The sequence below is a fragment of the Blennius ocellaris genome (genome assembly GCF_963422515.1).
Source record: "Blennius ocellaris genome assembly, chromosome: 19".
NCBI classification, from domain to species: domain Eukaryota; kingdom Metazoa; phylum Chordata; class Actinopteri; order Blenniiformes; family Blenniidae; genus Blennius; species Blennius ocellaris.
The window spans coordinates 20,384,445-20,454,676 of NC_137668.1; the positions used below are offsets into that span (position 1 = coordinate 20,384,445).

General features: G+C 41.9%; 5 protein-coding genes across 7 annotated transcripts in view; 3 read left to right on the forward strand and 2 right to left on the reverse strand.

Annotated features, from left to right (window-relative positions):
• Positions 1-14,997: 14,997 nt before the first annotated feature.
• On the forward strand, positions 14,998-34,194 carry LOC308143902 (uncharacterized protein; the record flags this gene model as incomplete). Its single annotated transcript, XM_080514844.1, has 33 exons — positions 14,998-15,162; positions 15,613-15,667; positions 16,502-16,649; positions 18,314-18,480; positions 18,601-19,124; positions 19,231-19,281; positions 19,364-19,450; positions 19,533-19,597; positions 19,748-19,870; positions 20,599-20,740; positions 21,068-21,227; positions 21,453-21,550; positions 21,638-21,721; positions 21,810-21,928; positions 22,287-22,439; positions 23,326-23,476; positions 24,359-24,365; positions 26,790-26,949; positions 28,042-28,190; positions 28,296-28,595; positions 28,672-28,880; positions 28,949-28,999; positions 30,264-30,350; positions 30,456-30,520; positions 30,634-30,756; positions 31,243-31,384; positions 31,460-31,619; positions 32,274-32,371; positions 32,631-32,714; positions 33,186-33,304; positions 33,401-33,553; positions 33,964-34,096; positions 34,189-34,194. The coding sequence occupies 33 exons, from the start codon at positions 14,998-15,000 to the stop codon at positions 34,192-34,194; spliced, it is 4,338 nt and encodes a 1,445-aa protein (XP_080370970.1).
• Positions 34,195-35,130: 936 nt separating this feature from the next.
• Positions 35,131-51,474, reverse strand: nsmaf (neutral sphingomyelinase (N-SMase) activation associated factor). 2 transcript variants are annotated; one of them, XM_080514669.1, is made up of 31 exons: positions 51,359-51,474; positions 49,472-49,549; positions 49,139-49,217; positions 48,293-48,354; positions 47,578-47,614; positions 47,433-47,483; positions 46,969-47,040; positions 46,806-46,853; positions 46,665-46,717; positions 46,461-46,590; positions 46,310-46,381; positions 46,116-46,224; positions 44,921-45,097; positions 44,733-44,812; positions 44,215-44,305; positions 43,899-43,962; positions 43,170-43,221; positions 42,879-42,999; positions 42,128-42,259; positions 42,007-42,049; positions 41,758-41,924; positions 41,080-41,191; positions 39,996-40,054; positions 39,279-39,346; positions 39,132-39,199; positions 38,921-39,044; positions 38,752-38,835; positions 37,294-37,444; positions 36,447-36,549; positions 36,217-36,326; positions 35,131-36,094 (listed from the first exon to the last, which is right to left on the reverse strand). In XM_080514669.1, the coding sequence occupies exons 1-31, from the start codon at positions 51,394-51,396 to the stop codon at positions 36,006-36,008; spliced, it is 2,724 nt and encodes a 907-aa protein (XP_080370795.1). In that variant the 5' UTR covers positions 51,397-51,474; the 3' UTR covers positions 35,131-36,005. The 2 variants fall into 2 exon arrangements, with proteins under 2 accessions (XP_080370795.1, XP_080370794.1); XM_080514668.1 differs by having other exon boundaries at positions 42,007-42,259.
• A 970-nt stretch (positions 51,475-52,444) lies between these two features.
• Positions 52,445-56,719, forward strand: tmem241 (transmembrane protein 241). The gene is made up of 14 exons (XM_080514646.1): positions 52,445-52,651; positions 53,642-53,688; positions 53,803-53,880; positions 53,952-54,033; positions 54,110-54,187; positions 54,268-54,293; positions 54,376-54,476; positions 55,195-55,240; positions 55,335-55,370; positions 55,456-55,490; positions 55,574-55,643; positions 56,262-56,355; positions 56,432-56,496; positions 56,572-56,719. Exons 1-14 carry the CDS (start codon positions 52,580-52,582, stop codon positions 56,633-56,635), a joined length of 894 nt encoding a protein of 297 aa, XP_080370772.1. The 5' UTR covers positions 52,445-52,579; the 3' UTR covers positions 56,636-56,719.
• A 6,249-nt stretch (positions 56,720-62,968) lies between these two features.
• On the reverse strand, positions 62,969-68,023 carry fam168b (family with sequence similarity 168 member B). Of its 2 annotated transcripts, none has more exons than XM_080514921.1 (7): positions 67,915-68,023; positions 65,983-66,074; positions 65,812-65,898; positions 65,510-65,652; positions 64,762-64,960; positions 64,557-64,681; positions 62,969-64,482 (listed from the first exon to the last, which is right to left on the reverse strand). In XM_080514921.1, the coding sequence occupies exons 2-6, from the start codon at positions 66,050-66,052 to the stop codon at positions 64,569-64,571; spliced, it is 612 nt and encodes a 203-aa protein (XP_080371047.1). In that variant the 5' UTR covers positions 66,053-66,074; positions 67,915-68,023; the 3' UTR covers positions 62,969-64,482; positions 64,557-64,568. The 2 variants fall into 2 exon arrangements, with proteins under 2 accessions (XP_080371047.1, XP_080371046.1); XM_080514920.1 differs by having other exon boundaries at positions 64,762-64,996.
• A 1,728-nt stretch (positions 68,024-69,751) lies between these two features.
• The window catches only part of fbxo45 (F-box protein 45), a 2,929-nt gene continuing 2,448 nt past the window's right edge, over positions 69,752-70,232 (forward strand). The window contains exon 1 of the mRNA XM_080515097.1: positions 69,752-70,089. Within this exon, the coding sequence (XP_080371223.1) occupies positions 69,763-70,089 (327 nt within the window). The 5' untranslated portion in view covers positions 69,752-69,762. The remainder of the gene's footprint in view (positions 70,090-70,232) is intronic.

Below are 70,232 nucleotides of genomic sequence, written 5' to 3' on the forward strand. Positions count from 1 at the left end.
CGAGGAGGCAGGAGTTCATGGACTCGTAATGAGTGACGCAGCCAAATCCATTGGCCTTTTACTCGGTCCTGAAATGACTGCACATGCTGGGTGAGCGAGATCCATCGCGCTGCTTCTTGCCTGGCGGTGAGCTGTATAGGATTTCCATGCACCTGACGAGCCTTGAAAGACATTCTACCTCGAGTGACCCACAGGGTCGACGCTGCAAGGAAAAGTCATTTAGTCCTCCTCTTCTTCTTCCTCCTCCAGAACCAGATGAGTTGGGAACTTCCCCCTCTTCTTCCATCAGCAGCTCCTGTCTCTCTTCTCTTTCAAGTGTTGAAGTTTCTCCAATGACATATAAACGTCCCACTTCGTTCCCCTTAATGCACAGTGGCAGGCAGTAAAATTAGAGGGGGGGGCATAAAATGAAGTCCAGAGGATGAGCGTGGTGGAGTGGGAAGAAGCCTGGAAGGATATTGTATTCTAATAGAGGGGGTTTTTTTGGTTGTTTTTTTTTTTTTTTTTTTTATCACTGGCCGGGTCTTGGTGTTACACAGCGGCTTCCAAGCACCTGTCTCTTATTGGAAAATGACACTCTGCTTCCCAGTGTTGTGCACTTTATCATTGCCATGGCAGGGAAAGTGCTGGCAGACATATTTACGGCTATCTGCACCATCTCCCGGGCACCTACACACTTCCTCTTCCACGCGTATATAGCGCTGCATTAAAGCCATTTACCCACTGCACATAAGCCTCGCAAAAGGCGGCCATGGATTTGACTCCCATACAGTGTGCAAATATATAATCAGCTTAACAGTGTTTTGATGTATGTTGCATTATGAACACATGCCGACTGCCTGCTTTGATTCATGTCGCACGCGCCGCTCTTTCACACCAACGTGGCTGAGCTTAAATCGCTTAAATCACTCGCTCATGAGGGAAACCGTCGGGTCCCCACCTGGCCTCAATTCTCCGGATGTCGCCTGTAAAGTCTCCCAGCAACCGAGCCAAAGCTAGGAATTTGATACTGCTCCTGCTCAAGAAAATCATGGCGAGAGAAACTCACCCATGACACACATTTTGTCACACAGGAAAGATTTCAGAGGGAGAAAGCCGGGGCACACAGATCAGTTTCAAACATGTCCGACGGCCTGAAGGTATCAGCCCTGAGCCCCTCGTGGGCTCGACCGCTCTCACAAGGTGAAAAGGTAAAAGTCTGAGTGCAATGTGACTGCAAGGGTGTAAACAGTGATATGGTCGCACTTTGTGGCACATCAATTTAAATTCAGTACAACCACATGGATCCATCTTCTTTACGACCGTTATCTAGGGTCACAGGGGTCACCCCAAGTACTTTGTTCAACTAAGTGATAGTAGAAGTGAGAAAGTACAGGTTCTGAACTCTACTGAGGTACAAACGTGAAAGTGAATATTCAAACACAATATTTGCGAACAAATAACAGGTATTCACAGCAGCTTCAGTTAATGACTAAATACTGTCCTCGTTAATGACTGTTAACAGGCTCTGCTCAATGTAAAACATACAACTTTCTTATGACTTTATAGTATTTATAGAACTTGATCGTCATCCTATATTTGTGAACATTTGTATGTTCATTATGCTCAAATCATACCCTCTGCTGCTTTGATTATGTTTACCTTAGTGTTAATTTGTGCCTTTAAATATAGCAAGGACAAAACTGTAATTCACAGTTTTGCTAAACTTGTGCAAAACATCTAATATGGAAACGTGAAAAATGACATTTTACAGGTGATACGTTGATGCATTTACTCTTTGTGACTCTGCTCTGTGTTGTTAGATGTCATACATAGGGATGTTATCTATCGAAACTGACACAAGTATCAAATCATTTTTATTGAAATGATAAGAAAATAGATGTGTTACTTCTGTTTCTATAGCGATTTCTGCTGCCGAAGTAACAAAATGCCATGAACGGTGGTGCCACCTACTGCATGGGAAGGTTTGCACTTCATGTTTTATGTATAGGTATCCTCATTTCTCAACAGTTTGACCAAAACCTACAGGGCACTTCACATGATCTGAGGAGGGAGCAGACCTCTGAACCTGACGCTACTACGGCGTAGCCGCCAGGTTACACCGGCTCAATCAGTGAGTTCAGCTTTTAAAGCCAGAGTCACTGAGCCTGGTGCCTCGGGACTTGCTGCATATTGATCACGGCCTCTCGTACAGTCGACAAACACAGACACAAAGCCAGGGCCCGGCCGGCTATCACATTACCATATCCACTCTAACATGATGGTGGCCATTGATTGCACTCATCCCTATGGCTGCTAATAAATACCTTGTTGCTACGGCTGCTGTAGTTTTCCCCGAGCTTCCATCTATTCAATATGGATCCCCCGTGCTGCGTAAATTCCCCATTTGCTCTAAGTAGGACCACCTGCCATTACCTTCTAATAAAGATTAAATATATAATATATAAAGATTCAAGATCTTGGATAATGGTGTCGAGGCCAATAAAGGCGTAATGATAATAGATGACTTTAAGAGGAGCTGAGCTATCAGCTCAGGCAGGGAGAAAATAAGGAAATGAATAGTGCGTGCGTGTGTGTGTAAAGTATTTGCCGTGTACAACACAGAGATAGCAGGCTGTCTGGCAAGCTTCCATTTCTTTAATTATTTTTCCTTTCTATCCCACTGACAGGTTCTCACTCATTCAGAACGCGGTGACAGTTTGTGAGTGACATTTATCGAGCCGCTCACTTCTCAGTCCTCTATGTTGGCCTCTTTTACAGCTTCTCTGTAGGAGGCAAAACCTTTTGCCCTCAAGGGGTTTCCTAAACTAGTGTGTAAAATATGAATTAGATGTGTTGTCATATGCATTTATCCCCTCAGATCAGAATTAAGGCCTCTTTAGTATAGAAAAACCAAAACACAATTGTAAAAAAAAGTCTTACTGGACAAATAATTACATACAAAGTATGAAATAATATATTTACTAAAAAAAATTTAATTGTAATGCCGAGCTCATAAAATGTACCCAAAACAGCACAGTCACAACAAAAAATTTCAATAGTGTTGAGGTGGAAAAGTATCACAGACTCTATCTGCGTCAACAGAAAATATAAAAGGACAGATTATCAAACTGACTCTAAATAAACGCCGATGTCCATTGGGTTTTTAACAAATCGATCGCCAGGTATCGAGGGGTTTCTGACCAAGGACAGAGTACAATTGACAAAATAATCTTCTCCTATAACCTGAGAAACCTGAGAAAACAGGGAAGGGAAACAGTGATTTCTTTCATCATGAACCCACTGTCCCAACGTGAGGGTGGGGGGGGGGGGGGGGGGGGGGGGGTGCTAAGCTAGAGGGAAGTGAGGATGATTCACAAAGAAACATAAATAGACAGAATCAGGAAGAAAAACTGTGTGAAAGTGCAGACAAAGCAGATGGAGTCTCGTCTTCCTTCAGAAAACAAGCATCGAGTTCCGCTCGTTATCGAGGGCCGTTGTCCCTCTGGCGTTTACCCATGAGCGCCGTGGTTTGGACAACCGTCCCATCCTGTTCCAGGAGAGACGCAACGTCCGATGCGGTCGAGGTGGAGGGGCAGGTGCTGCGTCCTCCGTAGCGGTAAAACAGCCAGGAGGGACAATGGAGGCAATTCCTGTCTGGCACGCAGTCAGGCTCTCACGGGAACAGGAAAATGTGTGCGTGTGTGTGTACACTTGCTTGAAAGTGAAAATCTGGCTGGGCAGCATGCATAGCGGGGAGGAAAAGAAAAAAACCTGCAAAGCACTTGAATGTGACATAAGGTCAGCACTATATATGCACACTCAGGCACACATACAGACCATAAATGCCTTTCTGTGGGTCTGTTAGAAAAGTCAAGTGATCCTTTTGAGTTACATTATCCTCTAAACTCTGCCTCTGACTTGAAGGAAATGGAGTTAGAGGAATTTCCCCGGACTATGAAATCAGAAAAACCTCAGATGCTGTGAGTCTTAAAGGCTTTCCAGATTCAGGAACAACGTGGGGTCATGCCAGGTGAAGATATGTTGGACAGAGGGAGAAGTAATAAATCATGCTTTTATGATGGCTTATTTTATTTTTTTAATAATGGGGTGGGGGGGTAATATAATTGAAGTGGTATGTTACAGGAGCCCTCCCCTGCTTTTATTTAATAGATAATAATATATACAAGCTGCCCTCAAACATTCCAATGCAGGTGAGTTGAATTGGAGGCTCTCGGAATTTTTCACACTCATCGAGTTTGCCGATTAAAATAAAATACGGGTGCAATTGTTCTGTGAGAGTGGCCCATTTCTGGAACACTGTGAAACTAACAAAGCAGAGTGAGAATGGGATGAAAAGAGGCTTTTGGTCCACTTCCCACTAAATTGTGGTGCAGTTCGATTAAAGTTTTATGGGTATGTGAATGCAGTATGAACCAAAGAGCTCTAAACCGAACAAACACGAGACGTGACTGGAGTCAGAAGCACCATATTTTTGAAAGTAGATCCTCTGTACTGGTGCTAGCTGACGGATTACCATAATTCAGTGGATTACATATAGTCCCTCACACAACATTATGGAGGCTATGTTAAAGAAAATATTCACAGCTCTATAAATAACCCAACAACTGTTCTTAAAGTTGATGTATAGGATTTGTGTTTGATGATAACCAGATTGTAGTTGCGATCACACAATTTGTGTAATTGTGTAATTATCACTATATAGAAAAATGTGTGCGCATGGGGAGCAAAGCCAGGCTAGTGGTCCGATTCTAAAGATGAATGATTGTAGTTTAAAAAAGATTTTGCGGACGTCAGAATGCAGCTACAAATGAGGAAACTATACAAAAAATAGGCCAGCATGAGTTTTGCCTCCTCTCATAAAAATGTCATTGCAGATTACAATGTAATGATATGTGCCTTTCCTCCCAGTCATTCAGAAATGTGCTTCTTATGGAAATGTGGGAGGAAACATCCAATGGTATAAACATGAAACTCCAAGGTGTCCCTCTGTACACTGTGAAAAACCTGAACTCTGGAGATAATACTCTCCAGTTCCCCCAAAGGCAAATATTATATACTGTGAGTCATTGCAGTCCTGCAGGTGCACTCTGCACTTTGGGCCACGCCAGAGGCTTTGTTTTAGCGCTGCTGCCATTATTTGTTTGTACTGGAAAGGAAGAATTTAAAATGATCCTCTGGGGTGCTGTGGGCTAAGAGGGAGCTAAAGTGGAGACGCAGGGAGGAGGAGGAGGAGGAGGAGGAGGAGGAGGAGTACAGTAGTCTGGTTGAAAGTCAAACTCCTTTGTGTCGGCTGTTAGAGGAAGAGGAGGAGGAGGAAGAGGAGGCTTTGGTGACACTTGGTAGCCTCAGTTGACTTACTGTATCGCAAAAGATTACTTTGTGTAGCTTGTGTTCCCTGGTAGTGGGTGAACAATCCAACATTTCACAATGACAAGAAAACCCAATATTGAAGAATTTATTTATCTATATTTTTTTAACAATATTGGCCAGTTATCCTTGTGTTACCTTTTCTGACACTTCCTGCGTTAAACCCTAAAACTCAGTATGATCCCCCCCCTCCTCCACGGTCCATATTCCTACTGAATACCTTCCTTCTCTGGAGCTTTCTGTCCCCCTTGAGTTCACCTGAGGACACCTCTGTTACCGTTTGACAGGTGTACCGCCTCCACCTGCCACTGTCCCCAGAGCACGCTGGCAGCTTGATCCCCCCGAGCCACACTGCTCACAGTCATCAGCTGTGGCTCGCTTGGTCGAGCGAATCATTTTTCAGTCCCAAGGTTGGCGGTCCGATCTTTTATTTCACCTTTTTTCCATGTGTCAAGGTGTCCTTGGGCAAGACACTGGACTTAATGGGATCTGAGCACCTGTGACGGCAGCTATCATCAATAATGTGTGAATGTGGGAGTGTATACATGAGGTCTATTTGCCACTGGTATGCCAGCATAGTACCACATTTATATTGAATGGTGTATTTGTTGAGGGCCGCAGAAAACCCATTCAATGCAGCCAAGGAGAGGCCATGTTCTTCCCTATTAACCTTTTGAGAGGGAATTGTGATAAAAAGGAATTAGTTTAAGATAAATCTTTTTTTTTTGAGGGGGGGGGTTCCATTTCAAAATTATTTTATTTTAAGTGGAATAGAGCTAAAATATAATCCTAAAATAACCTTTGGTTTGAAACTGTAGCTGTAAAGGCTGGGCGATTAGGGATCAGGATCAGTCGTGAAACTGCATGAAAGCCATTTTTTGTTTTTATTTTCTTGTCAGAATGAGGAATTTGGTAGGAAGATTGTCAGTGACGCTGCAAATTTTACTTTCGGATGCAAGCAGACCATAGCAGCAGCGACAAGCACATTATATATCAAGATTTACCAGTTATTTTTAAATTAGCTTGACTTGGCCTCAATTCCCCACACGTTGAAACTCTCCGATCCATTAGAGTGTTAAGTTTGGAGGCTACATTGCAACACAGACTTGTTTTAATTACAAAGTGAACTTTGTTCATAAATGTACTGAACCATTTCATCATATGGAGATGGCATTACAACACACGTGATAAATTCATTGGTGTTTTCTGCTTTACACTTCCCAGCAAGCATGGCTCTATCTCAGTGAGCATTAGCTGAAATCCAGTTTTTCGTCGTCGCTTTGACTCGTGATTCGGATAACAAATAGTCATTTGAACTGTTTGCGTTTGTCCCTCTGCATTTCGTGTGCGGTTGGTTTTGTGTGACGCACTGGAGTCTCGCAGGAAGAGGCATGTTTACATTTCTTGCTGCTTTTGGAAACAGGACTGAAGCTGGTTACCATGAGATTATACTCAATAAACAATACACAACATAATCACCCACCTACAGGAACAAAGACTATATTTACAAAACTTCCGAAGGAGACGCCGATGACATTGCTCGACTGAAGTAATCTCTGAAATGAGCTTGAAGGAAAATAATACGAATAGAAAAGGGATGCTTGTATTTAATCCGTTGCTACGAGTTTAGCGTTCAGATGTAATTGTTATTGGCCTTTTTTAAACATATAAAACATAGTATGTAGTGGCTTACACCATCGTCTCACACCCAGATTATCCCTGGTTCAATTCTGAGTTCTTGGGCCTTTCAGAAGGGAGTTTGCATGTTCAACAAGCGAGCAACCAGGCATCTTTAATCACACATCCCAACACGTACACTCCACTTAATGTATTGTTTTCATGTGAATAGTTTCAGAATAAAGCTTCGCCCTGACCCCCTAGCTTTTTCCAAGCCCACATTTGTCTTTATAACTATCTTTTCTGTAAATACCACAGTAGAACTGCAGAATTTTCTGAATCGTGTGCACAGCCCTCCTAATGTGCTCTGTTCAAAGCCCTTTATCATTGTAAAAACACCAATTGAAAGCACAAAGAAAATACTTCAGCTGAGGTCAACTTCCCTTTGTTATCCTTACACGGCTCCTTTTTGTCGAGATGATCAAACATGATTTCAGCAATATTGCATTAGCACGCGTTGCCTTATTTCACATCACCCAGGCCTCAGTAAAGGACCGTCCTGTATCCTTCACAAATGAAATGCTCACACACAGATTGCAGTTGGCATCCGAAGCCAAGATGGGAAGATAAGTGTGTAAAACAGCTCTTATCCAGAGGAAGTGGAGCTCCGCAGGGAGGCTGCCGGGGGCCAGAATGCAGAGAGGAGGAAAAGGGAAGGATATTATCAGCATCTCCATCTGCACAGGGTGGCACAAGGCAAGATGGGAGACACACCTTTTCATTAACCTTCACCTTCCTCCCCTTGTTCTCGCGTGTGCCTACGTGTGCCTGTGTTCACGTGGCACATGAAAGGTGGGAAGAGCAAGCTGTGGAAAGTTCCAGGGTGACACGGGCGGAAATCAAATGTCGAATTGTTCATCAAAGAGAAGCTAAAGGGTTTGTTTTTTTTCCATGCGCTCAGTGCGAATTCAGTGGTTTCCGATATGTACAGTCGGACTGATAAGAGATCATTAAAATATGTCGCATTGCAGAGTTTAAAGCCACCTCACCAGCAAACCAGACAAAACCTGGCAAACAATTGTGGTAGGCATTCTACATTTCTTGTGGTATTTAGCTATTATTACACATGTTTTCCATTTGAGTTGGGGCTTTTTTTAAAAGCCCTTTTTGGCCCAGAGTTAAAAGTCCTTTTGAAAACGACTTTGTGTGCATAAATATAATGAAAACAAGCTCAAATGTATATTTAGGTTTAATGTTATCAAAGGTTCGTGGAGTCACTATAGAAGGCCTACAGGTTGCAGACCCCTGTAATAAATTATTGAGGTAAGTTTTATCCTTTCTGAGGAACTCCATGTGATCTTTAGGCTATTAGAGTATTTTACTTTAAAAGTGGAAGACATGGAAAGAGCCAACACACTTTCAACTGATAAACTTATTACACTTATAGTTCTGAATAACATTCTAATAAAAAAAACTATAATAGCTTTGTCTATTTCCTTTCTTGTGAGTTATTTTGAATATTTACAGAAAAAGATACTTATTACACTCTAAATGATGTAATATGAGGTGCATTAATGTTCTGATTTTACCCATTCAAAGTGTTGTACTTGCCTGGTTATTCATACAGTGACCTTTGAATGCCTGTGTATATGGGCTGCGACTACTTCTTGGCAAACGGGGGCCCTGTGACTTCCTGCAGCCTCTGCAGGTGTCCTGGCAAACACTGCTGCATCCAAGAAATAGTTTCCACATGTAACACCCATAAAACTCTGCTCGGTTATAGCTCTTGGCAAGGAACTCAAACTATTCCTTTAATGCCACCAAACGTCTACAGATCTTTCGGTGTAGCCATCTTTCAGGGTATACATTTCATTCATTTATTCTATTCAGCGAAACTCGGTTTAGTGGTGCAGGCCTGAGGCTCTTCCACTCTTCTAATGTTTATATTCTCTGCTCCCCCCCCCCCCCCCCCCCCCCCCCCCCTACCTCGACATCCTGTGGGTGTTCGCTGCTGTAACTTTCCATCAGGCATCCATAAAGTTTAATTTCATCCTATCTGCCTCTGTCAGTGTAACTAATTCAAGACGTGTTGACCCGCGGAGCAATATTTTTCAGAAACGGTTGACCTTTGTCTGCCTCCGAGAGCTGTGATGTGGAGACCTGTAGCTTAACGCCGACTGACAGCCCCGCGGTGTAAGATTTGATTGGTGCCAAAGGGTGTGCCGGGATGCCGACATGAAGAACGTAAAAAAAAAAAAAACGGGGAGGAAAAAAAAAAAGAAATTGGGCTGTTAACATTCATGAGAAATGATGACGGTGTCAAAGGGAGAGCATCCACTTGTCATTTCTCAGACTGCACTGATCTATTGGACTGGCCGTCTCTCTTCAGCTCATCTCTCTTTTGCTCACTGGCTCATTCTGCACGTTCCGTCTTCCATTCATGCATTTGTCATCTTTCCTGTTCTACTTCTTTCCCCTCATCCTTCTTTCCTTCCCTTCAGTCTCCCTTCCATGTCTCATTTTCCATCATTTCTTCCTTCACTCCTCATTTCATGGTTTGTTTTTCCTGTATTTCCTTCATCGCTCCCATCTGTGACCATCCCCCTGCTGATCCACATGTTCTTTTGTTTCTCCTCTTGTTCATCTTTCCTTAATTTCCCCCTGTCATCTTTCCATCATTCCATTATTTCCCACCCTCTCACCTTCCTTCCTTTCCTCTTTTTTTCTTTCAATCTTCTCCTTTTGTTTCCTCTCCTCACTCAGATCTCTCCCTCTTTCCAAGCCTCCTCTATTCCTTGGCTCCTTCTTTACCAATTTTTGCAGTTTGTTGGCTTTTTCCAGCACCACCATCCGTCATATCATCCAGACGCATAAAAACACCTTCACCGGTCTGGACGCACAAACATCTCTGCTGACTCTGACAAGAGGAGGCTGTGCCGTGGCACCATGCAGACGTTTGCCGTCACGAGGCGGCGACTAAAATGTCATGCGTTAGCATACCCTTGCTTCTCAGCCACCTGTCCGCGAGCGGCTGGCTCCATCCTTCCCCAATCCCGAGTGCCATTGTCACAACAGTGGGGGGGGGACATGTGACTGTAAGCTTTAATGGGCAGTCTAAATCACAGGCCTGTCACTTTGTCCCTTCATTCAGATTAATGTGCACGCCAGGCGACCAGGCATTAAGCCCCGCGGGCCCCCTCAATGACACACCTCGGTGCTCCGATCGAGACTCGCCACCGTGCACCTGCTGCACAGAAACACACTCCGGTAGCGAGGCTCGTCATCGTCACCGAGAGACACATGCAGTCAAAATACAAATGTGCACTCTCGCTGCAGGAGAAGCCAATAAAATGTGTCTCCAACTGGAGTTTTTACCTCGTTTCACCATCCTCTGGCCTTCGGCTGGCCACGGAAACACACACCTAAGACATCTCAAGACAGATTTGAGTCATTTTTATGCAGTTGTGAAGCTAATTTTGGATGTAAGATGGAATGAAAAAAGGCCACATGGTGGTTTTAAAGGTCAGCCTTTTGTTGAGCAGGCTGCTTGTCATGGCTCCTGTGTGGATGTGGGTTTTCTGCAGGTACTCTAAATGTGACTCTAAAATTACCATTTGTGACAGAGGGTCTGTCTACCTGTGTTATCAGCTGGGTTACCTCCGAGATTGAGTAATTGCCAGAAAAGCAAAAAAATCTAATCAGAAAAAAAAAAAAAAGGAATAGATACATGTAGTCATACAGCTTAGGTGCCTAACACTAAGGTAAGATAAGATAAGATAAGATAAGATAAGATAAGATAAGCCTTATGAGACAGTACAAATACAACTCAAAGAGTATAATTATATTAAAAACAAAACGTATTCTTTCTAAAGAATAAGTTTGAGCCTGGAATAGGCCTCAGATACAACTATTGATTGTGAGCACTGGGACAAATGAGTTGCTCTCTCTAATTTCTTGGGACGAAAGATGAAGTGGCAGCAGATGTTGTTGCCTTTAAAATGTTCATAAGTCACGCCCGTGTCCCCAACTCTTTGTTTCTCAGAGCTCGGGTCTAATTCTCAACAGCAGCTGGCTAATTCCAGTGAAAATTGTTTCATCATCTGTTGGGGGAGAGAAGAAGCGAGGAGATCTGAAAGGAGGCTCTGCCCTCATTTGGCTGCAGACAGAAATGCAGCACACGGTAGAGAGATCTTACACACACTCAGTCCTTTTTATCTTTTCAGATATTCCCTTTGAAGGCAACATTTTGAGTTATTCCCTTGCTCTGCTAAACACTGGCATCGAATGTATTGACATTTTTTTGCCACCACACTGTGAGATTCCAATATCTGACTCTGTTACAGTATGAAAAGATCTTGTGCCATTTTGGATTAAAGATTATTTATTTGAGAATGTAAACTCTTCTTCACGAACAAAATCCACAGTGAAGAAAATATACTAAAAATATCAAGAAATACTAGAACACTTAGCAACAACTCACCATAACTGTTGTTGCTAAGCACCCCCCCCCCCCCCCCCCCCCCCGCCCCCCCAACAGGGAATTGGAGGATTATTAGCTTGATCCTGATAAACCTGCTTCTGGGTTTAAGGTATAATACTTGCCCAACAAAGGTAAATATGATGAACTTCAATCTCAGCTGTGCCCTGATTTCTTGTACTCCAGCACCCAGTACTGAGAAAGTCACTATTAAAGGATTAGCTGAAGATTTATATGTGGAGCTTTTGTCCTTCCTTGGTATAAATATCAAGTTGAAAATATTAACATATCACACAAAAATGATTTAAAGGAGGGGATATGCCTGCTGGTGATCTCATGGATCAGTTGTGTTCACTACAATTAATGTCATAATAAACTTTAAATGGATTACCGTTGGAGGTAACCAGGATCTTCCTCACAAAGGAAAATTGAAAGTTTGTATTTTAGTAAATGACATTTTTCATGGGGGAAGTTCAGCTCAAAGCTCCGACTTATCAAGATTTATCGAGGCATAGCTTAGAGTAACAGTTGAACTTCCACTGTGTTTTGGAAAATCAACGAACAATTTGAGGGGAATCACTATTTTAATCATGCCCTTGAACCAGTAAGAGACCATGTTTGGGATGATATCACCTCCTCCAATAGAGACAGTGCCATATATGATCAGGAACTCGACATCTGCTCTGCACATTTCGGTTTGACGAGTGGCTGATCGAGTTCATTTGCAGTGCAAGGGCTCAGAGAAATGGGACTATTTCCAGAACTATGGTCTTTTCTGCATTACATTTGCATCCTATAGAAACGTCGTCTTTCGCGAAACACAACAGGACGTGGAAAAAGATCACACTTAGTTATTACGGTAACCCAATAAAGACGCTGTTACAAGAAGCATTTTAGCATCTTTCATCTTGCAGTTTTGGGTTTCCCGGCACCAAACCATTCAGAGTACAATGCTACAAACTGGTTTGTGCACATTGTGAGGAGACCAAGTATTGACCCGGCATTTAACTTGAATGCTAATGCTGCAGTGTGTCTGCACAATAACTCAAAATTCTCTACGCAAGCCAAACATCGATTATTTCAGGCAACAGCAATCTCAAACAAACAAACAAAAAAAATCTTCAACCACCTTTTATTGTGAAGTTTGTCCATTTTCTTTCCACCCGACTATGAAGTTTATGTCGATTCAATAGCTCCACATAAATGAATATTTCCGGCACATTACTTTTTCTTCAGCTCTCCTTCAAATGCTCTATTTTTTGCAAGTTCATTGTTTGTCTGTATGCAGCCCCTTACGTTATAGCTGAACATTGCTTGATTTTTATAGCGCCGTTAAAAGCTGTAATCATTAAGACATTTGTCACAATGATTACTCTATGAATTGGCCTCCCTCGGTTAGGCATTCTTGTAATTTCCGGACCTCCAGTTCAGACAGGCTCTGTATTACGCCAATTAGAGCGGTGAGTCATATCTCGGACCATCTCTCAACTCAGCCTCCTCGACTTCTGGTACACCGTCGAGGTCCAAACAACAAGCAAGTGCAGTCAAAATCATTCAGTTTTTTCAATTTTTGGGGGGGGGTGTTTTGTGTGTTTCTGGAAAAACTACTTCATCACAAACTACGTACTAATTTTGCTTATTTTCAAAACGATGACAGGACAATTACAGAAACACAGACTGAGACGCTGCCCACACAGGAACCCAGCAACACAGACAGACAAACAAGAAGAAGCACAATTCAACCACTATATATAGGCCATATATACGCTGCTGTCAATAGGTGCAGGCAATCACACAATCAGGCGCAGGTGAAACGCATCAGGGCAGAGAGCAGCAATCAGACAGGAGGAGGGGAAGTCAAAGAGCCTGAAACAAGAGACAGAGTTAGAATTTCTGCCACAAGAATCTATAGGACAATAAGGCAATAAAAGGCAATAAAATCCACAAGTGTCATTGTGTGTATGTCAATAAAATGGAGAATAGTTTTGCATTTGATTTTTTTTTTTTTTTTTTTTTTTTGGGGGGGGGGGGTGGTTTAAATATCATGCATATCCAGGTACAGTTCATCTTGGGAGTTGTAATTTTTATTTTCTCACTTTTACCAGCAGATTGTACCAAATGCTGTGTGATTAATTAGTTAATGTTCTGATGATGCCAGTGGTGAGCTATCGTGACTTATACAGTATGTACCCTCTATTTGGTTTAGAAAACTGCTGTTACTCTTCATTTTGAGACTTACTCTTGTTAAAATGAGTTGAAGTATCTGTTATGAGGTTGCAGTGTGAAGATTTGGCTTAAAAGATTCGATAATAAATCAATAAAATCCGCATATTAGGCGTGAACATATCTCCTTTGTGAACTGTCCGTAGCTGATTGGATAAGCCGTATGCTCAGGTTGGCCCGAGTGGTGGTGCTTAAGCGAGGATACACATAGTGACATGACGTCTCTCGCTGCAACCCGGGGCAGCGGAAAGTTGGACATGCATTGAAAAACACACTGGCACTCGTCTGTTTCCTCTTTTCCTCTGTTCTTCCCCAGACAAGTCAATGGTCCTTCACAATACTTGGAGATACATTACACGGACCCCCACAGCTGAGTCAAGCTCCATCAAGCACTCCGTCTCATTTTGCTGCTTGTTCCCGGCCATGAGAAGAGGAGTGGAACAGCAAAATAAGGGCTGAGTGATTTTATTCCAGGCGAACACATGAATGTCTCCGTGAGATAGCGGCTGTTTAAAAACTGGAACGTATAAAGATAATGAATATGAGTAAGAACGATGACGAGAAGTCGCCGCTCTTACAGGCAAGGCCGATTTTTATGAATACTGCAATATTGCTTTTTTTTTAAAAAGAGTCCCGATGTGTACAAATATATAAGTAAACAAACAATGTGGGATTGCCAGTGATGCGAGAAGTAATGGCAGAACGTACGCTTTGGGTAGACTGTTTCATTTCTTTCTACTAGACCATACAGGCATGTATATATATATATATATATATATATATATATATATATATATATATATATATATCACAGTGACGTTTGAGGGAATAGATTGTGAGAGTGAGAGGTGACTATAGATGAAGTACTGTTTTAGCTACAAACAGAGAACATGAGAAAAGTATGCAATGTTCTTTCAAATGTACTTTTCAGTGTAGTTTCAAAACAATGTGTTCCCCTAAATAATATAACGGTCACAACTGTGTTGCGTTGCATCTTCTCACACACAGAAAGAAAATCCCGTGTGTGTGAGAGGAACACGTGTGCCGTGTCAAGGCAGCCCAGCCTGCTTTAGTCGTCACCTGTAAGCCTCTTGAGCTCTTATATGAGATGGTGATGGGCTTATAATGTCACAGGAGATGGTGGGGGCTCTTCTCCCAGCAAGAGCATTAGTGCTGCTAAATGCAGTAATACCTGCAGGTCCAACTTGGGTATGCGGACGTTCCTACTTTGAAGCCTTGTTTTGTGGGGGATTTTTTGGTATTAGGTTGACTCTCAAACAATATAGTGAATGCACTTTTAGATTGTAGATATGTTTGGAAGGTTTAAGGCCCTCCTGAGCGGCCCACAGGTGCCAGCTACAGATCCTGCTCCTGCTCCAGCTCCTGCTCCTGCTCCTGCTCCTGCTCCTGCTCCTGCTTCTGCTCCTGCTCCTGCTCCTGCTCCTGCTCCTGCTCCTGCTCCTGCTCCTGCAAAGGTAAGAGTCTTTTCATTTGTATGTTTGATGGCAGTATGCACCGCAGCAGCCAGGACTGAAAAAAAATCAAATAGTGCACATGCAGCTTTTTATATACAGCAGACTAGTTACGTTTATTCCTCCTACGATCACAGCAGAGGCTTCTCATATCTTCCTCCATACATTCAGCCACTCAATACTCAGTGCCAGAGAAGAATCAAATGAAATAGTTTCATTACACAGACCTCATTGAAGTTGCTCATTACCCAACGTGCACTTTTTAAATCCATTTCATCTCAAGCACAGCTTGTTTTTAAAAGTGTCCATCAGATGAGGGAGCAATTTGTCAAATGCTAAATTCACTATTCTTTGAAAAGCGCTCTGGAAATTAAAATGTCTCTCTAATGGCCGCGGTTTGACTAATGGATCCAAGCGTCTGACTTTGTGGGAAAATGTTGATTTGTTGTGCAGGAGGAGAAGCCGGCTGATAATGAGAATGAAGCCAAGAAAGTGGACAAGCCACAGGGTAAGTCATTTGATACGCTGGAAGACAAGTTTTCTCTTGGAGCTAAATCTCTGCATGTACTTTTACATTTTCTTATTCCATAATTCCATGTTTGTATATCAATATAGACAAAGGACTTTTTTTTATGTAAGTCTAACAGCCATTTATGAAACTTGATCAAACCTTGTCCATTTTTTCCGCTTCTTCGACATCAACTTTGAGGAAAACATGTTACTTTACTGTCACATATATTCCAGTAAAGGTTATTATTCCCCCATACCAGTTATAATGCAATGGCTGACTGCAATGAATAGTTCAATGCTTCAAAACTCTCAGGTGTCTGCAGCTGCTTTTTTTTTACTGTGGGTACCAGGACAGAAGCTGAACAGTATTGGGATGCTTCAAATAACTGTAATTAGTCTTTCTCTGCACCTGTAAGGGAAGAAAAAAAGGGGAATTGATCAGGAGCAGTATTCACACCGGTATTGGCAGATGTTCAAAATGAGAAGTTTAACTTCAGAGAGACTTCCTCAGCCCTGCTGTGTCTGCACATTTCAACAAACTTTACTTGGAGAGACTTGAAAGTGGTCGACTTTTACGGTGTCACTTCGAGTTTCCTCATTTGTCTGATTGTGATGTAAAGATCAACGTATCAATAACTTCGCATGAATTCCTGTTTTAGTTCAATGTGAGGCCGATGTGATCAGTGCAAGGCCAATGGCAGCTTTTTTTTTTTTAATTAGGAATTAAGCATGAAGGAAGTTTCACTTGTTGGATTAAAATGTGAGAAATTTTAATTCCTGAATGTGTACAAATTATTGGACATCCATTTATTTGTGATCATTATTTACTTAGAACCGCAGGCCCCTGCACCGGCCTCTGCCCCGGCCCCTGCACCGGCCCCTGCACCGGCCCCTGCATCGGCCCCTGCACCAGCCCCTGCACCGGGCCCTGCATCGGCCCCTGCACCCCCATCTAACCCAGATCAGCCTGCACCTGAAGGGTAAGACAAAGCTCCTGGGGGGGGGGGGTTGCCTCTCCAGCTTCCATCTGTTGCACACACTCTCATAAGCAAACCATCATTTTCACCAACTGTGTTCTCTACTTGATTTCCTCTGCTGCGTTTAATCACGGTGAAGATGGCCCGAACGTAATGAGCAATTAAATAGAGCACCTACAGTGTATCCATCCTCCATAGTCTGAAATGTGCTTTAGCTTACCAAAACAAGTGTCTGCCAAGACACTGACTCCGCAATCCAGTGTCAAATTAATCACCCTGCGGATACTAATTAATCAGATTCACTGGCAGACGTGGCAGGAGGAGAAAACCCTCAGAGATGAGCGCAGCGTTTGAGATGAGCGCAGCGCGCAACATGCATATTAACAGAGGGATGACCACAAAGTGGATTAAAGGCTTTTCAGCTTTATAGATTTAAGGGGCTCTCCCCAGGTTTGCTCATGGCATGGAAATAAAAGCCACAAAGGCGACAGGTAGATTGTTACAGCTGATCAACAGTGTCATAAACCCAGGCACATTTCATCAGTGGTGGTAGAAGCTGGGGGCAATGGGCCGCTCGCTTGATGTGACCGATGTGAGTGTCAAAAAGCCTAAACATCCCAAGGTCAAGTTTAAACTCTACTGTAAATGTCTTTATAGCGTGTCTTTCTTTTCTTTTTTTTTCTTCGTTTTTTTTAACCAGTTTATATATTCTTCTCTCTTTCTTAGGAAAACTCGTGTTCGGAAACACCGTGTGAGCTTGTTCTCTGTTGCCAGATATTTGATGAGGCACATCAGCAAAATGAAAAACTATCCATCAGGGTACTTTAAGTCAGTGCAGTTTCTCAATCTGCCACCAGAGGGAAGCCTGCAGCTGCAGCTTTGACTGAAAGAGAAGTCCCATTCTTTTAATTTAGATACACAGGAGAGAAGATAGATCACTTGGATATTGTAAACCTGCACAGTATGACTGCAGTGTGAATTAGTGATTGAATAAGCTCTGGTGAAACAGTTACTGTACATTTACAACCCATCCTGCAGCCCCCATTGCCAACAACTCACCTACTAGACAGATTTTACACACATATGCACACACACACAGTGCACTATGGCATGCATACATGTACAAACACGCAACTTAAAAAGTAAAACAATCAAGTAATGCAAAACTTCAATGGCACCATTGATGTTGTTGTAATTGCCTGTTTTTTTTCGTTATGTAATAGGTTTTTCTAGTTAAATGGGTTATTAATTATGGAGCAGAAGCTTAAAAAAAAGAGGAATATTACAAGAAAACATTTTTTTATTCATCTGCAAAGCCCTTGATAATCCTTTCTTAAATGCCCACTGCAAGGAAAGATAACTACTTTAATATATTACATTTTAATGACAATGACAGTGCTTACTTTTGACTTTAAAGATAAGTTAAAGATACTTATTTAAAGTATTGTTGTGTGGTTACTTCTGGGGGAACCATTAGTAATTACAGGTTGCATAGTCATTTTCTGCAGTCTGTAAAATCTAATTATTCTGTAAAATACATTATACAGTAGGAGCAAAACTATTGCTATGCTAAAAATGCAAAAGTGGGTTTTTTTGTTTGTTTTTTTAAAAGGGAAATCTCTGCACACGAGTGTCGATTTAACTAACTGTGTTGATGACATTTTCAGACAGGAAGCGGCCCCTCCTCCTCCTCCTCCTCCACCCATAGTCATCAACCGGTACTCCGATGACCAGCTCAGAGCCATCGCCAAACTGATGAGAGACCGACAGCAAATCTACCGGGAAAAGGTTTCCGATCCACATGCATCATCGCCTGAAATAACCCCTCCTGTCAGTGAGTAGCAACCTGTAATCGTTCGTCTGTGCGAACACACTTTGAAGCATAATTTGACCTTTTGACCCCCGAGGTCTGAATTAAAGATGTACGAGGAGTTGCCTGGTTTATCCTTTTCAGCTCCACTGTTACGCAAAGATGACTACGCCAGACTCATCGAGGAGAGGAAGAGGAAAGCAGAGGAGGACCGGGTAAAGAAGGAGGAGGAGGCTAAGAAGAAGAAGGAGGAACAGGAGAAGAAGAAGAAGGAGGCCGAGGAGAAGAAGAAGCTGGAGGAGGAAGCGAGGAAGGTAGCAGAAGCCCTCGAGGAGAAAAAGAAGGTGCCACTGAAGACGAGGCTAAAAGAGACCACCTGGATGTTGGTGGACGCCATGCTGAAGCCGCTGGAGGACAGTTTGGACAGAGTACTGGGGAAGACCATCGACCCCTTCACAGACCGCCGCTACATCGCGTGGCTGAGCGTGGTGACCCTGGCCTTCAACTACAACTTGTGGTTCACGACGGCCCGGCTGTCGTTCCCGTACCACAGCGAGGGCGCCATCCCTTACTGGGTCGCCGCAGACACACTGGCTGACCTCGTCTACCTCTCTGACTCCATCTTCTTCCAGCCCCGCAAGCAATTCGTCAAAGGCGGAGACATCATCGTGAGTGTGAAATAATCCTAACATACACATATCAAGGCCAATCAAGATATTGTAAAAAGAAAAATCATGTGGGGTTTTTTTTTGGTTTTTTTGCTTTCCTCTCCAGCAAGACAGAATACTTACGAAAAGTCACTACAGAGAAACTGAGCGATTCCTGGTATTGTATCATAATTCTCCGTACTTTTGGACTTTGGAATAAATGAAGTGAACAACCTAACGTCACCATCCTTCCTCAACAGTTTGACATCGTTTCTCTCCTACCGCTTGACTTGTGCTACTTCCTGTTTGGATTTAAATCTGTTTTCAGAGCCAATCGGATACTGAAAGTAAGTTTCCCCACAGTGTGAACTCCTGGTTAAGGTTGTTTAGCTTCTGATTTAATTTCTTTTCTTTTTATTTGTTTCCAAGGTGGATACCTTTTTTGAGTTCAGTGATCGCCTTGAAAGCATTATGGCCAAAGCTTACATCTGGAGGTAAGTCATGATTTTCACCACAGACTCTTTATCACTTGAGTATAGTATTACTTGGGCATTTCCTACACCCTACCCTACAGTAGGAGCCGGTTCTAACTGTCCTAACTGACCAACAAAGAGTGAAATTGGAGTGTTTAACGCTTCTTTCAGAGTGATTCGCACCATCGGTTATCTCCTCTTCATGCTCCACATCAACGCCTGTTTCTACTATGTGGCTTCGGACTATCAGGGCATCGGCCAGACTAAATGGGTCTACTCTGGCAATGGCAGCGCGTGAGTTCCATACATGTACATCCATCCTCTCTCATTGAATCTGTGGCTAATTAATGATATTTTAAAAAATTAATTAATTAATCAATGCATTCACAAACAATCCCACAGCAGGTTCTTTTTTTTTTTTTGCACAACAACAGGGACTATTGAAAGTTATTTGTTTGATGCACTCTAATAAAGCTCCAAGTTTCTTTTTAAAGTGCCAAAATTTGACAAATTCAAATTGAAAATTAAAAAAAAAAATAGACTTTACATTGTATTTTCTATCTTTGCTGCTGCTGCTGCTGCTGCAGTTACCTCAGCTGCTTCTTCTATGCGGAGAAATCCCTGCTGATGATCGCCGAGTTGCCTGTTCCAGACTCCATGTTTGGACAGATCTTTCAGATGGTGAACTACCTTTTTGGGGCATTCTTTATGTCCGTCATTCTCAGCCAGGTAGTTCCTTTCTTACTTGAGCTTTGTGATCATTTGCCATCTATTTATTTCTTTTAACTTCGATTTTGTTTTCGTCTTTTTGTCTTGAGCGGCAAAAAAATCACAAGAAAAACATGTTTTAAAAAACCATTTAACCTCAAGGGAACCAAAAGGAATATTTCACGAGTCCGAATTTAATGAAGATTTTTTTTGTTTTTGAAGCCAGACACTCAAAAACAAAGAAAATCCTACGCTGCCCATAAATAGAGAGTAAAATTGTTTGACCCGCCCCCTCCTCCCCACCCTCTTCACAGGTACCTGCGTTCTTACTACTTCGCCGTTCGCAGTCTGATCAACATCGGGGGTCTTAACGAACCCCACACCGTCTTTGAGATTACCTTTCAGATGACTAACTTTTTCATGGGCGTCTTTGTGTTCTCCAGTTTAATTGGACAGGTAACTGACTCGTTGAGTCCGTAGCGTGAGTCCAGCGCCTAGCATCCTCAGTCCATCGAGAAAAATCCCACCGAATTAACGTTTGTGAAGTAGATTCATCGTCAGTATTGTTTTTCATCTGTCTCGGTAATGGAGATGAATCATGAGCAACAATACAGACATGAAATAGTCTATAAACCACACTAATGCCCAACTATCTTTGTCTGTATTTGATTTCCTGTGGTGTGTTTATTGTCAAAACGCTTGTTAAGAATGTATAGTTGTACATTATACAAGCCGACTTGGGCGAGACTCAACGTATTTAATAAATCTTGTCTTTCATCTCAGATGAGGGACGTCATTGGTGCCGCTACGGCAGGACAGACATATTTCCGTTCTTCAATGGACGGCACTGTGGCCTACATGGTGACCAACCGTATCCCAGGCATGGTGCAGAACAGAATCCGTACTTGGTACACCTACACCTGGGACGCTCAGGGCATGTTAGGTCTGTATCAGGAAGTGTCTTGCAGGCCACTATTAACAGGAATGTTACCCCCAGTTCAACCTCGGGAGGCTGCACTGCAGTTAAAGCAGTTTGATCCATAATCGTTGTGTAGAAAATGAAAATATTTCATACCTGCTCTGAGAAATTCAACCATCATAGCAGCATAATTCTATGTGCGGCCTGTGCTTCTCAAAAGACGCTAGTGATCGATCTTCTCATTTCTAGATGAGTCCGAGCTTTTGGATAAGATGCCTCTGGTGATGAGAACTGCTATTGCTGTGGACATCAACTTGGCAACCTTCCAGAAAATCGATCTGTTCAAGGTGCAAGAACAGCCGGTGCCCAACACCACTCAGCCGTACAAAGATCCCAGAGATCAGTCTCAGAAATGTTGCTGAATGTCTCCACAGGGTTGCGACCAGCAGATGTTGGTGGATATGTTACTGCGACTTCAGTCCATCATCTATCTCCCCGGTGACTTTGTTGTGAAAAAGGTGAGTCGATGTATGAATATTGTACAATTCGAAAAAAAAACACATTTCTTTTCAAATGTCAATATTATTGTTTTTCACATTTCCGCAGGGCGACATCGGTAAAGAGATGTACATCATCAAAAGTGGCGCCGTGCAGGTGGTGGGAGGACCCGACAACAGCATCGTGTTTGTGACGCTGAAGGCTGGCTGCGTGTTCGGAGAGATCAGGTAATACACACAAACACACACATGTTTACTTCCGTCCTGGAGCGTTCATTCAGAAAGATGAGAATTTGTACATTTTTAAGTTTATGTGTTTGTAAATGAGGCCAATCAATGTGACACATAATTATTCTAATTGCTTCATAAATAATATATAATTGTTGGTTGAAATCTGCTCACTAAACATTTGATGATCGTACATCAAAGATTTTAAATATTCTTTAAGTAATTGTTGCTATCGATCACCCTATATAATGTATATTGATGCTTGTCCATTTTGTAGTAAAACTTGAATTTACACCGATTTCTAAACTTTGTGACCTCAATCAACAAAACCACTATTTGACACTTCCTGTCATCGAAGTCTCTTGCAGTCTTCGAAAGACGGCGGCAACAGGCGGACGGCCAACGTCAAAGCCTTCGGTTTCGCCAACCTCTTTGTGCTGGAGAAGAAGGATCTGTTCGACATCCTGATCCACTACCCTGAGTCTCAAAAAGTGCTAGCCAGGAAGGGCAAGTGAGTTTCTGATGGGAGGCGACGCTGCCGCCGGTCACTGTAGGAGGACAGTTTCATCGACTTGTTTACAGCCTGTCAACATGCAGCACATCTGGCAGATGGAAATATGTTACTGTCTTCCTTTCATGAAGAAAATCTCAGGGGGGTTTTTTAGGGGGGGTTTTTTGTCTGTATGTATGCGTTTTGCCAACTTTTCTCTAAATACTATCCACCCGAATCCATTACATTTTGAGAGTGATTGGTTCAAAGGTGAACGTCCAAGTCACGGAAACGCGGTCAGTTTTAATTCAATTGATGTCAAACCAGATGTCAAAATGTTCCATTTTCAATTTTCTATCCTGATCACGTCATGGCGAAAAATACCCCCCTGATCTTTGACCACCACTCCCCAACCGCTAACCAGGGTAATGACGTCACTACACCACGTGGCATTTCCGAGGATAGGGAATTGAAGATATCAATCTGATTCAAACTGACTGTGTTTTTGAACTTTCTGTGACCTAGAGTTTGACCTTTGACCCCAATCACTGGCAAAATGTAATGGAACCATCCCTGGATAGGGACAAATTATCCCTGAACATTTCATGCAATTCTGGAGAATGGTTTTTGAGAAGAATGTGTAAAATATGTACAGTACATACTAAATATAACTAAATACACAATGACAAAAACATAGACTTTGCCCCAACCTTTGTTGGCAGAGTTATAACGGGACAAGAAAACACATTTTTACATTTTAGAAATGCTGCTTCAATCATGTATGAACTGACTATTTATTGACAAAATGTTGCTCCGATGCAAACATTCTCACAGAAACAGAGAATCCAAAAGACTGCAACTTTAGAGCATCTCTGCTGTGTTCCTCATGAAATGTCTTTGTGTGCAGGAAACTGATGAAGGCCAAGGGTCCGGCTGCAGCTAAAGCCCAAGAGGACAAGAAGAAAGGACTGGCGCTGTTCGGACCCAAACCGCCCACACCCAAGCTGCTGCGAGCCATGGGAGGAAATTTGAACAAAGGCTTTATGGAAAGAATGAAGGTGACTACATTTAGATAATCTCTCCCAGAGAAAAACTGCAGGATCGCTGTGGTACTGACTGTTTTCCATTCTGCATCCACAGGCTTCAGCTGGTGTCAAATGAAGACAATATTGAGCTTTATTTTTTTTTAAACTACCAAAAAAAACTCCTTTTTGGGAGGGAAATGTATATTCAGCCTTCTATAGCTCGTATTTACCGAGGGCAGCTTCTGTAATGCTGAGATTATTGTTTGAACTGAGATGGACTGATTAACTTGTCTGATTTGATTTCCTGAGTACTTTACTGAAAGAAGACTGGGCACTGAGACACACGTGATCAAATAGAAATGAGTTGAATCAAACGTGTCTGCTCGTCCCTGTGTCACACCCGTATTAACTCATCGATGTCCAAACAAGTTGTGATGGCAATATTAGAACCGTGACACTGTCAGTGACTTTTAACTGCTGCTTTACATGTTGTTTCAGTTTTCACATATTCGCCCTGGCGCAGGTGTCTGCAACCTTTTCACCTTTTACTTCCTCAGGAGTCTCGATTAAAAAAAAAAAAAAAAAAAGCTATATGGCTAAAACCACTTGAAACAGCTAAAAATGTAACATACCATTCTGACTTTTTGTTATGAAACTAAACAATTAGATTAAGATGCAGTCCGATGTTGAATGTTTCTGCAGCTCCGTACAGATTTATTTGGTGGAAAGTTGCAGGAATGGCTCTTCCGGTGATAAAAGGTTTCAGACACCAGAAGTGGTAGATATGACCAACTACTGAAATGTGGCAGCAACGTTTTTAATTGCAGTTAATGTGTGTTTGAATAAATACAACCTGATTGAATTGCATTCGCTGATGTGTTAGTTTGTGTTGACACAGCCTGGGTTCCTGCGCAGGTCGTCGGTAATCCGGTTAGCTTGGCGGGGACGTGTGGAAGTCTGATTAACTAAGTGGTCACTCTTCTCTTGTGAGGCCTGAAATAACCTCAGTCACGTCGAACTTTCACCTCGGATACATTCATACAGCTGTGAGTCAGCCCCAAGGTGTTTCAAATTGTAACTCATACTCATCATTGCTCTCAGTAGTTTAAACTTAAGCTCAAGATATCAGCAAGGAATTTATCTTCTATATTAATTATCATTTCATGATGATAATGGAAGGTGGTTGAGGTGTTCAGTCGCCGCATTTTGGCTGAAAATAGCACCGCAGGCATTAACTCAGCAGCGGCCACGATTGTTGATCTGTTTGTTGACTACGGGAAGATAGAGGGAGTGTCTTCAGGGAATTAATTGCCCCAATCTGTTGCGCGGATGCGAGGCAAGGAGTTCAAGGCTCTCAGGGTTGCTTCTTCGAAAGGACTGGAGCAGACGGGCGGGGCCGCTCGCAGAGCCTCGCCATGTTCAGTACGTTGAAAAGATGGATGGGGGCTCCTGAGCCTCCCGCGGCCCAGAATGCTGCTTCACCCTCGGCCTCAGCTCCACCACCGAAGGTAAGAACTGATGATAGTACATGACATGTTTTGGACGTCAGTTTACTCCCAGTCAGTGCGTCTGACAGATGCATTCAAACTAAATTCTGACAGCATGGTTGACTATATATAAACATTGTATACATAACAGTTCTTGGGCGGATCTCCACAGAGAATTTTCCGTCAATTCAGGTCATTTTGAAACAATAAATTGTGAATCCTTTTGTGATTTTGGCCATTTGAAGTGTTTGAAATGTCCTATATAATTGTGTTTATTTCTACTGTCGTTAAGATTTCAGAAAACTTAAATAGTGATCAAAGACATTGAGTTGGAATTCTTAATTTCAGTCTTGTCTCATCTTTCTATACATTATCTGGATCCAACCGGGAGGTACAGCTGCTCCTTCAAGAGTTTAAAAAAAGATCCAGAAAGGATTGATTGTATTGTCATTTGGGCCGTCGGCCAGTTAAAACACTTCAAGGTGAGGGTTTCCCTTGCATGCTGCTGGTTGTGTATTTATAGGAGGAGAAGCCACCTGAGAAGAAAGATGAAAAAGCAGAGCAGCCAAAGAAAGAGGAAGAAAATAAAGAAGTGAAGAAGGAAGAGGAGCCCAAGAAAGAAGAGACAAAAACAGAACCAGGTTATTGTGTTTCCTTCCTCGTATACACGTCACTGCATGCATCTATATCGTGTTGTTTCCTGCCTTTGTGTTCTTCGCTTTTGTTTTGAGCCAACATAGCAGACAGCAGATTATTCACGGCTCCATCTGTGCTGATTTTCTCTCCCGTACAAAGACAAAGAGAAGGACGTTCGCAGGCAGAAGGCAGTGGACAGTAAACTGGGATAAAACACAGACAGTGAGCGCAGTCCAGTGAAGGTCTGAGGTGTAGTTATTCTGAGACTTCCTGTGTGAGAGCGAGATGAAGGCGCGGAATACCCATAATCCATTGTAAACCAAAGTTTTCAACATGATTCAACAAAGTTGTGCAAACACCAAGTTCTTTGACCCAACTTCAGTCTCAAGGATCTTTAAAATTAACTTGATATGGCAATAATTGAAACAAAGCATCGCACTGACCAAAAACACAGATATTTCCAAAATGATCCCTCATAAAGTCCCTAAATTTGATAAAGTTCTCATTGCATTGCATGCCGTCGTTCACCACACTCCTGTATATAATGTATTATTTTGTAACGGAAAAAAAAAAAGTACATAAATATGACTCATTGAAAGCATCTATTGGGAAAATTGGAATTCTTTCATGTATACAATGCTTTGCTCAAACATTCAATCCAAAAACACATAGGGAATACATGCAAGCACAATGAGAGCGGACTCGCTTGCTAAAAAGCCTCAGAAGAACAATCAAGGTCATGAATAGCAATAATAATCTCCTGCCTTCTGATATTGATGGTTTGCAGATGATCTGGTTCTACTGAACTTTTATAGTTGCAACAGATGCTCTCAGTATGGCAGAGATCATGACATCAAATATTAGGCTAAGAAAAGCCATATAATGGTAGTTAGAAGCACTGGGGACAGGAAATCAAGTTTTCTGACTTTTTATTTGTCTTATAGTCCTCTTACGGTCTGTGAGGAAATTAAATACTGAGGTCCTGTCATATCTGATGATTGGGTTGATGACAAAAATGTCTATTGGCAGCGTTGTGGAATATATTCCCATTCAACATAATGATTAGTGATTAGGAAGTATTCTATGCGCTCGGATTCGGTCAAAAACAATCCCAACATTTTAAGACAAGATTTTGTTTGCAGATCCTGCAGCTCCTGCTCCTGCAGCTCCTGCTGCTCCTGCTGCTGCTCCTGCTACTGCTGCTACTGCTGCTGCTACTGCAGCACCTGCTACTGCAGCTCCTGCAGCACCTGCTACTGCAGCTCCTGCAGCTCCTGCAGCTCCTGCTGCTCCTGCTGCTACTGCAGCTCCTGCTGCTCCTGCTGCTCCTGCTGCTGCTACTGCAGCTCCTGCTCCTCCCGACAATCCAGAGGGGGCTGAAGGGTAAGAATGGACCATGCACTGATAGTAAACGTCCAAGTCACTGAGAAAGTTTCAATACTCTCCAGCTACTTGCAAGTGTGCAAGCCAATGTAATTTATGACTAAATATGTCAGTGTGCTTTCAGCACTTTCAAGTCATTTTTTATTGGATTAATTGTCCAGAGTCACATTGTTCCAGCTGTGTTGGGTGTCACTGCTTCCTGTTCTGTGGGTCGGATAGCAGATGAATGCATGGATTTAGTGTAGGATGATTGAGAATGAAATCAAATCTGACAGAACCTTTTTTTGTCACAGAAAAATAGACTGAAAACCAGAATCCTCATAGAAAACAAACACATACACAGGAAGAACATGACATCTCCACATGTTTGCATGCAGTGCACTGCCCTTCCCATTTATCCTGACCGGTAAATATAAAACAAATATTATTTTGCATGTCATCTCTCAAAGATAAAGACATATTTAAAAATACCTCTTGAGTGTGTGAAAAGGTTGGAAAAAATATTTGTGAACTTGAACTCCAGAGCAGTGTGAAGCACATCAAGTCCCAAGCAGTGGTTTGTTAGCAGCTATATAAACATAACACATGCTTGTTGCTGTACTACATCAGCACATCTGAACACATTAGCTTCAACGCACGATTTGCCTGGCATGTCCCTCCTTTCTCCACCGCCAAACCTTTCACCTGTCCTCACAGTGAGACGAGGCTTCTGGCCAGCCAGCATGTTTGCTGCGGCAGCGGAGAAGCCACGGCCACAGCATGTGACTCCCAAAGCAGCAAAGGAGATTATGAGATTAGTGGTATTTGTGACTGAGAATGATCAAGGATAGCCTTCACATGGAGCTGGTTTCCAAGAATGTAATGTGTTATCATGGATGGATGGAAAGCTGCAAAATTTCATGCTTGCACATCACGCTGATGGTGGGGTTTTCTTTGGGCAGGGTGAAACCCTTTGAAATGTTCTGATCCTGCTCTTGAGACCAAGTAAAAAGGAAACAATACCTCCGTTTATCAAAACAACTATATGACATCAATGCAATCTTTTAGCGGTGCTCATTTTATCAATGTTTTAACTTTTGTTCCTGTTTTCAGTGAAGAAGTCCCTCCACCTGTGGTTTATAGCCGCTTCACAGACGACACCTTGAGATGGGTCATCAAAAGGTTAAGGGAGAAGCAGCAGATGCTCAAAGAGAAGGTCGGTGACCCCTACGCCACATCTCCAGAAATCACTCCGCCTGTCAGTAAGTGCCCAACATAAACAAAAAAAACCCCAAAAACTACAGATAAGTGACATCACAGCTGTGTGACAGTTCTTCTCAACCTCTTGTCTGGTTTCGTCCGACCAGCGCCCATTTACAAGAAGGACGACTACATCAGACTGAAAGAGGAGGAGCGGGTAGCCAAGGAAGAAGCGGAGAAAAAAAAGGCAGAGGAAGCAGCAAAGAAGGCGGAGGAGAAGAAGAAAAAAGATGAAGAGAAACGACTGGAGGCCGAGAAAAAGGCGGAGGAGGAGAGGCTGGCAGAGGAGGCCAGAAAGAAAGCAAAGATCCTCCCAGAACTCAACTGCTTCTGTTTTGACGTCCTCTTCCGACCGCTGGAAGAGAAGATAGACGCCATCTTGGGAACCTCCCTCGACCCTTTCACAGGCAGGCGGAATCAATGCTCTACGTTTCCTTATCTTGTCATTCAACTCCTCTAAATCCTGTCTCCCTCTCACTTCAGATCGCCGCTACATTGCCTGGCTGAGCGTCGTCGCCGTAGCCTTCAACTACAACCTCTGGTTTGCCACCGCCCGACTGGCTTTCCCTTTCCATAACGCCACCTTCAACCCGTACTGGGTGTTCTTTGACGTCCTCAACGACATTGTCAACATTATTGACATCGTGATATGGCAGCCCCGACTTCAGTTTGTCAAAGCCGGAGACGTTATCGTAAGTCACGTAAAGTTGTGAAAACACCTAAATCCAACCCTGTAAACTGAGATATTTGTTTCTTGCAGAAAGATAAAGCGTTGTTGAAGACGCATTACCGAAAATCGACGAGATTTAAGGTGAGCCACCAGTAGCACCCACAACTTTGCCTCTAATGACCCGACATGTCTGATCCTGCAGGGCTATTCTCAATCCTTTAACCTGTGAAAAATTTTATTTTTCCAATCTGAGAGCAGACAAGGGCCCTTGTACCCTCATAAGCCCTCCCTGGTCTTAAATCATTACTTTGGCACATTTAAGAAGAACAAGATCCATGTCCATAGCAAGAACGTGGATCTGGAAAGAAAGTTTGGCAACAGTTTTCAGAGTAACAACAAAATGGAACTTCAAAATGGCAAAAAGTGCAAATATAATCTGTCAAGGATTGCTGATTGGAGAAGGAATCATTCGGCCAGAAGCTGCAGTTTAAGTTACAGGAGTTTTCTTAACTAGAAGCATTGGGTGAATTGTTGGGGGGGGGGGGCTGTGTTTGCCGTCCAGACAAAAACCCAAACACAGAGAAAAGCCCAGGGCTTAACATAAAAATGGAACATTGAAAATCACAGCAACAGAACCACAATGAACCGGCAAATGAGACACGCACAAGAAACAGCCAGTAAATCCTGCAGCCGCCAGGTGAAGACAATCTCACAATCAGGCACAGGTGAAGCACATCAGGGCCGGGAGCTGCGATCAGACACGAGGAGGGGAAGTCAAGGAGCCTGAAATGAGACAGAGCTAGAATTCTGTGGTGTACGTCTTTGAAAACAAATGTTTGGGAGGCAGATGTCTTAGACGGCATTGAACGTTGCATTCAGTTAAAAAACAAAAAAAAGTTCCCCACACTTGTCCCGCATTGTGGATGAAGTGTTTTTGCATTTGTGACATTTTCCTTTCTGTTGTGGTTGAATAACTGAATGGACAGAATTCAGCTATAGACGTTTGCATAACATGTTGTTGTCACCTGCAAAAAAAACAAACTGTCATGATATCATAAAAAACACATTGCATTTTCATTGTAAAATTCAAATAAAGTGCAACTGCCAATGATTAAAGTGAAAGTGTTATTTTTAATCTGAAGACCTGAAGAGCTGTGTTTATTTAATCATGTGACTCAGTCTCCATTACATGTAAGTTACATTCACTTGTAAAAATGTCAAAATAAAATAAAAAGCTGTTTATTATCTTGATTTCTATTTAGGGAGAAGCAGAAAATCAGACAGGAAGTAAGATCAAGCCTAAACAGTATTCCATGTTTTGAAGATAAGTGAATAAACTAATGAAGGGAGATGAACTTATTTGTTTGGTCTTGAAATGACGATCCATTTCCATGTGTCTGTTCAGTATGACATCTTCAGCATCATCCCCTTCGATCTTCTCTGCCTGAAGTTTGAATTCTCGTCTATTTATCGACTGAACCGCTGCATCAGGGTAACATTAGTTTTCCTCTCTCAAGTTTTTTGTTGTTTTTTGTTAAGACGAGGAACTTCATTTTACAGCATTTTCCTGATCCAAATACTTTCTTGTGTGTTTCAGATCGAGTCCTTCTTTGAGTTCAGCGATCGACTGGAGAGCATCATGGCCAAAGCTTATATCTGGAGGTAAACATTCAAACGGAGTCAAACCTTTTGAGTTATTTTTCTTCCTTCCCCTTTAAGCAGACACAACCTTCCCCCCCATCTCCGTTGACTTTGCTCTTATCTGTCTCCTGCAGAGTAGCACGCACCACCGGCTACCTGCTCTTCATGCTGCACCTCAACGCCTGCGCCTACTACGTCGCCTCGCTGTCCCAAGGCCTCGCGTCGACGACATGGGTGTACAGCGGGAATGGAACAGCGTGCGTTTTGCTTTGTTTTTTATTGAGGCTCTCATACTGCAGACGGGATTTTCTGTGTGTTTCATACTATTTTCTGGTTTAAAACGGATTTTCAGATTTATCATTTATCATTCCCACTAAAGTTCAATTCACCATTTAATTTGTCTTGATTTCACATAGAACATAATTTATTTTTTTTTATATCTAGATATAGTTTTTATTATGACTCCTTTTCAAATTATATTGAAAGTGGAAAGTGTTTAAATCTACAAAGAAAAAGAACTGAAATTTCAACTCAGTGTCATTTTTAAAGGGTCTGCATTGTGCTACGTACTGTAAAAAGTCTAAGTTGCAAGCCTCTTTAATTTTTGTTGCAATTAAAATTGCAAGAAGTCACTCAAACGTTGTATTTAAGCGGCAACACAAAATTTGTACATTTTTCTTGACGTTTTAAAAAGTTCCTTTCGGTCCGTAATGACCTGTATTTAAATTGTTCTTCCTCCTCAGGTACCTGCGTTGTTACTACTATGCGGTGCGCAGTCTGATCAACATCGGGGGTCTCCCAGAACCAATCACCACCTTCGAGATCACCTTCCAGATGCTCAACTTCTTCATTGGCGTCTTCGTATTCTCCAGTTTGATTGGACAGGTACGACGACGACGTCCGGCGTTCTCCAGCGTCTTGAATGTCGATACGTTCTCACATCCTCTCACGTTCCCTCAGATGAGGGACGTGATCGGAGCAGCCACGGCGGGTCAGACGTATTACCGGGCGTCGATGGACGGCTGCGTCGAGTACATGAACAAATGCACGATCCCCAAGCTGGTCCAGAACCGAGTGCGGACCTGGTACAACTACACCTGGGACTCTCAGGGCATGTTGGGTAAGAACCGTAAACCACTCTCCAAATCAGTTATTTCAGATGTGTCTCAAATTGCCATATTTTATGACTATATTGTATTTTTTGTATCCTCTCTGAAATAAAATCCACAATAGAATGGTTTCCAAAACCAAATCTGTACTCTAAAATAAACCGCCCAGTTCTTTAAAAACTAAAATCATACATCTTTTGAAAACAGTGACATGAAAACAATGTTACTTTTGAACTTGTGAAGTTAATCATCCTGTGTGCCTGTCTCTTTAAGAGGCAAGGCGCAAAGATCACTATCCTGGGCGCCAAGTTGTTTTTTTTCTCCCGCCGATTTTCGCCGCCAAACCAAATACGCATAAAAGCACATCAAGACATGTGGAAAATGTGGGAATAGTGTTGTCATAACAATTCGGCAAACCGTTTCTGCAAAAAAAAAAAAAAATGCCAGTCAAAGCGGATGGGATTTTGGTGAAGATGAGTCCATGTAAATACAAAACACATGAAAAATGCAGAAAATTGGTGAATAATTTGCTTTGACGTTTGTTCATGATTCGAGAAACCATTTCCGTAAAAAACTGCAAAAAATTAACAAATCATTTCTATTCAACTTGCTTCAGTTACTGTGGAGTTGCTGAAAGTTCAACCTGAACCTTGTGCCCCCTGCAGACGAGTCTGAGCTTCTGGATAAAATGCCTCTGGTGATGAGAACCGCCATCGCCGTCGACGTCAACCTGGCAACCTTCCAGAAGATCGCACTGTTTCAGGTAGAATTTAAAAACTCAAATATTTCCCAACCTGTACATGACGTTACAAATGCAGTTGAACAGTTTTTGGATGACAGTTATAATACATCCTGCCAGGATAAGAATCTGACGGTTACAGAGAGACAGTGGAATGCAAACATATAGATGTTTTGGGGGGTTTTTTTTCGTTCAAAAATATTTGAATAACTCAGGTCTGTTTATTGTAAATGAAGAAAACAGCTGGAGAAGATAAGTGTCCACACTTCCTGCTCTCTCTCAGGGCTGCGACCAGCAGATGTTGGTGGACATGTTACTGAGGCTCAAGTCAATCGTCTACCTACCTGGAGACTTCGTCGTGAAGAAGGTGTGTGTGTGTGTGTGTGTGTGTGTGCGTGTGTGTGTGACCTTCATGAAGGTCGTACAGTAAGCAAATGAAAAGCAAATGTCAGTTTAATCTCATGAACTAATTAAAACCATAATGAGCTGGTTTTAAAAAAAAAAATTAATCTGAGGAAAACTGCAAAACATAAATATCACACACTTAAGTTTTAGTTTTCTGATTTCCTCTGCAATTACAGATGTAAATACTAAAATATACCTCCTTTTTACATCATATTTTTAAGCAACTGTGACAGACTGGCGACCTGTCCAGGGTGAATCCTGCATTATGAGTCCAGGTCTTTGTGCAGATTGGAGATGAATAAAACACGTCTTTCCTCTCACGATGCATTCTTATCACTTGGCACTAAATCAAAAAGGTTAATATTTTTGTATATTCAAAAGGCTACAAGCCCACCGCTTACGGCCACTTTGAAACGGAGTTGCTCCTCCGCAGGGCGACATCGGCAAAGAGATGTACGTGATAAAAAGCGGAGCGGTGCAGGTGGTGGGAGGACCCGACAACAGCATCGTGTTCGTGACGCTGAAGGCTGGCTGCGTGTTCGGAGAGATCAGGTCAGTGTGCAGCTTTGGGAAAGCGGCGGGTCGCTCTGACCACCGGGCCCGTCGAGTGGCTGTAGGCCCACGCTGCTCCTCCTCCTCTCCCGCCAGTTTACTCCAGTCGGCTAAAGACGGAGGGAACCGGCGGACGGCCAACGTCCGAGCTCACGGCTTCGCCAACCTCTTCGTCCTGGAGAAGAAGGACCTGTTCGACATCCTCGTCCACTACCCGGAGTCGGAGAAAGTCCTGGCCAGGAAAGGCCGGTGAGACGCCTTTTCATAGGACGCTTTTTAGACGGGGCGTCGCGAGAGTCTACAAAAATACAATTGAGTCTTTCGCTTCAGTTTAAAGCTTTCTCAGACAGTTCATAGCAAAGGTAAATAAAATGACGCTTTCCAATACCACTGATATATTTTTAAACCACACTGGGAATTTTAACCATCTTCATAAACTCTTTTTTTTTTCCTTTAAAAATTTTCCCAGGTAAGCTGTGAATGATTCTCGCCGCTTCCATTTAAATATATCTACATTTTATTCGAGCAGATCACGTTTAGAGGTTTAATGGGCTGATTTATTTTCTGCCTAGATCACAACAAAATGTTGGTTTTAAATAGATTATATTTGGTTCAGTGTGTTCTGCAATAAAATCAATGGTGTGCATGTGTGTGTGTAGGAAACTGGTCAAATCCAAAGCTCCAATCCCAAAAACCACCGAGGAAAAGCCGAAAGGTCTGAATGCGTTTGGACCGAAACCACCGACGCCCAAGCTGATGAAACTCTTTGGAAAAATGCGCAAAGAACAGAAGGTGACAGTCACACTCTTTGAATTGTGTTCAGTGTTCTCATCGTGTTACAATCATCATCAGCGTCATCATCTATTTTTCTCTTCTGCCCACAGAAATAAAAATAAAATTGAGAGCAGGACGTGTGGTCGTTTCCGGAGCCAGCTCATTCCGTACGTTTTTACTCGTAAAGAGTCGTTTAGTGTGACTTTTTGTTCAGCAATCATCATAAACCAGCAGGTTCCCTCACATTAAATCATTGTAGATACAAATCTGATCAGTCAGCAGCTGAAGGGTAACATTATGATTGGACACTGTAGAATATGGGATTTTTTTCTTCCAAATGAAACAAGGTTATGTTTACTACAAAATGTGTTGTCGGTTTTATTTTCATCACTGGGCCTAATGCGTATTCATTATTCATGTGAAAGCAAATGAATACACTGGTACTTTCTGCCTTTATTTGTCGAGTTTGTATACAAGGAGGACTTTAAAGATACAGTATGTGAGATTTATTAAATACCACCTTTGAGCAGTGGGTGGCAGCAGTGAGCCACTTGCTATTAACAGAACTTCAACTCGGCATCATTTTAACATCTGTCGCTTTCTGAGGAAACAGCGATCGAGTGACACCTTGTGGTACGAAGCAGTATTACAAGATGGTGGGACACACCGGGCTCAAGTCTGAAACTTTCATCGAGACATTTTTCTTCCAAAACCACCAAACAAAATGTATATGGAGCTGCATTACACTTTTATAATTGTACATTAATGCCAACAAAACTGAACTTTATGTGGAGAGTATGAACCAAAATGTATATAATGTGTAATGAGGAAATAAAGTTAATTCAACTCGTTTTCCTGTGGCTATTTTCTCCTCATTTAATTTATTCGTGGTTAGCCTGAGGTCGGAACCTCCAGGAAAATAAACCAAATGCAATGGATATTTTATTAAAGCACGCCAAGTTTAAAAGTTTGATTACAGGACCGAGGCGTGTAAAAAGAAGATGATATCTCCAGTCCAGAGTCCCTGAAACGTCGACCAGGAGCCCGAGGGTTTTAAACTTATCAGACCGAGATCCTGAGTTAAAACCACTAGAATAGAAATAAAAAAATTAAAAAAAACTTTCTGCCCAATGATCCATTCATTCATAACGCTGATCTATTGGGAGTCAACCTGCTTCAGATCAGTGATCAGTTATAGCACATTAAATCCACACAGTGAATTTGTAAGAAGATGCACTTCAAACCATTTTAGGTTTTGTAAAAAGAAATTTAATGAAAGCTTTGCATTTGAAGTTGTTTGCATTTCTAGGTTTTACATGCCACCATTCGATCCAGATTGCAGGTCCTTCACCTGGTTAATACGGTTTCTGGTTTAAAGGTTGCACATGAGTTTCTGTTGATGGGAACAAACTTGAGCTTTTCCAATGCTCGCGCTGGAGAGCGTGTGATGAAATTGATAAGGACAGGAAAAACCTGGGTGGGACATGTTTGCGAGGTAAAGACACAGCTGTAACAACACCTGAGCAGCATGAAGCTTCGATAGACAGCGCAAGGCCACTTCAAACAATAAAAAGCACATATAGCTTGAAAAACCTGAATGCTAGTTTAAAAAAAAAAGAAAGAAAAGAAAAAAGCTGCGCCCGCTTTATCCTGCAGAGATACCCGATACATAAAGTGCAAGAAGATCAACAGGCTAAAAACAGATGAGAAAATAAGGCGAATTCACCGTTTTATAGCCTCAACATGACGGCAAACGTTCAGCTTGAGGGGCCGGACGTTTAGAGAAGATCAACTTTGTTGCTCGGTCGTTCAGTTTCTCGGTCTGTGTGGTGCAGTTTGTCACACTGAAAGTCTTTTCATTTACCACACGGCAGGTTGGACCCCGGGGGGTGGGGGTGGGGGGGGGGTGTCTTTTACTTCTTTAACTCTACAGCTTCCAGAAGATGATCTGTCGGTCCTCGCCGCCGGTGATCACCGTGGTGCACAGGTCGTTCATCCACATGGTCGTGACGAGGCCTGCGTGAAGACGAGACCGTTTACAGACACGACTTTGACAACAGCTTTCAACTTACAGCTTTCGGTCGGTGTCTCTTTTAAGATTCCTCGCGGTTGAGGCGACGCCGGAGTCCGAGCCGCACCCGAGTGAGCGGAGATCCTCTTGGTCACCGTGTTGCTGAGCAGGTCCCACAGCAGGAGGTCTCCAGACTGGCCCCCGCACAGCACAGAGTTCCCGTCCCAGCAGAAACACCTGCAAGCACACAATTCAGGTCACTTTTACGGAGCAAATTCCCAACAAATCAGCAAGCAGGGGAGAGGAAAATCCCCCTTTTTTAAACAGGCAGGCGTGCAGTAATCAGAGTACTCTCACCTCTGCTCCTCCTCGGCTCTCACCGAGGAGGTGACCATTCCCGTCTGGACGTCAGTGACCTTCATGCAACAGTCTGCTCCCACACTGAGGATGTGTCGGCTATCTGGGGACAGAAACATTCCCGTCGTTAGTTTCTAGGCTCGAAGCTCACGGATCCCGCAGTCCTGCTGACGCACTTTAATGTTTCTGTGGAGAATAATCGTGTACGGATGAGGTGTGATGTGCTGCTGCACTGAGCCGGGCTTTGGCCACAAGGACATTTCTCCTCATGTGGAAAGTAATGAAGCCGCTTCCAGCCACTTCAGAGCAGCATGGTAAACGGATTCAAGCACTCTTGGTTAAAAACACAAAGGTAAAATGGTAAAAACTGGCAAAAGGTAAAACATGATGCTCAATTATATTTAATTTAAGTTTTTGCACAGGCACAAATCCAGCACTAACATCCAAGAGCAGGTCAAGACGTTTCTAAATTACAGGAGTTAATGAGAAGCACTTCTATTCTCTATTTTTTTTATATTGACACTTTACACACAGTTATGCATTTTAGGTACATGCTTAGATATTATGGGGTTTTTTTTGTTGCTCAATGTGTCTTTTATTTAACAAAGTTAATGAAACTGCCTGTATATCTACTTTTTGCAATAATTGAAAGTTCAATTTAATTCATCTATCTTGCTTCTTTTCTACATACATACATGTATATCTTGTGTGCTTACATTTTCAGAATTATAAATTTCTGTGCTAGAAAAGTTTTCACTTTTATATATATAAAAAACAAATGTTGGAATGACAACAAATCTAAAAGCAGACATATGTGACGTTGGACGTTTCGACTTCTCACACCCACCGGGACTGAAAGCCGTGCGGTGGATGTTCCCGGCGTGGCAGTGGACCTGCTGCAGGGTCGTGTAGCTGCTGGTGTCCCAGATGGCGACGGTGCCGTCCTTACAGCCCGACACCAGCAGGGTCCCCGCTGGATTCAGAGCCACCGTGTTCACCTGTGACGTGAGCGTGAGGGAGGGAATCACAAGATAAGTGTTTTTAGGCTTATAACTTATATAGAGGCTTCTTGAGCTTCTCTGTGGATCTGTGACCTAAACTGCAAACCTTTAATAACTCTGGTCTTTTATACTGGTTTTTTTAATTAACCTATATAGATATCCCAGGTGATAATGTGTAGAGGCAGTGAACCATCACAGGTTGAGACAAACTATCATTTGCCTCACATCATGTTTTTCTGGAGCGTTGGAGAAAACCAAGCCACAACTTCTGCACAGACTCGAATGCAGGACTTTCCTTATCGCTTCGCTATAAAAAAACCCAAACCGCATTTATGAAATCAAGGAACTATAAAAGGAAATCATTGGCATTTTATTATTGTTTTTAGCCACATATAAGCCACACCGACCAATTTTAGAAAGAAAAAAAAGAAAGGTTGGAGTTACGTGATGCACCTGAACGCATCACCCATGTATTGGCGGCGTGAAAGCTCATGAACCTGTAAAAATCCATAAATTAGCCGCGTCACGGTTTAAGCCGCAGGGTTCGGAGCGTGCGGCTTATCGTCTGGGAATTACGGTAAATTGTGCGACTGTGTGTTTTTCTCTGTATTTGCCCTGTGGTGAACTCGTGACTCATTCACTCACATCCAGCTGGGATCGGCCCCCCCACACTTGTTGAATAACGATCTCATCTAAAACTTTAACTTAACCGTCATATAGATAGATAGATAGATAATTACTTTATTCATCCCCGAAGGGAAATTGTTTTGTTGCAGCAATCTGGTACATACGAATATTATAAAATACGATAGAATAGAAATAAAAGTAAAAAATACAAATATCTGGGTATAAGACATAAAGTAAAACACAGAACGGAACATGGGCACTTAGAAATAAGCACGAGATAAAAGCAAGATAAATAAAGAGTAAGGTGCAGTGGCAGAGCCATTAGAAGTAGGCATTATATAATAATAATAACAATAATACAGATAATAACAATGTGTAATAGTGTATATTACTCGTGTATAGTACTACTAATAATGGTAGCAATAATATAACAATAACAATATGGTAGCAATAAAATAACATATATATATATATATATAAGTAATAATAATAATAATAATACCAATGGTAATAGTGTACTTGCACATGTATAAATATATGTATGTGTACATGCAATATGCCATATGATATAATATAAGTATCAAATTCCACCTTAAACTCCAAGAATTGCCTTGTACGTCAAACAAATAAAAAGTGAAAGGATCCACTACAGGGAGGCTGGAGAATCCCTCGCTCACCCCGGCGTCGTGCTCCAGCTCAGCCAGCAGCTCAAACGGGCTTCTCTTGTGAGAGGCCAAGTGGCTGTTTGCACAGAGCCACACCTGCGGCACCAGGAAACACAACACGTCAGCATCTTTATACCTCTCACTTAAACCCACAAAAACCCAAAGCCGTGTTGATTCCTACCTTGACGGTGGAGTCCCAGGACGCCGTGTAGAGCCGGTCGTCAAACCAGCACATTTCGCTCACCGCGTCGTCGTGACCCATCAGCGTGTCCTGGCGACGGCCGAACGGGATCGAATAGAAGTAGCTAAGAGAGGAGGAGTGCGAGGGTCAGCAGGGACCCGTCGAAACCGTCGTCGGGCGAGCAACTGCGTTTCCTGTTTTGTGTACGTACACGTTGTTGTCCCACGAGGAACACGCCACGGTTTTACCGTCGGCCAGCATCAAGCAGGACGACAGCGCCTGAAAAACACTCGAGAGTTTCAGGTGTTCGGAGAGCGGCGGAAAGGAGGAAGAACAAGGAGAGAAGAGGAGGGCTCACCATGTTAGAGAAGGACATGCTCCTCTGGAAGTCCGTCAGCTCTTTGGAGAACATTTTAAGTGTCGAGTCTGGAAATCAAGAAAGACGAGTTCACGCAACGCCCAAGAAGAAATTTTACGATTTACATTTTTTGAAAACGTATCTTGCATATAAGCGTTTTTTCCTCATGTAAAGTTACTGGAGAGGAAATTCTAGGTGGGACTGGTTAATGTAGAAAAATAAACATGCCACTTATACAGAACTCTTTTTATCTGGCTTTTCTCCACTCAATTGAGTTTTTGAATAAAATATAGGTATAAAAGTATTTTCCACTGCATGTACAAATGTACCACCCTTTTAATAAAGCACACTTGGCAACAGCTGAAGTCCTTCTTGTTGCTTTCTAACAAACATTTTTGCCTTTTTTCACAGTTTTATTCCAGTGAGCCATGGCAGAGAATCTCTTATTTCACCAACAATGTATTTAATGTTAAATATTTTCATTAAAATCAACATTCTTGATTATATGTACTGTATATGATCAATGACCGCGTGCAATGTAATATAATAAGTACCAGTAATGTTAATGAAATATCCTCCCCATTATGTTACTGTAAGTTGGTTTTTTTAATTGTCAGGATGAAATAAAGGACCTTCTGATCTGCAATGTAAAAAACAAAAAAGAAAAAACAAGTTGGATGTTTTGTGTGCTTCAACAGCTGTTTGTGAGATTCAGACCTTGTGACGTGGAGAAAATCGCTGCTCCGTCTCGGGTCACGGCGATGCCCGTCACCGCTCTGCGGCGAGCAGAAAGTCCCAGTCAAAATACAACACGGACGTAAAATATGTCATAATCAACATATTAAACGTATTTGAGCTATTACAGCAAGCAGACGCTCACAAAACTACAAAAAAAAGGACGTGAGGGATCTGAAAAGATTGGTAAGTGCTAATGAAAAAGTCTGTTTAGCAATTGCACTGAATAAACTTTGTTCAAAATGAGGACAGTAAATCTGCACATCAAATAGTTAAAAATATAAAGATGTTGCTTGTATTGGATTTTAATAATTGGTAGAAATCATGACAATGAATGAAAGTACAGTTTTACAATTCCAACAAACGTTTGTACATGTCCTAATCATCCACAAAAATGTACTTTTAAAACTAAATAGACTGTGGGCATCGTTCCCCAATGTAACGCGAGAGAGTTTAAACACATTTCAAGTGCAACGAGTACCGCCACGTTTCATGTTTTATATGAATTAAGTAAGGAATCGGTATAATTTAGTATTTGTCTTTCGTCTTTCAAACCTTTGCTCTATCAGATATGAATGACAGTTGATGGCACAACTTCATCCTGAGATAAAAATGTACTTGATCCTTTAATATTTTGTAGGGGATGAAATCTACAATTTCCTTGTATTTCAATGACTGCCTTTAAAAAAAAAGCTTAAACAAAAGGAAATAGTAATGCATCAGTTACCCGTTAAAGGTCCTCACACTGCAGTTTTTAAAACTGGACAATATAAATAAACTGCAAAAAAAAACTATGGTTTTGTCCAGCAGTTCACGGCTGGTGTAAATTTGAGGCAAAAGAAAGATTAAGAAGAAATCTAAAATTCCATCATCAACTTCAGTGCTTGTATTTAACATTAATAAGATCGTCACATGTTCAGCTGATATCGTGCAGCATTGCTGCAAAAACAAGTGTTAAAATCTGCTGCTGGAGCCTCACTGTGTTTGCATTTCCTCAAATTTGGCCCAGATCCTTTATTTCAGTTTAGCTTCGAGAAATATTCCTGCAGCAAAGCGAACAACTTACTCTTTGTGGATTTTGTGGCTTGAAACGAGCTTCAGACTTCCCATGTTGGCCCACGAGAGCTTCATGCTCTCCTCGGTCAGGTCTTCGAAGGAAAAGTCCTCACTCTGAGAGGCTGTGACACATATACACATATTTTGAGTTAAAAAAAAAAAGAAGAAAGTAAATAAAAAGTTTCACTGGAAATTAGATTGTATAAACCAATAATTGAATAAATGCCAAAACCACAATCAATTTTTCCATTTCAAATGTCATAAAGCCAATAGCTTGTCAGAAAAAAAAAACTACCATACCTGAGAAAAAGTGTATTTTTCAGCATTTGAGATAATTTGACATTTTATCAATTTTGGCTCTTTTTTAAGGAGCATTACATGTTTTGTTTTCTATTTTTAAGCCTTTCTTGTTTTAAAAACATTCCCATAATTTTAGGTTTTTCAGTTTTTGCATTTTGAGCAAGTTTTCCCATTTATTTTGTAGTTGTGCCTTTTTTCAAAACCCATTCCAGCCAAGAGATAAGAGTCCTTTTGAAAACGACTGGTTTTCTAAAAATGATAGTGTATTTTCGTGTAATTTTCAGAAATCTTCAGGGAGCCACTTTCAGCAGAGCCCGAGGAAAAGAATAATTGCAGCGGACTCCCAGTCACTACCAGCAGGGGGCGCCATTATTCTGCAGCTGGTTACCTGGAGAGAGCTCGCTGATTGGCGAGGTGAGGCTGGGGCTTCGGGTGATGTTGTGAAACCTGGGCGTGATCCTCTGAGGGTGGGGGCTGGTGAACAGCTGCGTGGGCGTCTGGCCGAACTCCAGGATCTGCGTGAGCATGGCGATCCTCTGATCCGTGTCCTCGATGCTTCGCAGACACACGAAGGAGGAGAACGTCAGCACGCCGTCACGTCGGAGACAAAACCTCTGGATTCCTTCTATAAAAATACCTGTCGCAGTCGATGCCTCCTTCATAGGTAAGCGGGTGAAACACTGAGGGGGAAGGAGATGGAGGTATTAGTCCAGGAGTCGGTGAGTTGGTGGTTGTAGAAACGACGGCGGCGGTTTTACCGTTGTGAGCCGCGACAGCCTCGCTGCCTTTCTGCTTGAAGCCAAAGACCAGGTCGATCCACTCGTGAAGGTGCTCCGACACATACTGGCTCTCCAGCGCCTTCTTGTGCTTCTGGAGGAAATCACTGGCATCTGGAGTCGTGTCGTTTTCAGTTATAAAACATTAAAAAAAATTAACAGAGAACACGTATTCTGTGTAACAATCAATATGAGAGAGAGAGGTACTCTCAATTAATGAATATGATGACAATCTTTATGACAAGAAAACTACACAGAGCCTGCAAAAAATTACAATAGCTATTAAACTTTGAAAGATTATCACGTCAAAAATCATATTACACTATTACTAGGTTATTACACTTTTTGGCTTCATTACCTTGAAAAAAGGCCAAAATTACATTACATTATTTTTATTGGTTGATAAATGTGCAGGTTGCACTATAACACTTTTGCAAAATGCAAGTGTTTAAAGAAGTTTGAATTACATATACAAGCATGCACAAACTGTATTCTTAAATATTTTAAACATTTTGAGTATTGTAAACAGATCAATACTTATACAGAAAAAAGTTTTACCATTTTACAGAAACAAAACTTTTGCATGCCATTTAATCCTTAAAAAATTTACTCAAAATAATAGCGTTCAGTGGTTTATGTATATTTTACTTTTTATTTCCTGGACAGACTAAATGTTTGATTAACAACCTTGGGAGGAAGCGGTACATCTGTGATTTTTACAGGATGGTTTTACCTGCCGCCCACGACGGGAGAATAACGTCGCCAACAAACTTCCCGTTCTGCTTCCTGCCCAGATCAAGGTTCAGCCTGTTCTCCAGGAAGCTGGAGTCCTCTCCATAAAACTCTGGGATCAGCTGCACCAGCACGAGAAAAAACAAAACAAAAAAAAAAAGGCGACAAGAGGAGAAATGCATTCTTAAATAGAAACCACAGTGAGGCACTGCATGTCGTCTCCGTGAATCTGAATCAGACGGTTTCAAACGTGTTTTGGATAGTTGAAGATGTGAAAAAGAGAAATGTTCACCTCTTTGAAATCAGTTGCTCCGTCTAAGCAGTTCTTCCATGTTTCGCCGATGCTGTAAGAAATCCCAATTCATCAGAGAATTATACTTCAGTGTGTAAAAACATGACCTCAGAGCACATTTGTGTCATGAAAGTGTCGGGATTTACTGTTATTATAGTGACAGTAAATATCGTATGTCTCAAGTCAATTTAAAGGGGGTCATATTATGCAAAATTCCCTTTCTAATCGTTTTCCAACAGTAATAATCGTCCCCCTACCTGGAATTCGTCCCAGAAGTGAAGAAAGTCTGTCCTCTCTCCCCCTGGCTTGTTTCAGTTTTTTAAAAGTGTGTTGCTCAAACCAGCCAATCAGAAATCAAACCCTACATAGTGTCATCGGGAGTTTAGCCAATCCCAATCCAGGGAGGCTCATCCCTTTGACTCCTCCCACAATTAGACAGCTCTGCTCTGGCACATGGCACCACGAGAGGAAGTACGTCCTCCTCTTCCCATAGATGGGCATGTGTGGGCGGAGCCAGTCCAGCTAACACAGACACAGCAGATTCTGAATGCAGCTCCTATGATCCAATATTCAAATGAAGGGGAAATCAAGGAAAAGCTGGATTTGGGGCAATAAACCTTGAATATTACGTTTTTGGATGAATGAAACCATGTGAAAGTGTTGAAAAGTTGGATAACATGACCCCCTGAAGTGATGTAATTGTAAAGCAAGAGCCTCTCGTAAAGCTACCTGGTGAACATGCGGTCTGCGTGGTCGTAACGGCCGTTCTGGAGACACAGCATGTGCTCCGGCGCTGAGGACGAGACGGGATTCAAGATTATGTAAATACAGAAAGTGTTGGCACATCAGGCTTTCTCTTAAAGGAAACAGTTCATAGAGATCTGCTTAGTGTGTTAGGTACATGTATAATTAAGAGAATGAGCACAACCCATTTGAAAATCTATATTCATGAACACTTTTTACGGGTGGGATCGTCCCACTGGGATTTCACACATTTATTAAAAAAAAGATTTTAAGAAAAGAATAAACCAGATGTTTGACGTACCAATTCGAACAAGGTAAAACAGGACGTATCCTGGGGAGGAGTAGTGGCTGCCGTACAGGAAGCGAGGCTCCGGCATTCCTCTGTAGCGAGCCTGTTGACAAGAGGAAGAGACCAGTGTGACTGAGAAGCGTCTGAAAAGAGGGAAATTTAAAAAACTCAACTCAACTCAACTTTATTTATAAAGCGCTTTAAGCAGCTGTAGCTGAGACAAAGTGCTGTACATTGAAATAAAAATATAAGAGGCAAAATAAAATAAAAACAATAAAAAAAAGTTAAAGCAATAAAAACAATCAGATGGTAAAACAATAAACAAAACATCAAAAGTTAAAACAATAAAAAAACGAAGGCACTAAAGTCTCACGCTGAGGTAAAAGCCAAAGAATAAAAATGGGTTTCAAGATGAGTTTTAAAAATGGACAGTGAGGGGGGCTTGTCTAACAGGGAGGGGGAGGGGCATTCCAGAGGTGAGGAAAAAAACAACCTAAAACCCTCCGTGTTGGACGGGGGGGGGGGCTCACCAGCAGTCGGTCCAGCCGCTCCTGGTTCAGCGCCCCCACCGGCCTGCTCAGGTCTCTGAACGTAGCAGAATTGGTCAAGTCTGGGGAAACAAAAGCGTGGAAGTTTGAGGAGTTAAAAAAAACCGTGTTGTTGTCGGTTTTCACGTTTTAAAACCACGGCGCTGCGGGGCGGAGGCGCTCCCACCCACCCAGCTGCGAGCTGGCGTAGTCCGCCAGCACCCAGGGGAGCACGGGGTACTGCGACAGGTCGTTGCAGCTGCGGTCGGCCAGGTTGTTGAGGTGCAGGAGGTACTGGAAGTTGCTGAGGTGGCCGCGTTGCCACTGCAGCATGTAGCTCTCCGCTGTGTGCTCCGTCACGTGGTTCTCTGAGCATTTCAAAAATAAACAAATAACATGTAAGCTTCTTAAAATCTAAAAAAAGACTTGACAGGTGAGTTTTTACGCTTTTATGGGCTCGTTATCAGAATACAAACATCTTGTTAGAAACTTTAGAATGACAAAAGTTATTCAAATAGACACATATACTCAAGAGAAAAAACTGAAATGCTTGATGCTCCAAACTATGTAAATGCTGTTGATTACAGTAGAAGTAAGTCACTTATAACCAGAGTTTTGATTTCCATTGAATTTATACTAAATCAAACATGTCTAAAATATTTAGATACGTTTCTTTGCCCTGCAGGTTGTATTTCCTGGAAGAAATTATAAGAAATCATGAAGAAACCGGAATTAAATCAAGGTTGAGGAAGACAGAATGAGTTTCGAAACTGAAAAAGCTTCCGAGTTCAGGACTTTAATCAACACTAATATTCTTATCTTTATTCAACATTTATTTAACCAGGAAAACAAATACCTGGCCAAGAGGTCTGCAGCACACATCACTTCCTCAAATTTAACTCAATAAACCGATATAATGCAGATTTACTGGAGACTCATTTAAAAGATGAAATGCAGATTTTGTAAAACAGATAAAGTGCAATAATAATAATATTATGAAAGTGCATTAGTTCACTGTAAAAACAAGAACACTGAATATTGGAACCTCGCTCTTTGATGTGTAACAAACAACGGAAATTATTTTAAAAGACCAGTTCAGACATTTTGGTTTCTATTTGTGTTCCAAGCGAAGGAGGAAGAGAAACTAAAAGCTCCTTTTAAATGTGCAAATGTGCTGAATGAAAGGAAATGCCTATATCACTACTACTTTTTCTTTGCTCACAGTTGAAAACTTGATTTTTTTTGCCTTCATTTGTACGTTTTTCCGTCCCTTTATCGATCACTGAAAAGACTAATAAACTCAGTAAAAGCGCTGTATAGCCCAAGTAAAGGCCAAACAATTCACAGGATCCTTCAGTGAGTCTAATGTCCACTTTCCTTCCTCACCCAGGAAAGTGGCGATGTAATAGTAGACCTCGTCTCTGTCGGTCGTGTTGTAAAACCTCAGGTAGATGTCGGAGCAGAAATCATTCTCCGTGCAGAAAACCTCCAGACCCTGGAACAAAAACACACGTGGAAACGTCCGTCGGTGTGCGGAACGGCGATCCGAGTGCGGCTGCTCCCGTCGCCCCGTCGCTCACCAGAGGTCTGAGACTGTGACGCCTTTTATAGATCCTCCTGATTCTGTGCAATCGGATTTGAATCACGTTTTCCTGAAACGAGTCGTTGAAAAGCGCTTTCCGTTACGGGAGAAGGTATGGGAACATCGAACTCCGGCGGGCCGCAGCTTACCGGGTATCCGTTGAGAGGCTGGAAGTAGAGGTTTTCATCAGTTATGCACACGTGGCCCGGATTGGACACCAGCGGCGTCACCATCTCCACCGCACACTCCATGTGAGGCTTCTCAGCGACGCTCTGGAAACTAAACACACGGGAAATTCCCAATCGCGGCGACCGTTTCTCGATCAAAATCCAGAAAATTAAGACGTCGCCTACCAGTTCTTGTCGAAAGACGTCCGCGCAAGTCGGGACTGCAGGTTGGCGGCGATCTGGAAATCCACAAGACGACAAACAAAAAGAGATGGAAGAGTGAACCGGGCTTTGAAGTAAACATTTTTTAAGGGATGATAAACTCACCATTGCAGTCTGGTCCCCGAGTCTTTCCAGACAAGACGCTCTGTGGAGCTGCAAGAGTGGAAACAGACGGCAACACTTACTGTGTTATTGGGATTATTTTACTTTTTTTTTTTTAAATGTGAGGCGAAAGCAGCGCGAGCATCAGTCTGAACGAGGAACGAACCTGCAGTAACGTCTGAACCACGTCTTCTGTTTTACTCCACACTTCCAGCTGGAAGGTCAGAGTTTTAGTTCCCTGCCGAAGACAGTAGAGGAAAAACAAAGTTATTTATCATCAATATGGAAATGTCACATTTTCCATTCATAATATTATTACTATGTTGTGGTAGTAGTATTGTAAATGATAAATGGTAAATATGGTAAGGTAAATATGTTTTAGAAAAAAAACAGCAACGACAAATGAAAGTTAACAAAAAAAAAACTGAACATATACAAAAACACAGTAACCCTATGAAATAAAAGCACAGTGGAATCAAATAGTAAACTAAAAATAAATGAAATAGCACATAGATTTAAGTATTTCACAAAAAGCAACAGTGATAAAAAAATATATAAATGACAAAGTATCAGTTTCCAGATTTATTGATAAGACATCTGAACAGTATTAATGAAATTATAACGACTCACCCGTTCATTCCGGTACGGCGCGATGACGCTGCTCTCCTTGATGGAAATAACCTGGAACCAGAAATCATACAGGTGAATCACTGCAGCTACAACGTAGCTGAAAACCACAGCATGCGGCCTCAAAAAGGAAGGAGGAACGACTCACCTGTCCACAGGAAATGAATAGAAGCGACGGTCTGGGTCTGTGGGAATTAAAAAAAAAAAACAAGCATGAGGTTCAGTGTGGAAACAAAAGGCAGCAAACATTTCCATTCAAATTGTAAATTAATAATGAAACTGTTTCCAATAGAATCGCATCGTTCTGTAAAAGATAAAGATTATAATAAAGTCTTAAAATCCTTTAAAATGACAATAACACTGATCAGAAAGTTGTAAAATGAGTTATACATTTGAAAACTGTTTTTATATGTTGTATTCATAAAATTTAAGAACATTTTATTACACGTTTTGCTTTTGGAGCAGTTCTTTTTAGCCATTTTAATTTCAATGGACCGCCATTTTAGTTGTTTAGTAGATTTTTTTTTTTAAGTTTTCTACTGGTTTAAGCCATTTTAGTGGGGTTTTTTAAAATTATTATTCTTCCTTCCATTTTTTGCCATTTCAGCAAGTTTTTTCTTTAGATATGAGTGTATTTCCTTCTTTTTTTTTTCAACAGTTTTTTTTCAGCCAAGAGAAAAGAGTCCTTCTGAAAGTTTAAATTAACCAACAATAATAGGATAAAAATGGACTTACAAATAATTTTCAAACCGCTAAAGAGCCACGTGGGGCTATAGGGCAAAAAAAAACCCAACAAAAAACAAACAGTTTCTTTGAAGATTCTCAAAGTATAATTAAAGAAAGAAGCGAGTGCAGCAACTCACTCATGGAAGGGGTTCGTCTCTTTCTCCACAAACTCGATCTTCTTGCAGTCTCGCAGAGGAATCTGCACAGGAGGAGGAGAAATCATCAACGAAAAGCCGTTTCACAACATTTTATGCAAACACTTTGTATTTCTCTTATTATCCTCTCATGTTTTTTTTTATTGTTTTTACAATTTAATAATTCAATATCAACAGGGTTAATTGTCCTATTTCGTCCAGTTGTTAAATGTTTGAGCTTGTTAAGATCCAAACATGACATTTCCTTCATTTCACTGTGACACTTTTACACACGTGGTTTGATCTTTTCAGCACGACGACGTTTTGGATTGAAAACGTGGCAAAATTTAAGGAAATATTGCCTTTAAAAACATTTTTCTTAAAAAAAAATGGAATTAACTCATCTAACTCGCATTACAAGACTTACGCTTTTTTACCTCCAACAAAAAAATGGCATGAGCATCTTGTTATGTGACAAATATTCTGAAAATATAGAAATTAACCAAAAACTGACAACCGGGCAGAGATCTCATAAGTACTTTTACTTAAGTAGAATTACAGATACTTTAGTAAAAGTACTTGTAAATGTGAAAATGTGCAGGTTATGTAATGTAAAGAACAAAAGTACAAGAGCAATCAGTGATTTCTGACATCCACAAAATTGTTCATGTAGTTTTAAGTTTTGAGTCAAAAACTATTCTCAGAAATTATCTAAATAAAATATTTAAAAGAAAAAAAAACAGGAATTAACCTGGCTGAACTTGAAGAAAACCTTTTCAAATTACAACTTCAGGAATTTTAGGGAGGAAAAAGCAGAAACAGGAAGTCAAAATGATGAAAGGGACAAACCTTTAAAATTGGCTCCGAAAAATCTTCTGGATCGAAAATGATGGATCTGGAACAAACCTTGAAGGAACCTCGTGTTTTTCTAGAAGGCAAAAGAAAACTTTAGTGAAATGGAGACATTAACGAGGTTGAACAGTTTAAAATCTACTACAATTAATTAAAATAAAAACACAAAATAAATCAATATTACTTTCTTGGTTAGCACAAAATTTTATTGCAGTATTGCATTTGGTTCTATAGAAATAAAGTTGAATTGAGTTACTCACTGCACCTTTATATATATATATATATACATATATGTATGTATAATTAATTTTTTTCTTCTCAACGTCTCACCTGTCCTTGTCGGTCAGGTTGTAAGCAGTGTGCTGCTCAAAATAATACTCCTCCAAGTCCAGCAGCAGGAGAGAAAACCTGGAAAATATAATACATAAATAAATAAACAAACAAAAAGCTGATGGTAAATATCTGTAAACACCTCGATCAAATCAACTCGCAGTGATTGAAACACCAGAAGTCGACTGTCTGTCAGACCGGAATGTGAAAACAAGAAATACATTGAACAGTTTAAAAAGAAAAATCAATTCTGAAAAAGTACAAGTACTCCTATATTTCAAATAGCAATCAGCAAAAAAAGTTTTGTTTGCAGCACAAATGTTGACGTTTTATTCTACTTAGTTTTGTCTCTAAATATTTAAAACTACATTTCCTTTTTTTTTTCTTCAGTTCCACCTCCGTTCCTGCTCATCCTTGTTTACGAGTTGATTTTTGTTTTCTCATCATCAACAGATTATTTATTCATCCTCTCCCCCGTTACGCCATCACACATTCCCAATAGTGTCTCACTGCCTGATTCAAGGAACAAACTTAACCACAAACCGTTCCTTTTGAAGAAATTATGATAAAATAGTGACTCATGTTTTTAAAAAGATGTCGACTCATCTTCAACGGTTCAGAGAGATTTCATGGGAAACTGCCAAAGCATGAATGCAGACGTCAGAAATTGTGGGACTTTAAATGCAAATCATTGAACGGCAGTTCTGTCGATGCAATCAAAGGGGGATAAGGTAGATAAGAGAGCGAGTGATGGACTTTGCAAATCCTAATTTAAGCTGCAAGACAAAAAAACAACTGAATCCTGACAATTAATTAATCAAGAATACATTGCCTCTTTTTATATCAATATGTTTTATATGTGTTTATTTACTCTTCTGTGCAATAATTTCTTTTCTTCACTCGTTTTTTGATGAGCAACAACCAATAATGGTGATAATGAAACAAAACCAAAAAAATCAAATAAATAGAACACTTTTACACGCTTTTTTTTTAATTGTAAACTGCCATTTAAATCCGAAATATCTGGTCTTTACATCTAGTCTGCAACTCTTACAACTAACTTACAATAACTGTTTTTCATTTGAGTTTGTTTCTACCACACTTGTTCTCTGAGCGTAGAGGTCTTTAGTGCAGCAATGATGAAAAATTAAAACTTTTACAGACTATATATTATCAAAAAGTTTTTTTGCTTTGTCATTCTAAAGCTAGTTAACCACATATATTCATACCAGCTTAACACTGGAAATAAGTGTGGAAAAAGTAGGGTTGTCGTGTTAAATGATGCAGCTTGAATCCACACCAATGTTGTTTATTATTGACATGCAATCAAGTAATCAATACATGTACGTTTTGTTGCATTAACTTGCCAACATGCATGCAGTCTGGTTCCTTTGCAAACTTATAAAATATATAAGCCATCAAGCCTGCAGAGGGGAAAAGGCCTCCCCCCGACCCCTGGAGTCAGCCTCACTGGCGACCCCTGGTGTAGCGAGGAGAAAATGCAACTTATCCTTGATTTCTTCTTCTGTGGTGGTTTCAGTGACTCGTGGATCATTAAGGAGGTTTTGTTGTTTTCCATTTTCACTCTGGCTGCAACATGAGAACACTGAGAGGATAAACTAATTAACTCCTGGAAGTCCTGTCAAGGAGTTGCTCCACTTTAAGATAACATGACTGTTAAGATTTTTAACAGTCATGTAAAGACCGACTCTACCAGCTGACACCGAGCCTCTCATTAGCAGACTGACCGGGTTCGAGGCACTATCCCGCGGCCACGGAGGTCAACAACAAGCTCGCTGTCAGGACCTCCAGGCCGCCGGCGGAGTTGGGGTGGGGGGGTGTGGGGGCAGAGCGACACGCTAAACGGAGATTAAAGCGGCTTCAAACCTTTCTTTAGTCCGTTCCTGCGTCTTGAGAAAAGCCATGGCTGCGGAGCATCCTCCTCGGAACAGTTGAGCCGCGGACTCCGGAGCAAAACACGGAAACCTGCCGCGCACCACGTGACCGACTCCCCCCAAACAACAACCCGGGCGAAGGAGCGCGAGGACGTCTCACTCTCACCGGATTTTCACTGGTGGTATGCGAGTCATGCACGCATCGTTCAAAACCCGCGAGTCACTTGACTCGCCTGATGACTCACAAGTCATAACGTATATTAATGACTCATTCCCTGAATCATTCCTGCAGCAGCCCAAAGAGCAAAAAACCCAACGTGCCACTGCTGCAGCTGCTACTCTAACAGCATTTCTATTAATACATCACATTATTAATTTTATGGTTGGGGGGGTCAAGGCTTCACATTAATCGAATGACTCTTTCCCGTCAGTGTGGGAATGTTCAAACACGAGTGACTCAAATGACAGACATCCGGTTCTTTTTGATGAACTACTCAGTAAAAAGAATTGAGTTCCCCATAATTTTCAGGACGCCACAGCACTAGTTTTAGGCTTCCACGTTGCCCGTTCCCCTTTAACCTGATAGGACTCCTGCAGACTGTCGCCACTGTGTAAAGTTTCCACCTTAATTCAATCATGAAAAGGAAGATAAACTCATCACTTTATCAAGTGAGACAATACAGGGAGATTTGTCACAGCCTTAACTTCACTTTGTGGATGTTTATTTGATTTTCACTATTAAAAGATTGAAATAAAATGACCAATCCATACATTTTCAACATCTGTAGTGACTGACTGAAGCTTTTTATTTTATCTTTTTTTTTATTATTATTCATTATTTACACATCAGAGACCATTTCAAAATTACTTTAATTGCTGAGCTAAAAGGGGCTTTAAAAAAGGCACAAAAATTAAAATGGGGAAAATAACAAACATGAAATAAGGGAAAATGTACATTTTTAGCAACAAAAACAAAATTATAAATAAACTTGAAAACCTGGAGATCACGTGAGCGCTCCTCATGCAGAGACGATCTTTGTCCAGCGACGTCTTGACGTGTCACCTGGCGACCCGGAGGAGGGAAGCGGAGGACAGAGACAGAGGAGGAAGTGTCTCTCTCTCTCCTCCCGAATCATGTCTCTTCTCCTCTGACTCCGCTGCTCGAGTCCCCCCGGGAAGCCATGTCCCCTGGGCGGGCTGTCTGCGGGACATCATGCAGTGGAGGAGACACGTCGCCGGGCTCGTCTTCAGCTGCGTCTTTGTCGTGTCGTGTTTCACCAACAAGGTGGGGACGGAGATTAAACATGATCCGAGTCAAAAGTTACAAGTTTAGGCTCCGATCCTCCGCGGACAGGAGACGGACAGGCATCGATGCTGGTTGTACGGAGGATTAAAGCCTGAAACCAGGCAGGAAATCACAATTTAACCCTGATGAGTGATGCAGTGTCACTAAAGGACACGAGGACGAGACATTCCTGCAGGAAAAGAAACGATCCATGCAGCTGCCAGTCAATCCCATTTCGCATAAATAATCTAGTTACAATAATGCATGATAAAAGTAAATGTGAAGTTAGTCAAGTTACTCAGAAAGAAAAATACACCTTCCTTCCTTCCTTCCTCCCTTCCTAGCAATACAAAACAAACAGGGAGAGCTACAATAGGAAGATTTATATCAGTTTATAGACAAGTCAAAGCCCAGACCATCACATTGAAAGTCAATTAAAAAAAATTGCATATTACAGGAAATCCCCATTCAACCTGACTGAGTTTTTGCTGTTTTGCAAAAAAGAATGGGCACAAATGTCAGTCTCACGTTCAAAGCTGCAAAGACATGCATGCCACACCTTTCAGTTTTTATTTGTTTAAAAAAAACATTGCACACCATGTATCATCTTCCTGCTTCTCAATTATCTGGCACATTGTGGTAGTTTATCATATAAAATCCAGATAAAATACTTTAATTTGTGTGGTTGTAATGTGGTGAAACGTGTTTTTCATGGTGGGAAAGACTTCCATTCAGCAGAGAGCTTGAAAATGTGGGGTGGTTCAGTCCTCTTGAAATTTTAGGTCATAACAGAGTCTCTTTTTGTTCATCGTTTATTTGTCCCGGTTTCTGGTGAAAATGTGCTCAAATTATTTGTAAGCTTCTTTATCGGAAGAATGCCCTCTGTCACTGACACCTAGTTTTTACAAAGAAACAGCTTCTCTCGTGTAAGTTCAGTCGTCATGAGGATCACATCTGATATATTAACTGACCTGTCTTCTTCTTTTGCAGTTTGTACTGTCGGTGTTAAATTTCACCTACCCTACCTTATTTCAAGGGTGAGTATCTGAGTGCTAATAGTCTATTTAATTAGCCCAGCAGCTCGTAGAAGCAGCCAAATGTTCTGCTTTTCAAAATAAAAAATTCTCCTGCCGATCTCATTCTGTTTCCAGATGGCAGACGTTCATCGGAGCCACGCTGCTCCTCCTGTCCGGGAAGCTGGGATGGGTGGAGATGAGCCGCATCAGCAGGTACTCCTCCGGTACATTCACTGCAGACTCGGCACTGAAGAGTTTTTTTCAGGTGCGCTTTATTGTTCCAGGTCCGCAGCCGTCTCCTGGCTCCCCGGCTCCGTCCTCTTCGTGGGGAATATCTACGCTGGCTCCAGGGCCTTGTCGCACATGGTAAGTCACATGGTGGCTCGTCGTTGTTGACGCGTTTGTTTGGATCATAAAGAGTCGTCTTCTCCTCTCTGTGCAGGACATCCCCTTCTTCTTCACCCTTCAGAACTCCTCTCATGTGGTGAGCTACTTCATCCTCAAGGTTGTGCAAAGAGAGGTGAGTACAGCCACTGCGGGAGCAAAACGAAAGGATTCAGACTTCTTGACTTTCGCGCATTGATTTCTCTCTCCAAACAGAAGACGCCGTGGCTGAAGCTCATCAGGTGTGTCAGAGTGTCGCCTTTCGGTATTCGCTTGTTTTGATTGGACACGTCTCGAGTCTTTAAAATGTGCTTTCCTCTCTAGCATCGGCGTCATGCTGCTCTCGGCCGTCAACCTTCCCTTCTACGACCCTCAGCCGGATCGCAGTGGCTACCTGTGGGCCGTCTGCCACCTGCTCTGCGTCGGTGAGTCTCACACCAACACGTCAGGGTGCGTTCAGTCCAGTCCTGCAGGTTTCTTGAAGGATCTGTGCTGTAAGACACCTAAATCTGATCTGTAACATCACCAACCGCCACAGAAAAAAAAAGCACCCTGCAGAAGAACTGTGGCCCGAGTTGTGAGCCTTGAGGGACACCAAAACCTTGCTTCTGTGTTGTTTTTTTTGCTGTTTTTGGTTTTCGCTCACAGCAAAAACACTTTAGAGATTATAAAATGTATAAAAGGGTCAAAACATTGGTCCATTCTGGATATTGATTCCGATAAACGCCCTAAAAACAAAGTGGCGTGTTAGAAGTTTTGACGACAAATCTCTAAATGACTCGCTCACAATAACATCAGTCGTCTGTGTAGCCAGGTTGTCGCGTTTCACTCTGTCGCGTTACGCCACGATGTGTAAATTAAAGATGTTCTCGCTCTGGCACAGATTGCACGGTGTGTATGCGAGTCATTAAAATGGCGGGAAAACACAGAAACATTCAAATAAACGGCTGCAGTTAAGGGAAACTTTAATCTCTGACAGCTAATTTATGTGTTTTCCACCTGTCAACCTCCATCTACTTCACTATTGCATTCATTCCCTCTCAGAATGATGAAAACTAAACCACTATTAGAATTTGTCTCACACCTGATGCACAGAATTACGTCTCACTGCCAGAAGACTAATTCACAACGACTGACTTTCAGGTGCATACAGAGTGTTTCAAGTTCACTACAAGTCCACTAACTTGAGGTAAGTTCAGCCCCTTTGCATTTTCTCCTAAACTCGCAGGACTTTTTTTTCTTTTTTTTTTTCCTGAGGCCTATTTTCTTTGATCTCGTTGCAGTGATCTTGAGCAGCAGTGCATCAACTACTTGTTCAGGTAAGAGTTTGACGCCTGTCATGGACACGAAATGTCTCTAACCAGGAGACCCAACTGACGTTTCTGTCATTTTTTTAAATCTCAGCGTTCTGCTGCTGGCCGCCGCCGCCCACCCAACAGGTCGGATCAGTCTCTTTGACAAACGTATAACGTCTTTCCCTCCGTGGTGTGTAGGTGAACTCAATGTCTCTGTGGATTGACAGGTGACCTCACCGGCGCCCTGGAGTTCCCGTCCCTTCGCTCCTACACGTTTCACTGCGGCTGCTGTGCCAGGTGTATAGTAAATATTCAACTTGGGGATGACGTCATGCAAACCTTTTAGAGAGATTAATTGAATGTAAAACTTGGGTTTCTAGAGGTCAATTATCTTTTTCTGGCGTTGGTGTAGTTTTTTTAAAGGGGTTCATATGATGCAACATTCACTTTCTAAAGGCTTTTCCAATGGTAACAATCGTCCCCATACCTGGAGTGACACTCCAGAAGTGAAGAAAGTCTGTCCTCTCTCTCCCAGGCTTGTTTCAGTTTGTTTTTTTGGTTGTTGTTTTTTAAACTGTTTTGCTCCAACGAGCCAATCAGAAATCAAACCCTATATAGTGTCATCGGGGGTTTAGCCAATCCCAATCAAGCTAGGCCCTCTTATGATTAGGCAGCTCTGCTATGGCACATGGCACCTTTTCCCAAGATGGGCATGTGTGGGTGGAGCCAGTCCAGCTCACACAGACACAGCAGATTCGGAATGTAGCTCCTATGATCCAATATTGTAATGGAGGAAAATCACGGAAAAGCTGCAATAAATCTTGACTATAACGTATTTGGATGAACAAAGTCCATGTGAAAGTGTTGAAAAGCTGCTTAACAAGCTCTCACATGAAGGTGTGCCTTCTCTTGCAGCGCCCTGCTGGGGTTTTTCTTGCTGCTCGCCACGGTGAAATTAAAAAGCAGACTGTCCCTGGAGCATTTCGGGGTGTGGATTTTCCTCTCCAAGGTCAGTGTGGCGTTCTGCGTGCATCATTAAGAGACGAGCGGAGCGCAGCCCGAGAGATAAACCACTCGTTCCTCAGGTCACAGCCACGTGCCTCTCCCCGTTCATCTTCGACGTGGACGTCGACACCGGGTCCCTCGCTTGGTAAGAGGCCTCATCGCTGACCTGCTGCCGCAAAGAGCGGTTTGGTTTATTCTGGTTTGGTTTTTTCCCCACCAGTGTGATCTTCAGTCACGTCGGCGAGGCCCTGCTGGTGTACTCCGAGAGAGACTCCCACCTGTGACTTCGCCTTAATGAGTTTACATCTCACGCTCCTTCAAAGCTAAATGAGATTCTTTTATACGTTATTTTTCCACACATGCTACAATTAAATGACCTTCTTTTCACATGTTGTTTTCATTGTACTGTAATTAACTATTCAAACATCATTGGAGGAGACACTAGAGCGGCGGTGTCGAACATGAAATCGGGCTTCAATCTGACCAAAACACCAAGGAAACTAAATATTTCAAAGAAACAATTTTCTGAATTTTGCACCAGATTTTATTCAAATTGGCTTCATGTTGACATTCTACTTATTTCCAGTACTAACTGTGAAACATTTTGCAAAAATTAAACAACTTTTTCCAAAAAGTCTACTTGATACCACAAGGAAGACAATCTTTAAAGTTAAAATTGAAAGTTAATTACATTTTGGGTGCGTTAATCAAAACTTTTGAAGTCCCACTTTTAGTCTTCCATTTGTAATGCACTCATTAATATTTTCAAGTCATATAAACCCGGTGATTGGATTGTTTCATCTTCACCCGAAATGTATCTCAGCTCATCCCTCCTCTTTGGATTTTGTTATTGACGGAATAAAAACACCCACGAGTATAAGGCACCAAACAACACTGAGACCCGAGCTCTCCTGCCGCGAAAGATAACGAATACGTACCTTGTTGCTATCAAACCGGCTGCTTTTGGGGTGAGTTTGTAAAATGATGCATAATACAGCAGCTGCAGGTTGGTTTTTTTGACATTTCACTGTATTTAGCACCACAATGTATATCGACTATGCTGAGATTGCAGCAATTTTTATACGTAATTGTTTCCGTCTGTGAAAATATTGACATTTTCAGCACATATATTCAGCACCACAACAAAGATATTCTTTAAAGTTTAAATCTAAAGGTTATTGCGGCACTATTTGATCAGTCCAACCCACTGTTACTCCATTTAATGTTCCTGACTATCATCAAAATTGAGTGCATGTCCGAGAAACGTAATCATTAAGAACCAATGACAATTTTTAATTTTTACATTTTAATTTTAATTTCGACAAAATTTATTTATAAGAGAAACAAAGGCAGCTGCAAAACCGGGTGCTTCTAAAGAATAAAGAAACGCCCCTGAGTTAGTGTCTGTGGACAAAGTAGAATCGGTTCACTGCCGGTGCAGCTTTTTATCACAGTAATACAACCTGACGTCCAGGCTGGCTTTAGATAAATGGATCAATTCAAACAGAGAAGCGTTTCAGCTCGGCTCCAGGCTGTTCTTCGGGGAGAAGGCGGCGCTGAAAGGTCGTCGTCTTCTCAGTCGCTCCTGAGGCTTCTCCTCTTCCCTGATGTAGCCTAGAAGAGGTGGAAGATAGATGTTCAGACTATATCCGAAACTAAAGTCCGACTGTATAACTGAAGCTCGTCACCTCTCTCTATGCACGTTTGCGTCGAAGGAAATCCGACTTCCCAGAAGTTCTCAGGCGTACACGGAGGAACGTAGTGGAAACGGTGCCTCGAACATGCAGCCAACTTTTTCTGTTTTTCTTCCTCTGGTAGACGGGAATAATACTGCAAGGGATCAATATTTATGTTAGCAGGATAACGGCTTTATCCAAGCTCATCCTCAAATAAATAAAACAATGCTCACAGTTTCACACTCCTTGCAGGTTGTGCCTTTCAGCTTCCTCCTTTCATCTTTCCTGCGCACAACAGCGATGTGCGGATATGGAATCGCCCTGGACAAGAGAGAAAAGATATCAACCGTTGAGACCCGACAAGGTTTTGAAGGTAGAAACAAGTTGGAAGGTTAATTTCTTACTGTGCTTTAGACTTTTCAGGAGAATCTTGTTCTGCTTCAAGGAGATGAAAGAAGATAGAAAGAGTCGGGTTTAATGCAACGAACTGACATTCAACATTACACATCCACAACTATATGATTTGGGGTTACCATGCTTTTCTATTTTCATCTCCTCCTCCTCCTCCTCCTCTTCATCATCATCACAGGGTTGGCTCTCGCCGATGAAGGACTTGTAGTCCTCATCAACTGTTTTATCGAACATCATTTCCAAGCTGTCATTTGCCTTCTGGCCAAGTCCTGGGAGAAGAAGTGGGTCAAGTCATCGGTCACATGTTAGATCAAGGGTGATGTCACGTCTCCGGCTTCTGTGAAACGATTGTAGATTATGAATGTAGACTCACTGGAAACTCCACCTCCTCTGCCCCGGATGTTTTGGCCTCGACCTTGAAGTAAGCTGTGACTGACCCAGGTGCAATCTGTGTCTATCAGCTCCTCCTCCTCCTCCGCTTCCTATCAAACACACACCGTCCGATTCCATCTCATCTTCACAAACTATCAAAGATCACTTGAAACTCCATTTATGCGATGTGTCAGACGCTGTAAACTCCGCCCCTTTCATGCAACATCCAGGTAAGCGTACCTCGTCTCTTGTCTCGCTGTCGTACATGGACAGAGCCAACGCGGGGTCAACGCTCCACACCGGCTCCACCGGGTGCCTCGTTTCTGCTTCGGATTCAACACAGTTGCATTTCAAGTTCAACTTCATGTGTAACTGAGCTTTCAGGGTTTTGGCTTCACTGATTCCTCTGATTGTGAACAAGCAGCTTCTGGAAAAGGTGCATTCAATGTTTCATCTTACTGCACCATCTTGTGGTGAAAGACCAAACATCCCTTGGAATTTTTTTCCCAAACATCAGCAACATTTTTTTTTATCTATTTTTGTGGCTAAATTGACATCACAGTGAAAAAAATACACATAGTTTTCAGCTGCTCAACTGTTCATAAATATGTATTTTTTTTCTTCTTCTTTCTTTAAATGACTTGCAGAGAGCTAAATACCATGTTCCGCAGCGGGTTGGTCATGTGAAGGATTCAGATTTTCCAGAGTAGGGCTTTTCCTCGCAACAACCTCAGCTTCCCTCATAAATGTTGCGTTCGGCTTCTTAAACACCGGGCTTGAATAAGGAACAGGTGGATCTTGGCTGGAAGTCCCAGATTGTCTTCTTTCCTCCTGATATAAACATATAAGGACATTTTTTCAAATTTTATATTAATGCATTTTGGTAGTTTTATTGCAACTAATAATATATATAGATTTTTTCAGCATCACATAGCGAGTTGCAGTTTTCTTGACCAGATTTAGCTTCTTTCTTCAACATGCACTCATTTAATAAAGATTTTGGACACGTGTCTTGCCTCATCATCCAGTGGCTTCCTCTTGAAACCCTGATTCCTCATACACCCAGAGATTCTGTTCTGCAGTCCAAAATGAATGTGTTTCTCTTCCTTCTTCGTGTCCGCGGCTTCCTGGATCCGTTCTGCATTGCTTTCCTGCTTTTTCTGTTCAGCCGTGCGATCAGTGGCCTGCAGAGAGCGTTTGACGACTGGAAGGAGGGACGGGGATCTTTCAGTGGTCGGGTCGGGACTGTAAATCCTCGTGGATGTACGACCGAGAGCACCGGAGCTTTAAAACATCAGAGATTGGATGACATTAAGTCAGAGTTAATTTGAAGGAAACTTTTCAAATGATTCAGTGTCCGTGACGCATATGAATGTGTCTGATGGTGCTTACTTCAATTTATTGTCTTGCTTGTTTTGCTGACTTGTAGTTTTCTCCACCTTCTAAAAAAAAAAAAAACATTTCAAACAGCCACAATACTCTAATAATTCTGCTTCTCACCCACTTACTTACCACTGGGTGCTTCTCAAGAAGATCAAATGCACATGTGTCTGCAATCACCTCCTCCGCAAAACCGTCCACATCGTCTAGAATGAAATAGACACCAAACCTAATTTTCCCTCGGTCTACATAGTCATCTGAAATGTGGCTGCGACCAGTGACTTGAGTAAATTCACAGGAAGACTTTCTGTGAGCGTGCAGAAATGCAGAACAAACTAAACTGATATGACGAGCATCCATAGATAATAGTCCCTTATATCACCTCTGTTATTGATGACAGTAGTATACATCAAGTTTGCAGTTCTTCTTGTCTTAGAAACCGGCAGATAGTTGTCCCAAAAAAACAAAACAAACAAAAAGTACAGTAGATAGTCTTACTGGAGATTTGCGGTACGTCCTCTTCACAGGTGTTTAGTACAAGCACTTCATCTTCTTCATATTTCTTCGTGGTGCAAACCACCTCTTTGTGACAACAAGGACAACAGCAGTTAGACAAAATGTGCCTCGCAGGAGGAGGAGGTTCCATCAAACATGACTGACCGTTGAATAGTGACTTGTTGAACCCCGGTAGAGGCTTCTCCGCATAGCGAATGTTCTTCTTCTTGTCGTTATTTTTTTGCTTCTTCAGTTTGCTTCCCAGCTCGCTGCTGGTCAGGATGGGGGAGTCTGGGATGACGCCGTCCTCCAGCTCCAAGCAGCTGTCAGAGCTGATTAAAAAAAAAAAAAAAAGCATTAAGAAGTTGAGTATTTGTAGTTATTTTTATAGGAAGAAACTGCGGTGAACATGAAGTTTAACAAGGTGGAAAGAGAAGCCTACGACTGCAACCTCATCTTTCTCCGTCCAGCGATTGTGTTTTTATCCTCCGACGTGATTCTTTTGCTCTCTGGAAATCAGGCAAGAGGCAGAAAACTGAAGTTTATCATATACGTACACGCAAAATCAACCCCAAGAAGGACATGAATGCATTCATGCAAACTCACCCACATGTTTTATGTGACAGGAAATATAAGAACAGACAAATGGAACTTACTGAATTCCGTGACAATCTGTAGATTTAGATCCCGACTGTTTTTAGGATTCTTCTTTGATGGAGTGGATCGTTCACACTGTCCGACGCGAAGCCTGGAAACAGTGAAGGCGACTTCTCTCTCTGACATGTTCATAATGATCATTACACAACATGCAGCACAGTTTGAAGATCTCACCTCTCCTCCAGGTCACTGATGGCATCTTGCAGGCTTGTGTTTTGCTCCTTGAGCTGCCGGTTGCGATGATAAAACCCCTCGAGCTTCTGTGCATCTCTGTGAAGCACAAACAAAGATATATTGAGAAAAATAACCAAGAATGTCAACACCAGGTCAAGCACGCAACACAGCTGGTTTAATAAACTCACAGACAGCGGTCGTTTTTCAGCCTGTTCACTTTTGCCTCCAATTCTAGAAAAGAAATTAAAGGACAACACTAATCAGATTAATATTTATTGTGTCTGTGTTCGTGTGTGTGTGTGTGTCTCCGCACGAACATAAAGTGAGGTGATTTACCTTGAAGGGCGTTGTAGTGACACTCTCCAAGTTGTCTCAAAAGCTCCTCAAAGAGACGAGAGGGTGAAACTGTGCCGCTGCTCATTATTCACTCACGACACTTCCGACAAACAGCCGTTTTAGAGTTTAAAACTAATGTTTACAAGGACCGTTCGCCAGTTTCACTCTATCAAACATTGAAGGTTCCCGCTTGTCGCAATGCATCTCTGGGAAAAAAAAAAAAAAAACTCGACCGGAAGCTTTGTCGCCCCCTCTGGCCGAATTTAGTAAAGCATTTTCTACTTCCACCACTGCACTTGTGATATTAACAGTGATTAATATATTACTGAAATTAGATACTAATTTTCGGTACTTCAATTTAAATGAATAATTGATACAAATTATTACCCTGGTATTTATATGTATTTGTTGTAAATGTGCTTATAACTTTGTTTTATAAAAGTCAATTTTAATAATTGATATTGATGCAATAAATGCAGATCAAACAGGAGCCAGCATTATTAGTAGGTTTGTGTCTGTGTGTTATTTTCTTTTACTTGGAGCTGAGCAGCAGTCATACTTGACTCTAGATTTTCAGTAATTATTCCACCCATCATTCAGGCCCCCTTAATCCTTCTCAAAGTTTCAGAATGCTTTCAGTTAACAGATTACAATCCATCATAGGAATACAGACAGTCATAATTTATAATCACCATTGAACTGATGCATGTTTTTGGACCTGAACCAAGTAATTCTCGCCCCAGGACGAGCGTCGACCACAATACTGATATGTGGTCGACAGGACTCTTTGCACCTCTAGTCAATACATAGAGTGGTAAGGCATTACAACCAAGAAGGTGATGGTTTATTCAACAGAAAGGAGAAAAGGAAATTGGTCACACGAGTGAATGTGTGTAACTTACCACCTAACTAAAAAATTACTGACACAATAGGTGCACATTTTGAATGTGAACATATATAGGAGAAATGTTGTTGTATGACTTCCTGCAATGAAGCAGATGGTCTCAAACCCTTCCCATTTAATAGCGTGTTGTGCTCCAAATGCTCATTCAGGACCCCGATATCTCTAATAAGGCAACACAGGAAACACATTGATCGTTCTTGTATTTGTTTTTATTTTTGGTCTTTCATTAGAATACAAAACAGGAACCAAAATCACAAAAATAACATTTACAAAACAGATCATGAAACTGAGGTGACTGAGGCAACATAGAAAAGCATTTCTGAAACAGTGATATCTGTGGGTTAGCCTGGAACCTTGAGGTAAAACAGCGAGCAATGTCAGAATGTCAGTTATCTTTACAAGTTGTTTTCAATTAGTGCCTTTATTCAGTAGTGCTATTCACAAATGGAGTTCAACTACATTGTTTTTTTTTTTCTGAGCATGTCCACAGTTAGCGGTGATTTAATGATGTAGTGCTTCAGACCTATCTAAGAACAAATTGATTATAGTGACATGTAAGTCACGGATTCTAAGCATGTCATATTGTAATGGCACCATTTCCAATGGTTTGTATTTTTACTTCACTTGCATACGCGGAAACAATGTCACTCCTGCTCATTCACTCTCATTAAATGGGTGCAAAATTAAACCCTCTAATAATTCTCCCACCGAGAACACTTCTGGCTAAAATAGGTGGATCGCTTTAACGTGTACATCCAAGCAGGGGCTGCTTTTGAACCTCTGGAATAAAATAAACCCGACACACTCTCTCCCTCTCTCTATAATGTTGAACAGAGCAGGAAAATGAAAAAACATCCAGAATGTTGGAATGGCCGTCAGCGGAGGCACAAACTCGAAATCCACGTGTCCCCCCCTCCCGTAAAATACAAAATGGTAAGACATAATGCATCGCTCAAAGTAACATTAAAACCCTAGCATCACTTACCTAAACACAAAGCGGTGAAAACGGTACAGTTTCACCCTGCACTTGATGACGCAGGCATGTTTTTGCATGAACAAACGTTTCTCGTCTTTTTTTCTACTTTCACATTTAAGACATGGTCACTGGTGAGTCAGCATTGCAGATTATTACTCTTTATTTAATTTCTTTTTTTTTTTTTTTAAGTTCCTTTGGATGTGTGCCTTTTGTTGAATTTGCATCTGTCACAGCAGGTAGATTGAGCTAGCATTACTTCATATATCTATATATACACATGCATTCAACGTCATATCTATTCCCCAAATCAAACCAAAAAAGGAAAAAAAAAGAAGAAAAGACAAAAGAAAAGACAAAAGAAACAAGTCAAAAACTCCCTTTTCACCACTTTAGGGTTTAAGCTATAAAAACCTGCAATGACAGCCCACAAAAGGTTTGCATGGAGGCTTTGCAGTTTGATGCGAGATATGCAGCAGGTCGTAGAAGTGCTGGCATTGGGGAGGGGGCGGGGGTGGAATGCAGCCTTATTCCATTAAGGGGGGGGGGGGGGGGGGGGTGTTATGGGAATGGGCCTATTCTTCATCACCACCCTATCCAAATGGGCCTCGTTCTATGTATTTGGGTTTTTAGATTCACATTATGCTGGAAGAAGAGTAATCGGCTGCAGACGCTGCGAAGCGGGCAGGTCCCCGAACCGGGAGCAAAAAACACTGGAGTAGAGTGTGAATGCATATCTACCATCTTCTTGACCTGCGGAGGGAAGAAGCAGACGTCAATACAAGCCTCCCCGCCTGCGAGCCGCCGCCGACGAATTAACAACTCACAGTTCCCTCCCTTCACCACTGCGGCGGCACGTAGCTGTAGCTGGGCGTGCCCGGGGGCCGATATGTGGGCATCGTTACCGGGTGGGGGGAGACGGGCGTTGGCGATGGAGTCGTCAACAGAGTTCCTGAGCGGGAAAGTAAACAAAGTTTAATTGTTTGTATGTGTGTGCCCACACTTGAAATGATCAAAACAGCTGTGGCTCACCAGCCGACATGGCCATAGTAGTGCCGGCGACCATGCCCATGGCGACGCCGTTGGGTCGCGGCGGGGGGATGGGCGGCGCGTACATGGCCGCGGGCATCCCATTGGGTTGGACCACTGTCGTGTGATGGATAACGTGGGGCGGGGCGGCATAGAGAGGCTGTGTGTAGTACGGGCCTTGCTGTTGTGACGGTATTAACGCCTGGATCAAAAACAAACCTCTTTGTGAAGCTTCAAACTAATTATGTAAGGAGACAAAAAAGCACAAAGACTTCAGCCACCAAAGAATAAAACAACAATTGAGCAAAGTGAAGTTGAAGCTCTTTTAAATTATCACGTTGGACCCCCAACACGTTGAGCTCCGAGCTTTATTTGGGGTGTCCATTTTTTCATAACTTCACATAATTCATGCACAAATCAAAATCGTTGTATGTGTGAACTTGTGGAAGGTAAATACAGAAATGAAAATAAATCAGGGCTTGAAAATTCGACTGTAGTTTATCATTTATTGTAAATCTGGAACTCCTTGATCGTCTGTAGCTGTCGTTTTTGTTTTTGCCTGTGTATTTTCCATTTCTCTGCAGCCAAGTATTGCAAAAACAACATATATTGTGGGAACATAACAGTTCACTATCTTGTCTTCAGTTTTCGTTGCTTTTTCCAATTATCTTTTTTAAATGTATTTTTCAGGCTCTTTTTATATAACCTGATAAATAACCGTCTTATCTCTTCCCCACTCGAGCAGACTGACCTGTGCGTAGGGGTTCTGTTGGGCGTAGGTGCTCCTGACGGGGTAAACCGCAGCCTGGTAGGGGTTTGGTGAGGAGGAATAAGGTGGGACTGTCCCCGTGTTGGGAGAGCAGGACATTTTGAACGGGGTGCCTGGAGCGTAGCCTGAAGGAACAGGATCACGTTTCACATTAGTGCTGCTTGCTTTGAAACAAAACGCTTCAGGAAGGCAGAAAATAAATGATTTGAGTCCGGTTTGTTTATAATCTGGAATAAAGTGACCAATTGATTTAAGATATTTTCATATCGCTTTATGTTTCTCACCGTTGGGGAAGGCTGGGTTCGCTCCCGCGTAGACATTGGGAGAGTACGCTGGGGCAGCAGTCGCATAGCCAACGGGAAATCCAGCTGCTGTAATGAACCAGACAAAAACAAAACATCTATCATTTTGGCCATTTACCCGTTTTGAGATTTCCTATTGACGTGTGGCGTTACCTGGGTAGCCTATGCCCTTGGTGTTGGTGAAGGGGACCCCTGTTGGTCCAGGGCTGTATACTGGATTCATTGTGGTCGACTACTTACAGACACTACAATGAAAAGATAGAAAATGTGAAAACAAAACACAACCGGGTCAGATATTTCATAAAACAACAGGAGATGATTTTAAAATAAATGCCAAGTGAGAAAATGTCATTGATTTGCACTTATTTTAAATGTTTCAAGCCTTTGTTTGTTAAATCCTTAATAGTTTGCCTGATAAATCCTTAAGAGAAAATGCACAATGTCAAATTATTATAATATTTTTTAAGACCAGATGTTTTTTCCTTCTTTTTTTGTTTATCCAGAAGGAGAAATTGCTATTAACTTTTAAATAATATTAACATTTTTCAAGATGTGGTTGTTGATGTCCATCACTTATATTAAAAAATTCACTGCACACCCTTACCTTATGATTATAAATTTGGATATAAAGTTTGGATGATTGTATACTTGGTAGAATACCTGGTTTGTTCACTTCCAGCTTCACAACTTGTTTTATTTTACAGCAGAGATGTGACAAAAAGAATCTTTGCCACAAGAGGATCAAATATTGACCGATTACATCCGACAGAAGAATTTATTTGAATTGCAGAAACTAATTAAATACAAAGGAGTAATTGTAGGTCTTTCAATTTAATCAAAATACATTAATATAATAAAAAAATTTGGACATTCAAGTAAATGCAGAAATGTGGAGTAATTTGATCCGATACCTGGTTTGAATGTACTTAAAGAGATCACTATTATTCTGGTGAAATCAATGAATTGTCAAAACTATGGGCATATAAGGGTCACATAAAGATTATATAAAACCTTAGAAATGCGATGTATTTAAAAATAATTATCTGTCATTTTAAGATATCGAGATATACAACACTTCTTTTGCCACTTGTGTTACTGGAGAGCAACGGCCTCATTATGTCATATATCCAGTTCGTTTGAATTTGAATCACTCATGCATTAATAAAACAGCTTTGTAAAATGTGTTCATATTTTAAAATTTCCCTTTCAATGCTCATACATGTTTCATAACTCCATTTCCAGCGGAGGACTTGACTCCTGCACCACATGATGTTCATTAAAGAAATGCTGTGGTTCAGGTGGGACTCTCTGCTGCCCCCTGTCGGCAGCTCCTGCACCATTACATCACTTGACAAGGAAACCTTCGACAGTAAAATAAATAATTATTTCTACGCAATTAAACCATGATCGCAAGTGCATATGCAGTAAGTAACATGCCAGGTGGGAAGTCACAGAGGACAGATTGTATTTTATTTCAAATTCTGATTTTTAATGTGAATATCAATAAATAAGTGGAACAACACAGTTTAATTTACTTTCAGGATGATGTTGCATCTATTTTTAGGGACTCATTTCGACCACAGAGGGGAAAGGTACAATAACAGCTCATTAGATTGAAGGTTTTCTTTTAAAATATAGGAGATCATGTGCAGTTTGATTGTTTTGGTGCATTTTGACGATCGCAAGGTGCATTTTGCCTTAAAAGGTGGCGGACGTTACATATTGAAAAAAAAAAAAAAAAAAAAAAGATGGCAACCTTTAAGTAGAAGAATTTAGAAAGGTGACGGCGACGGGGCTTTGTTATCGCAAGCTTCTAGATCCCCCGGCTGCGGAGCCACACTGTCCGCGGGGGGAGAGGAGCCTGTTTACCGCGGCAGGTCGGCTCCAGCGGGCGGGATGACCCGCTAATCACCTGTCTGACCGCTCCTGCAGCTCCGTCCCCGGACAGCGCGCAGCCGGCGGCAGCCTTGTCAACAGGCCGCAGAGCTCCGGAGGCGGCGGGCGGGCGAGCGGGCAGCCGTCTGTCCCGGCCCCGCGGACCGCCCGCACGCCGCTCCGTGTCTGTAGTGACCCGCGGTGGCTTACCGTGAACACGTCCGGTCGTCCCTTCGTCCCTGTCTGCGGTGTCCTGGAGAGAAATGAGATGTAGCTCGCTGGTGTTTTGCTCCCAGATGCTTTGATGAACTCTTTTCAGCACAACACGTCACTTCCGGGTGGAGTCACGTGGTATAGCGGATTCGTTTATTTTTTTATTTTTCTGTGTCATGAAGTAGAAAATAATTTTTGGGGGACGTATTATCAATTGAAATACTACAGGGCTCCTCGGTGTGTGAGGACAACCAATTTTTGAGAAGAAATCGCGATGAAATGAATAACTACATTAAAACAAATATTTGTATTACTGCTTTTGTCTTGAATTTGTCTCGGGACAAAAATAAAGTATCACTCTATCTATCTATCTATCTATCTATCTATCTATCTATCTATCTATCTATCTTACATATACCTGAAGAATTCAAAGGAATTGGATCAGCACAAAATGTAATTAGTAACAGTTTATTATAATATTTCTGTCACTGTTTCTGTATGGATGGATGGATGGATGGATGGATGGATTTGACTGATTCAATGTCTTTATTGTTCCACAAGGAAATTCTTTTACACAGTCATGTCACCTGTGTAACACAAAGGAAATCACACAATAATTACAATTTATTCACCAAAAATACATATTATAACACACTACACACTGATTACAAATTATTAAGAGACCCAATGGTGGAGAAAACAAATGTGCCTTTTTTTGAAAATTACTCAAATACAAAATTTCATTGGTTGGTTATTTTCCTGAATGGGACTATATGTAATTTGTCCGTGCATTTTTGTGCATTGACAAAGATTCTGATCCAATCATTTGATTACAGATTACTTTTATCTCCTCAGTTGATCACAACATATCTATATAGTTCTTAATTACAATGAAAATTATTTATGCATTGTTTCTGCAATGTTGTTTGTGCCACAACTGGCTTGGTTTGACCATTCCTTTCTATGCTCCTTAATGATTTTGTACATAAATGCCAACACAGCTTAGGGTCATTCAAAACACCTTAAAATGTATTTTCAGTGACTAAATGGATATTGACATTATACATTACGAACTACGTTGTAAATAGTTATTTTACTGTATCCAAATCGTAATCATGGGGTATATTATTATGCTCTAATCCAAACTTAAGTTTATGTAATTTATTTCAATTATTTTTAAGACCTTCTACATGTTATCCACTGTGCATACAATATTTGTGTCATCTGGAAAAATAACAAAATTAATGTGGATGCATGTGTTGTTGATAATAACATAAGACCCAATATCGACCCCTGTGGAAAACCGCAGGCATTATTTTGACCCTGATAACTTGTGTTTGCCAATTTATTTGAATACAGTGAAACTATGTTGTTTGCTGCTGTTTAAAAAAAAGAGAGAGAGAGAGAACACTTTATCAACAACGTAACCCTGCTAACACTGGAGCAATGCGCTGAGCTCGTTATTGCCTGCTCCATGATCCTTGCAGGTAATAAAAAAATATTTATCCTTAACAGGTAGTCCTCTGAAGATCACAGCCTATAAACGTTAGAGTTAGACGACTTTCCTTGAACAAACGACGTTCCTGATGTTTCCACAGATTAATTTGACCGCTGCGTTGACAATGATGTAATGTGTGTGTTCGCTCTTTAAGGACCTTGACGCATCGCTTCCATGCAGCCATCGAAGTGGACGAGCAGGCTCCTCCATACTGTTGTGTCGCGCGCTGCGCCCCGTACGTGCTTTCACGGCTTAAAATGACGCAATTTAGCTCACGTTAGGAGTCGCCCCACTGCGTTTGGGTACAGCTATTTGTTCGGTCGGCGAAAAGCGGTGGGCTAAACACGATGTCCGGAGCGGCCGGTGGGGGAGGTGGCTCCTCCTGCCTGGGTGCAGCAGCGGCAGCCGGGTGCAGCTCCGCCGGCGCTCCCTACGCCGCCGCGGCCGGGGGAGGCGCCGGGGTGGCGGGGAGGTTGCCGGCCCGCGTCCTGGAGCACATCTTCTCCTACCTGGATATGTTCGACCTGATGCGGTGCTCGCTGGTGTGCTGGCACTGGAACAACATCCTGGCGGATGAGAACAGCGAGGTGTGGCGCAGCCTCTCCGGCCGGTGCCTGAGCGATGAAGCCCTGCGGTCTGACATCCTGTGCAACCTGCCCACCTACAAGGGGAAAGTAGGTTTCAAGTGCTGCCTTCCCGCTTAGAACCAGCTTCCTTCCAAACACGTCTGATTTAGTGAAACATTTTGCTCTGCCGGATCCCAACATGAACGATTGTGTGGGGTTCAGGATCAGACAGTGAACTGATCGTGGCTCTG

What these genes read in the sequence shown, in the direction of transcription:
- nsmaf (XM_080514668.1), bottom strand. Translation starts at nt 51,396, where the DNA reads ATGGCTTTTCTCAAGACGCAGGAACGGACTAAAGAAAG. An exon ending in TGGTTCAGACGTTACTGCAG is followed by an intron (nt 46,854 to 46,968) that starts GTTCGTTCCTCG and finishes CCACTCTTGCAG; the next exon opens with CTCCACAGAGCGTCTTGTCT. An exon ending in TCGGGGACCAGACTGCAATG is followed by an intron (nt 46,718 to 46,805) that starts GTGAGTTTATCA and finishes GTGGATTTCCAG; the next exon opens with ATCGCCGCCAACCTGCAGTC.
- tmem241 (XM_080514646.1), top strand. Translation starts at nt 52,580, where the DNA reads ATGCAGTGGAGGAGACACGTCGCCGGGCTCGTCTTCAGCTGCGTCTTT. An exon ending in CCGTGGCTGAAGCTCATCAG is followed by an intron (nt 54,294 to 54,375) that starts GTGTGTCAGAGT and finishes TTTCCTCTCTAG; the next exon opens with CATCGGCGTCATGCTGCTCT. An exon ending in TACAAGTCCACTAACTTGAG is followed by an intron (nt 55,241 to 55,334) that starts GTAAGTTCAGCC and finishes ATCTCGTTGCAG; the next exon opens with TGATCTTGAGCAGCAGTGCA.
- fam168b (XM_080514920.1), bottom strand. Translation starts at nt 66,052, where the DNA reads ATGAATCCAGTATACAGCCCTGGACCAACAGGGGTCCCCTTCACCAAC. An exon ending in CAAGGGCATAGGCTACCCAG is followed by an intron (nt 65,899 to 65,982) that starts GTAACGCCACAC and finishes GGTTCATTACAG; the next exon opens with CAGCTGGATTTCCCGTTGGC. An exon ending in GAACCCAGCCTTCCCCAACG is followed by an intron (nt 65,653 to 65,811) that starts GTGAGAAACATA and finishes CTGTTCCTTCAG; the next exon opens with GCTACGCTCCAGGCACCCCG.